The 72,089-nt window shown below is 37.1% G+C and overlaps 1 protein-coding gene and 1 pseudogene across 1 annotated transcript; one reads left to right on the top strand and one right to left on the bottom strand.

Moving 5' to 3' along the window:
• Window positions 1-38,106: 38,106 nt before the first annotated feature.
• Window positions 38,107-59,371, bottom strand: LOC132181813 (glutamate receptor 2.8-like). Its single transcript, XM_088517060.1, has 5 exons — window positions 59,050-59,371; window positions 40,159-41,435; window positions 39,585-39,897; window positions 38,636-39,033; window positions 38,107-38,454 (listed from the first exon to the last, which is right to left on the bottom strand). Exons 1-5 carry the CDS (start codon window positions 59,351-59,353, stop codon window positions 38,107-38,109), a joined length of 2,640 nt encoding a protein of 879 aa, XP_088373186.1. The 5' UTR covers window positions 59,354-59,371.
• Window positions 59,372-64,323: 4,952 nt separating this feature from the next.
• On the top strand, window positions 64,324-66,905 carry LOC148585371 (protein FAR1-RELATED SEQUENCE 5-like; annotated as a pseudogene).
• The last annotated feature ends 5,184 nt before the right edge of the window (window positions 66,906-72,089 follow it).

Genomic DNA, 72,089 nt, shown 5'->3' with positions numbered 1-72,089 from the left:
CTACAATTAGGTACGACACGAGCTAGTTTATAGAATTAAATGTGCAATTTGGTAATGATTTGTAAGAGGTGTTGTCTCTGTTAATATACCGTAAAAGTATTGTTTTGTTGATAAAAGATGGTGTACTTCTAGGGACAATCGCCTTAATATTTCAATGTAGAAAATTAATGCTTTATAGGTCATAACTATTATATATAGTCTACCTAAGATATTACCCCTTCTCAATAGGATTGGCGCTGTCTTAAGGAACCTGTAATACAATGTCGGTGCCTTGACCATTGTACGCTACCGTGCATAACACTAGAAGCCCAACCGCCGACCTCGGGTGGCTCATACTACTAATGATGTAGTCCTGTAGTGACTTGCCCATTAAGGTTGCGCCAGTCATGAAATAACCATTGGATCCAAGGCCCTTATATCACATCCACACATGTTTGACCATAGAATCAAGTGTATATAGTAAGCCCATGGCCATTATAGCGCACGTACCGGTGTAACATGTCATACAGTGCATCTTATCAACTAGTTATTAAAGAAATTACTAAGTTATCCAAAAATGTATACATGCTCATATCATACACATGCTCAGTCAGTTGACATATCGCACGTTTTAAGGAAAGTGTTCGTAATTGTTTACTTACCACGTGCGCTCGCTCGAGTCCTCCGATATCACAAATCCCTGCTATAACGAAATATGACTCATTGTTATAAGTAGTACTAGAGAACTCATATGAAGTTCAATTTAATTAAAAGAGCTCCTAAAAACCCTAGTATCGCATATTTGGGGCTAAGGGCGATTGCCTTGCTCTCTGGGCGAGAGTTCGGATAGAGAGTTAAGACTCTCGGCCAGAAACTCCAAACTAAGTTTTAGGCTGCTACCTTGAACTATGGGTTGGTACATCTCACCCTAGGCTCTAAATGGACACATTAAAATACAAAACATGCTATCATACAAACTTTAAAGAAAGCAAAGGCAGTTGAAAGCTTTTCAAAATCATTCTTGGTTTTGTAAGAAAATGGGAGCAAGAGTTTGCCAAAGCATTCTTAAAATGTGTAATACTAAGAAAGCCGTAAGCAAAACACCACCAAGGCTCCCTCATTTTTTCTCCAAATCACTCCTCACTCTAGGGTTAGGGTTTCTTGTTGTAAGAAGAGGCTGGAGTTGAAGGGAAAGGTTTATATAGGGGCTTGGGCCATGTTTTGGTATGAAAATTGGGACAATTGGTTAAAATTGGTTTAAAGAAATGTTAGGGAGTGCTCGAGTACTATTCGGCGAGCGTTCGGGTACTATTACACAATGGATAAAAGGGTTCAATCGTACGTTTGGGTATTGCCCAATGGCTCTAAGACTACTCAACGAGCGCTCGTGGTGGTCCCCTAGCGTGCGCTCGCACTTAAGCCAAGAGAGTACACTTGGGTGGTCCTCTTGCGCACGTTCGGCTAGTGAGGGTGGTTTTGGGTTCTTGCTTCAAAAAGTCTAAAGGAGTTGGGCTACTTGGAAAAAGGTTTAGGTCTTTTGGTTTAAAGTTTTTTTTTTATGGCGACATTAGCTGTTTTAGTAGATCTTTAACCTTTTAAAATAGGTGTTTTGTCGGGGTATTACAAGATGTGATTCTACACTCACTAAATTCGTTCAATTAGTTAAGGCTAAATGTGTTGGTGAACAAAAAATATTACACATTGGCAGAATTGATGAATGAGATAATTGCAGTGGAAAACATCCTTAAGTTCAAAGCCATAGTTAACTATGCTCAAGCATCTCATTCTGAACCGAAAGGTTTAAGGAAGAAGAAGCAACTAAGTGTAGTTGGCAAACCGGTTGTTAAAAGGCTTAAGAAAGCTGGCAAATGAGCAAAAGGCAAGAAAAGTGGAAAGTGTCACCACTGTGATAAGCATGAATGCCCCACGTATCTTGCTTCCATAGGTCAAGGTAATGAATCTTCCTTTTTGGTTGAAACATGTTTAGTTGCGAATCCATCAGATTCCTAGTGTGTGGATTTAGGATCAACTAATCTTGTTTGCAATTCATTGCAGGGGTTCCAAGTAACCAGGAGACTGAATGAAGGAGAGATCTACCTGACGCTAGGAGATGGAACTAAGGTTCCGGTTCACTCCATTGGAATTGTTAAACTATCTTTTGATTTAAGAGTTTTAATATTATCAAACTGTGTCTACGTTCCCAACATTCGTAGAAATTTAGTTTCTGGTACTTTTCTGGGTAAACATGGGTATTCCACTGTTTTAAGGGATATAGTGATAATAAGGAAAGGTAATTACATTATTTGTTTTGGTATTATCAATGATGGCTTATATATTATAACTCATGATGAATATGTTGTTAATAATTCTATTTTAGAACCAGCTCATATTGGATGCTGATGACCTATCACCAGTGTCCACACCATTAATGGACGCTAGTGATACCTTATTAGCATCCATGTTAGCTTGACGTTGATACATACTCGATTTTCAAGTTTTTTTTTTTTTTTCAATTATTCTCATGGAGGGTCATCATCGTCAACCCAAAGTGGACACAGATGACCTATCACTAGCATCCACAAAATTAATGGACGCTAATGATACCTTCTTAGCTTCCACTTTGGATGGACGAACATACATACTCATTTTCAATTTTTTTTTTTTTTTAATTATTCTCATGGAGGGTCATCACCGTCCACTTTGGGTGGATGCTGATGATATATCACTAGCGTCCACACAATTAATGGACACTGATGATACCTTATTAGCGTCCACTTTGGCTAGACACTGATATGTACTCGATTTTTATTTATTTTTTTATTTTAATTATTCTTGTTAGGTTTTAGGTTGGCCTCATTCAATGACTTGTCTTGTAATGTCCCTTTTGTTGTTGTTGTTGTTGTTGTTGTTTTTCTTTATGTTTAAAACTTTGGATAATAGATTTTAGGCTCTCAGAGGCAGTTTGAAGGAGTTACCGATTTCCCGTCACAAGCTGCATCAAGACGAAACATGTAATGGGGAGTTACTGTGTTCTTGTCAGGAGTGGCGTTAGAATAGGTATGTGACAGAAGTGAAGCTAAAGCTACTATTTTCTCGTCAGGAACCTCGTCAGAATGGGACATTTAACGTGACCATGGCTAAAGCTACTATTTTCTCATCAGGAACCTCTTCAGGATGGGGCATATAACGAGACATGTTTGAAGCTATTGTTTTCTCGTCAGAGGCTACGTTAAGGCGAGACAATTAATGGAGATGAGACATTTGTTCTTCACGTCAGGACTGGACTGCTTTCTCATTATGACGTGGGTTGTTTCAGATCTATGAATCTGGCCTTGACGTCATAATGAGAAAGTGTCCTGTTAAGACGTGACGACGGAAATGTCTTCATATTTAAGGATTTTGCTGCTCTGTTTTCTGCAGACTTTTTGGGAGATATTTTTTTCTAGTTTTCTGTTGATAGAAGTCTGGGTTTTTCTCAACGGGCACTGGGTCTCGGGAGATTGATTCAAGAGAGGACATGATATAGCCTTGGACTGTCCTTTGCTTTTGATTGTTGGCATGTTGCCTTGATTCGTTTGATGACAAGACGATTGTGGGTTTGGTGAACTTGAAGAAGGAAGTCTACCAAAGGGTCTATGAGGAAATGCACTTCGAGTAGAGGTCCTCAAGGTTTTGAGTATTCTCTAGTCTGCAACTCTAAATCTTCATATAGTGATTTCCCGGGTTTGGCTACCCCGTAGTGGTTTTTACCTTTGAGGTGCCCAAAGGGTTTTCCACTTTGTAAAAAAATTTTGTCTTGTGTTTGCGATGTTGTTTATATTCCGCTGTGCTTGTTTTAATTTGATAATTGCTTAGTTCATTGTTTTGATTATTTGGCGATTAGAGGTAGAACACGATCCAAGTTGGCATCAAAGCGGGTTCACTCGGTTTTTTACTAACGTCTTGAGCGTGTTTGTTGACCTTTTCATTATGGAACCAAATATTTCTTTTTCTAGTGCCCTTCCTATTTTTTATGGTAAGGATTATGCTCACTAGAAGGTCCGTATGAAAGCCTACTTGAAAGGGCTTAATGACAATATATTGATTACTGTTGAAAAAGGGTTTGTTCAACGTGATGGTGATTTTGACAAATAGAGTAAAGAAGATACGGTGAAGAGCAACTAGAATAACCAAGGGTTAAGCTGTATCTTCAACTTCATTTCTCCATATGAGTTTCAACGGATCACACTTTGTGAGACCTCGAAGGAAGCTTGGGATTTTCTCAAGAAGACTTATGAAGGTTCAAAGGGCGTAAGGCCAAACTTCAAATGTTGACGTCTCGATTTGAGACTGTTAACATGAAGGAAGATGAAACATTTGGTGAATTTTACACCAAATTAAGTGAGATTGGGAACTTTATGCGAGGGCTTGGTGAGGGAGTCCCTGAAGTTAGAGTGGTTGAAAAAATTCTTCAATCACTTCCTCCACATTTTGAGCCAAAGATAATTGCTGTTGAAGAAAGTAAGGATGTAGAGCTACTGGATGTCGATGAATTGGTAGGTTCTCTCACAACCTATGAGAGCATGAGATTCTCTTCCAAAGCAAAGTGCATTGCTTTGAAAACTTCCAAAAAGGAAAAGAAAGTGGTTCATGAAGAATCGAGTGTTGATAAGTCTTCTGATTCTAAACCAATAGCTATGCTAACTAAGAACTTCCACAAGTATCTGAAGCTTGCTAAACAGGCTAGAAGAAGATCATCGGAGTTGCCATCTAAAGGAGAATCTCAGAAGGATTCAAGAGTCAAATGCTACAGTTGCAAGAAAACCCACTTTCCACAACGCTATGAGTGTCAGGTTTTTGGTCACATCCGGGCTGACTCTAGAAACTTGAAGAATGCCAGGGGAAATGCCATGACTGCAGCATCGAGTGATGAATCAGAGTCAAATGACTCCGATGACCAAAAAGGGAAGAAGGTTGTTTATATGGCAATTCCAGCCACCATTCAAGGTTTCAGTGATCGTGCATCTGCAAGTTGTTGTCCCAAATACTACCTAAATTAATAGATAATATTTAGTACGTTTTAACTCGCAAGTGCACAAGATCAAAACAATAGTATAGTGCAGCAAGTACGAGGTCGATACCACGAGGATTGTGATTTTGTTTTGAATTAATTAAAATATCAAATTGTCATAGATTTGATATTAAGAAAAATAAAAAGATATAAAGATAAAGTAAAGGTAAAGGCAGGGTTTTTATATCCACCACTAATCATACATAGATAATATAACAATATGCCAATGTTTTGATCATGTTATGCATATATAATGTTTGTTAACCTAAGGGCATGTCGTAGACTCCTTAAGCTATAAATTTTCCTAAGCAACGAGTTTGGCATGGCGTATACTCTAACTTTTTTCTTTTCTAAAGGATTTAGCATGGTGTATACTAAGTTGTTCCTTAAGAAAGCATATACTCTATGGAAATCGACAAACACATGAGGCCTAGGGCATGGGTGTATACTCCCGGTTCCCCATGTTGATTAACCCAAGAACTGAGGTGTGGATTCTTTTGTTACTTTTATTAAACCCAGGACTCGGCCATCCAAAGTGATTTAACTAACTAGTCCATACCACGTGCATATAATGGCTAGTCACATACATATGAGGAATTCATGAAAACAGAAATTAATCAAGTTAAATATCACAACATGATTACCACAAAGGCGTCAATATTGAAATATTAAATAAGCATAATTAGGGCTACAATCTAGCCCTCCTAAAGAGTTAGTTACACATAATGAAAATAAAACTAATAAGAAAAGGGAAAGAAAGAACCGAAAACCGCTCCTAGAAGTAGCCTCCAAATTCCTCTCCCCAAGTTGTGCATCTTCCAAGGATGTTTTTAATTGTGAGGCTTAGAGGTCTATTTATAGGGCTTAGGAGAGTCCTAGAAGCCCTAGTAATCCTAGCAATTTCGGAGATTTAAGTCCTAGTCCAATTAGGAAAAAGAAAACCTAAGTCCAAATCGGAATAGGATTCGCCCAAAATTGCGTTCCTATCTTGCAGGGAGATTTTGGCATTGCGGCGCTCCGAATTAGGAAAATTCTGCTTCACAGTGATTTGTATCATTTTAAGTTATCTTTCCAATGCCACTTGAATCACCTCAATTGGATATTTGAGATGAAAGTTATGCTAAAAACACCGAGACATGTTCAGAATCCAATTTTGCATCCAATCCGATTTGACTTCAATTTGAGAAATTCCGAAAATCATTTCCTTTATTTGATTAAACTTAACCATGATTGGCTAAGCTTAACCATATCTTCTAGGTCTTTCGAATTTGCCCTTTAAGCTTTGAACTTTTTCGGAAACGCTTTCTTTTCTTCCAAAAACCTATAAAACAAAGAAAATACAAAAATGAAGTAAAATGGCATGAATTAACTAAAACTAAAGGATTAAAACATGTAAGTTAAGGGCTAAAAATATGAATATTTTAGCACTTAACACAGGTGTTGATGGTGTGTCATATGAGAAGGACTCGGATGAAGGATTAGTGAAAAGCAACAGTCATCTTGTGTCTCATGACACCCTTGTCAGAAATTGCACAAATGCTAGGAATAAGTGCAAGGAGCTCCTGAAGTAGCTGACTGCAACTGAAGAAGAAAACATTTCTCTTCAAAACCTATTGGCCTACAAAACAGAAAAAGCCTTAAAGGTAGAAAATAATTCTTTGACTACCAAGTTGTTTGATGCTAATAAAACTTGTGCGAGTTTGCTGAATGAAAATCAGTTCTTGATGAACAGAATGGATGGAATTAAGGGATCCAAAGATGCCCAGAAAGAGGACTCTATCAATGAATCCCCTTCTTCTAAATTGAACACCATTCGGAGCATGCAAAATCTATTTGGTGATAAACATGAAATTGGATATGATCAAAATGCCTCCACTTCAGGAAATGCGATAGCTTCGAAAATTTGATAAATTTTGTTCTTGCCTCACATGCTCACATGTTGTGTTAAGTACTCTTGAGAAAAATGACAAGGGAAAAGGTAGAATTACTAATAGACCTCCAAATTTTTCGGGAATGAGAGGGTCCAGTGGACAAATCTCTCATGCTCCTATGAGGAGAATACATTTTTAGAGGAAAGTTTCCACTTTTCATTTTTGTGGCAAAATAGGTCATATCCGGTGTCACTGTAACGGTCTCTGTCATAGATCTGCAATTAGGGAGAACTCATATGATTATGAGATTGAGACACACAATGACTCCCTTAACCAACTCATTTCCTTTATGAAGGACGTTACCTTTAGGTTGGACAAACTTGAAGGTAATCAGGCTCCTATCTAGATCGGGTTGGGGTTACATGGCTAGTTCTCCTTGCTTATTGTGATATTGTGTGTTCTAGCTCATGCATTGTGTGTTGCAGTGATTTCATTTCGGTGTTTATCCTGTTTCTGGTTGTTTCCTATTGTTACCACTGGTGAAAATTCTAAAGATGTGCTCTTTGAGTCAAGATAGCTTCCCTCCTCCATATTTTTTTGTGTTGGTTGTCCCAAATTGATGGAGTGAGATGCTTCTTTTGTCTAATTGACACAATGTGAACACTATTGAACGGATTTCTTACATTTGAGATGATTCTGTGTATAAGTTTTTGTTTTTGTTTTGTTTTGTTTTTTTTTTTTTTTTTTTGTCAATTAGTCAAGGCATTTCACTTAAAACACATGTTTCAAAATGACAATATTCTTTTTACCAAGGATTTCATGACTTCTTAATTTGAAACTCTGTTTTTGATCTTTTACAAATTGACCCCAATGTCTGTTTTTTCAAATGTTCATGGCATCACCTCCTACAATGACAAGCAATTGATTAAAGATTACGTGTACCTTCTAAATAGTGAATTTCAAATGATGACTTAATTTTTCATCCTTAAAGAAAAAGTTGGTGTCTATGCATTGCAGTAAAAGGTGAAACACGTAAGGGATTGATTCCTCTTCTTAATAAATGACTTAGACAATTGAGGAGGAATGGGTGTGTGACTTTTTGCTCAAGAACCAAAAAAGAAGTGTTCGACTTTTGTCTTAAGTGATAAGCATTTTCCTTTGTGAGTTCTTGACATATGAGGTTTGATTTATGCATTCTCTATTTTTGAAATGATCACTCACTTCATTAATTATGCCTTTGTTGGATTGTTTCCTTCAATTCTTACACGTAAGAATTAAATCAATGAATGTGTCTTGTTCTAATTTGTGTGATTAGAGGATTAACTGATTCTTGAATCTCTCTTTTATCTCTTAAGGAAAGCTTTTTTACTTCACTTATTGTTGTTGGCCTTTTCAAAACAATAAAGGAAGAGAAGAACAAACAAAGGAGTTTTTGTTTGGGTGCCGTCTTAACAGAGAATGGTTTATGTTTGTCAAACAATTTATTTCCTTTGGTTTTTTTATGTGTTTGTTTATATTTCATCTTGTGACAATTTGGTTTAAATTTACGTTTTATACAATACTGAATGTCTAGTTTTTCTTTGAAGTATTGAATATGGTGCGGTAATGCCTCCTGTGTGAAATTGACGTCAATTGTCTTTTGACTATGTTGAGAGATTTCAATTGATCATTCACATGCTGTGATTGTGAGTTTGTGCCATTTTTGTTCGAATGTGCTTGAGATCTACAAGTGCTATGTTGGCTGTGTCATGTTCTTTGTCTTTGTTTTCATGCATCTCAACCTTGTTTGGATGACTTGAATTGGATATTTGAATAAAAGGTGTTTCTTTGAACCTGTTTGCAATTTTCATGTGCATAGTTTTAACCTACCATGTCCTCATGTTTGTGTTGTGTGCTCATAATGTTTGTATTACCCCCTAGTTTATACTTTCCAAGGATACAAGTGACACCACTTGAATTTCTTCTTTTTCTTTTATGACAAAATGAGGAGAATGTGGTTTGTTGGAACACTTGTTAGGGAGAGGTTGCTTATGTTAAGGGTGAGTTAACATTAGAGCCGGGTTCCTTTTGTGATATCTTTCATATCTCTTGTATTCTTTGTCATGAGATATTTTGGCACTAAATGTTTCATGACACATGCTTGTTTTTCTGTCGTTCTTTGCACTAAATGTGCCATTGTTATTGTTGTTTTATTCTCCTTCCTCTTCTCCTAACAATCGAGTTATTTTTATGCCGAGCATGTGTATTATATATCCCTTTGTCCATTGTGGCAAAAAGGGAGAGAAGTTGTTAGTGTTGAGGGGGAGACTTTGTGGTTATAGGGTTGAATAAATGATATCCATATTTGGTGTGATTATTCATTATTATTCCCCATATGTTTAATGAGTTTGTTTAGTGTTTCTAGAGAATAGGTACAATGCACTTCTTCGATCAACCTTAGTCTAGTAGTGGTTTGTTAGGCTTGGGTGGGATTGTAACATGTTATCATTTACTTGTAATTGTTGTTGTCTCTGATGTGTATTAGTTTTGTCATCAAATGGCCAAAGGGGGAGATTATTAAGTTTTAGAAATTGGCCTTATTCATTGTGCAAAACTTTGCTTGTAACCCTTCTCATCTTCCTCAAGTATCCAGATTAATCAGGACAGGATCGAGATAGTGTGTGGTCTTGACACTTTTGGGATGAGTGCAACAATGATTTTTCGTAAAGTGTCTCATGACCTAGCACTTTGGTTTCGAAGGTTTGCACTTGGATCTCCTTGGGTTTAGTTGGTTTGTTGTCCTTGATGTTTGCGTAAAGTCTTAAACCTTGGATAGGGTTTTGTCATTGAATGGCCAAAGGGGGAGATTGCTAGGTTTTAGGTTGGCCTAATTCAATGACTTGTCTTGAAATGTCCCTTTTGTTGTAGTTGTTTTTCTTTATGTTTAAAACTTTGGCTACTAGATTTTAGGCTCTCAGAAGCAGTTTGGAGGAGTTGCTGGCTTCTTGTCAGAAGCTGTGTCAAGACGAAATAGGTAATGGGGAGTTACTGTTTTCTCATTAAAAGTGGCGTCAAAATGAGGATGTGACAAAAGTGAAGCTAAAGCTACTGTTTTCTCGTCAGGAACCTTGTCAGAACGGGACATGTAACAAGACCATGGCTAAAGCTACTGTTTTCTTGTCCGGAACCTCGTCAAGAGAGAACATGTAACGAGACATATGTTGAAGCTACTGTTTTCTCGTTAGAGGCTGCGTTAAGATGAGACAAGTGACAGAGAGGAGACATTTGTTCTTCATGTCAGGACGGGACTGTTTTCTCGTTAAGACGTGGGTTCTTTCAGATCTACGAATCTGACCTTTAAGTCAAAACGAGAAAGTGTTCCGTTAGGACGTGACGATAGAAATGTCATCATATTTAAGGATTTTGCTGCTATGTCTTTTGTAGACTTTTTGGGAGAAATTTTTTCTCTGGTTTTCTGTTGATAGAAGTCTCAGTTTTTCTCCATGGGCGCTGAGTCTTGGGAGACTGATTCATGAGAGGACGTGATATAACCTTGGGCTGTCCTTTGCTCTTGATTGTTGGCGTGTTGCCTTGATTTGTTTAATGACAAGAAGATTGTGGGTTTGGTGAGCTTGAAGAAGGAAGTCTACTGAAGGGTTGGTAAGGAAATGAACTCCGTGAAAATGGTCAGGATGGAGACAAGCTGGGATGCTTGTTGTACTTACTAAGTTTAGAGATCCTCAAGGTTGTGTGTATCTTCATATAGTGCTTTTCCGGGTTTTATTGCCCCTGAGTGGTTTTTACCTTTTAAGTTCTCAAAGGGTTTTCCACTTCATAAACAAATCTTGTGTTGTGTTTGCCATGTTTTTTATATTCCACTGTACTTGTTTTAATTTGATAATTGCTTAGTTCGTTGTTTTAATTATTTGGCAATTAGAGGTAGAACACGATCCAAGTAGATCTTTCAATTCTCATGGAGGGTCATCAGCGTCCACCTAAAATGGACGCTAATAACCTATTATCAGTGTCTACTTTTGGTTGTCATCGCTAATAATAGTTAAGAAAACACATTAACCTCAACATTAAAGTGGACTCTGATAATTTATTAGTTGGGTCGACATTTTTCGACCAAAATAGGTAATTGTAGCTGCTATTTGCTTCCCCGCGGGTTGCATAATTTCCCACCAGGATATCAGCGTTGACTCAAAATTGGACGATAATACTAAGCATCATGGTCGACTGGTACCGTCCGCTTTAAAGTGGACAATAATAAAAAGGGAAATTATATATAAACTCCTTAGGTCAACGCGCTTTTTTAAAAAACTCTCTAGGCTTTTTTTTTCGCAATTTAGTCCTTGGGTCACTCAAAACTACTAGAAAACTCCTTACCATCAATTTTTGTTAACTGCCGTTAGTCCACTCAAAACTCCATGTTTTATCCGATTAAAATATTCATTTTTATTAATTTAATTTCAAAAATTATATCTTAAAAAAAAAAATTGAAGGATGGCGTTTGCCCACCCCCAGGTGGTTTGGGGAGCCACCCCATGGGTGGAAAGGGGTGGCCGCGAGCCACCCCATGGGTGGAGGGGTGGCCTGCGCGCCACCCCAAGCCACCCAAGGGGGTGGCCGCGAGCCACCCCATGGGGGGTTTGGGGTGGCCTCCCTCCACCCATGGGGTGGCTCCCCAAACCACCTAGGGGTGGCCGCAAGCCACCCAGGGGTGGGTAAACCACCCTCGGGGTGGCTTACGGCCACCCCATAGGGGTTGGGGGGTGGCCAGGGGTGTGGCACTTACCGCCACCCCTGGCCACCCTTCATTTTTTTTTTTTTTTTTAAGATTTAATTTTTTGAATTAAATTAATAAAAAATGAATATTTTAATCAGATAAAATGGAGAGTTTTGAGTGGACTAACGACAGTTAACAAAAATGGACGGTAGGGAGTTTTCTAGTAGTTTCGAATGACCCAAGGACTAAATTGCCAAAAAAAAAAACACCCAATGAGTTTTTAAAAAAAACGCGTTAACCTAAGGAGTTTATATATAATTTCCCTAATAAAAAACTATTAGCGTCGACTGTGGAAAGTGGACGCAAATAATGTCGCTACTAAAGAACAGCTTTCTTGTAGTGATCGGCCCTGATCACATGTGTCAAATTCCAAATAAATTTTCCACCATTATTTGCTTGTACGAAATGGATTATTACATGTATTAGTGAATATTTAAACAAACTGCTACAGAAGTGATGTGGTGTTTTGTATACCAAAATATATCAAATAAAATACTACTCGCAATAATACGAATCCATGTAGGATAGGGCTATATTGAGAGTGTCGAACCTCAAAGACTGTTAGGAATTGTTATAAAGTTTTCAAGATCAAAAGTAACTTAAGAAAAGATTTGTGATTTGTTTAGTAACAAAAGTGCATAAAAATAAATGAGAGTTGAAATATAAGAAAGAGAGTGTATGGTGTTGACTTCACCTCTATCCGCACAACAATGGTTAATTATATTTAATCACAAAATTTATTCTATGCATGCTATAAATAAGAAAATACCTTATTAAAGAATAAGTATAATCCATCTTCGGTTGGCACAAAACGTTCACCTAACCACTAAGATGTGGTATGACCAGTCTTCCCTTGGTATTGATTATTTAATTCTTTAATAGGATACACACAATCAAAATGATAAGTATAACCCATCTTCTGTTGGCATGGATCATCCACCTAACCATTAAGATGCGGTACGACTTGTCTTTCCTAGGTATGGCCTATCTAACCCTTTTGATCATATGTCAATTAAAACTGTTGTACAACCATCATCCCCATAATCACAAAAATAAGAATGATTTAAGTTCAATAAAAGTAAAAGACTTTCTAGGACAAGATAAGAATTTCACTAATATTTATTTTGGAATTTAAGAACAATTGCATTTAAACATTAAGAACAATATCAAATTGTAGCAATTCTCATAGTTATACAACCAACATGCATAAACTGAAAATCTATAGATTAAGATACAATCAAACCACTGTATTTGGATAGGGTTACAAAAATACCCCACTAGGGGGTTTAGCTCCTCATGACTTCGCTAAGCCTCCAAGAACTATTTACTGAATTTTTACTCTAGGCAGTGGTGTCTTTCTTCAATGTTTAGAGGCCTATTTATAGGGATTAGGAGAAACCTAAAAGCCCTAGAAACCCTAAGAAAGTTGTAGGTTAGTCTCCTAGTCCAAGTGGGATACTGAAAACCCAATCTAAGGTGGAAAAGGACTATTGTCCTATGTTGTACGCCCGAGTGCGCTTGATCCCAAGGGACTTGCGCTCGAGCACAAGTGAGCTCAAGCCTAGGTGGTGATGCACTCGAGCGCAGGTGCGCTCGAGCCTAACTGGTGGTGCGCTCGAGCACATGTGCGCTCAAGCCCCTGTCTGGTGAGCTCGATCCCAAAGCCGCCAGAATGCATTCAAATGGTCTTTTAAGCCCAATTTTCACTTGAATTCTTGCATCTATAAAATAAAACTCCGAAACACAAAAACAAAGCAACATCAAACAAATAACAATGCTAAGGAATTAACATATGTGTGTTAAGGGGTTTGAATATGCAACATTCAACGCTCATCACACCCCCAAACTTTTATATTGCTAGTCTCTTTACAATACAAAATTGGAAATAAAACTGAAAAACAAGATAAATCCTTCTTTTGTGGGATGTGCTACTGCATTTAACGTATGCAACAAGCCTTTTAAACCCTTAGGCATCCCTAGAGGACGAGTGAAGCCTCGTGAGGATTTAACTAAATGATACCCACAAACATTGTTCCCACCATGTTATCGCCAAAATGCCGCATCATAAAAATCATGGTTCTCATTCATTAACAAGCTTAACAAAACAAACTCCATCTTCACAATTTCAGGGAATTAAAAATCAAGCTACTAACATGGCATTATGAGATATCACAAGATTCAACTAGTGTAAACTGAACTTAACACATAGTTATGGGGTTTCAAAAATTAATCTCAATAATGCATGGCTCAATACTCAAACGCTGGACCCCCCACTGGATAAAACAACCAAGGCTTTTATTATTATTATTATTATTTTATTTGCAGGCTATGCAGTTCTTAGCTCCCTTAAGCTTTCCAATGGACCCATGTATCGAGCATTAAGCCAATGATTCCCAAACCAAATGGCTTTAGGGCATTAGGTGTAAACACCTATAAGGGCTTACTTACTCGAGCCAAAAAGGCTACGAAGCTAAACTAGACATGCTATTAAGCAAACCAAACTTCCAACCTTTTGATGCGAACACTCTCTGCTTAATGAGGCAAGAGGTCCAATTACTCAGTGAAAGTGATCAATATTATTCTCTCTCTCTTTTTTTTCTTTTTTTCTTTTTTTTTTAATTTTTATGCCAAGGTTATTCCTCCAATAAGTAACCCAGCTACATCCAAGATATTGACAACTGACATAATTGATTTCAGATTTCATACCCCACAAACTACATGCTAGTGTACTTGTGAGAATCAAATTGAAATAGGTAATATCTCATACTGCCAAAGAAAGTAACAAAACTCTAAATTCCCTGGTCAAGTGATCATGTGTTCATCATGTTAACCTCACCAATGAAATACAAATTAGAATTTAAAATCAACAGCATGCTCAAGAATAACTTAGCAAAATATTGGACAATGTTTTGTTCTTCTATACCCCCAAACTTGAATCACACAATGTCCGCAATGTGTGTATAGAACTGAACATAAGAGTAAGATGATAGGAATACCTGAATGAGCAGATATGGGGCATATCATACCCTCAAACTTGTATGCAAAAACACATGTTCTGAAAAAGAAAGTGATACTCCAACCAAGAAACAATCAAATGCACACATTGTTGTCAAAATATAATCAAACTATAGAAATGGAACAACAATGGATAAGATAAAACCTGGAAGTAGATCATGTACCCTGATGAAGTGGGGAGTTAAGCGATAGGGTCTGCGCTCGATCCTATGAGGTATTGCTCAATTTAAATCCGAGTTCTGAAGGATCTTACCTCAATCCTTCAAAAGTCCAATCAAGCTCTTCCAACCCAACTTCTTTATGATCATGTAGCATTACACAAGGAATATGACTCCTCTTATGACCCCAAAATTGCTTCTATCAACTGGGAGACCTTGAGACTTCCCATGGCAATACTCAATGAGTTTGTCCCGAACAGGTTCAGTGATCAATCTTTGGTCTCTATGGGGTCCTCAAACACTAGGACAGCCAAGGAAGTTGACAAAATATTTTCCACCCCAATGAAATCAACTTCAGAAACCTCTGAATGAAATATGTCCCCTATGGGCTTTTCATTAGGCGGTGGAGTACTTGAAGTGAAAGGCACAGATTCCGGTCGGTTTCTCCATGATGAGGTTTCAGTTAGAGTATGAGGAAGTGGATCTACAATAGTTTCTTCAATGTCATCCAAGAAGAAGCATTCATTTTGCTCAGGTGCATGCTGGAAGGCATTGAAGATGTTCAGTCTAATCTTCATATTCCCAAAGGAGATCTCCATTACTCTGGTCTGACAGTTGATGCATGCATTGGTTGTGGCTAGGAAAGGTCACCCGAGGATGACAAGAATCTACTTCTCTAGGTATGGGATAGGTTCTGTGTCGAGAACTATGAAGTCAACTGGGAAATAGAACTTGTCCACCTTGATGATGACATCTTCCACAATCCCTCGGGGTTTCTTGATAGATCGATCAGCAAGTTGCAAGACAGTAGTTGTAGGTCTCAGTTCCCTTAAGCCTAGTTGCTGATACACCGAGTAAGGAAGTAGATTCACACCAGCTCCTAAGTTGAGCAGAGCCTTCTTAATCTCAGTGTTTTCGATGATGCATGAAATTGTAGGAGCTCCAAGGTGCTTGAACTTTGGAGGAGTGCTATGCTGAATTAAGGAGCTCACTTGCTCAATGAGAATGACTTTCTTAGGAATGTGTTTCCGATTCTTCCTCTTTTGAGTGCACAAGTCCTTGAGAAATTTTGCATAGGCCGAAATTTGCTTGATGGCATCAAGGAGTGGGATGTTGATTTTGACCTACTTGAAGACCACCATCATGTCTTGTATTTTCTCTCCTTGTTTCCCAAACTGGGCGGGAACCTTGAGACACTTTGGGAATGGGACTTTAGGCACATATGGTAGCTCAGGAATGGGGGCAGATGATAAAGAAGCCTCAGTGCTTACTTGCCTTTGACCCTCTGCAGATTCTGTGGAGCCTCAGGTTGCTCATCTTTCTTTTCTTCTACATGTTTGTCCACCTCTTTCCCACTTCTCAGTGTTGTGATAGCTTGGATTTGCTCCTGATGAAAAGTACTTCCTTCTACCATGTAAAGTCCCTTAGGATTGGCCACTAATTGACTTGGAAGCTTCCCTTTTTCCATCATGTTGAGGGTTTTAACCATTTGTCCCATCTAAGCCTCTAACTTTGAAATTGCTTGAGTGTGAGAGTTCACTATTTTCCTGTTGAGACTTCACAACATGATTAGTATCCTCCACTTTGCTGAGAATATTCAACATCATACTTTGAAGGACAATCTCCGACAGAGGAGGTGGTGCGGCCTCATACTGCTTATGTGGAGGCCGGTATGTGGAAGAAGGTTGATAGGGCTGCCTATTCGATTGAGCTTGATTTTGCAGTCTTGAAGCTGAGTTGCCCGAAGCTTGAGCCTTCGATGAGAAGTTTTGATGATTTTTCCACCCAGGGTTATAACTATTGGAAAAAGGATCATTATCTGGTTGTGAAAATGCTGCATTGACCCACTTATTAGAAACATCATAAAAGTTCCTAGCAGAGGGACAATTAGTATCTTGATGCATAGGACTAAAACAAACTGGACATGGGTCATGCGTTGTGGTCCTGTAAGAGGAAGCGGCTACTACTGCCATAAGCTGGTCTATCTTTCGAGATAGAATGGCCATCTCGGGATTGACACTATTGCTAGGCTTTCCTATCTCAAAAAGACCTTTAGCCTTTGGGGCCTTGGGTCTAGGTCACCTGCGACTAGGTGAAGCATGATGTGTAGAATTGTCACTAAGGTTCTCAAAAAAGATCCATGCTTCATCCTCACTCCTCATCATAAAGGTCCCACCATAAGATGAATCTACCATTTGTCTATGAGGCTTGATCAAGCCATCATAGAAGCTTTGCACTAGCTGCCATTTCGGGAGAGCGTGATGTGGGCATGATCTAAGATGCTCCTTTAGTCTCTCCCAGGTCTCATGGAATTGCTCACCCTCATAGTGGGAGATACTAGTGATAGCTCTCCTAATGTCATTGGTTTTTCCGATGGGGAACGAACAAGTAATGGAATTTGGTGCTAAGGAATGAAACCAATGTTTGGTTCTTTCCTTGAAGGTGAAGGGGAAGAGCCGCATCCTTACGGCGTCCTCAGTGAATCCGGTCAATTTAATGGTAGAACATATTGCTATGAATTCTTTGAGGAAGTCATAAGGGTTTTCATTGCTAAGCTCTAGAAAAGATGGTAAACTTTGTATAGTGCTAGGCTTAATCTCATAGTGAGCTGCCGTAATGTCCGACAGCCTGCGACATGAGGGGGAAGTGAAAGTGGTAGGGAGATAATGATCTCTCAATCCTATAGGGTCACCCATGGTCTCAATGGTATGTGATAAGCGCCGAATGTTACACATTCAAACCCCTTAATTTGCATATGTTAATTCCATAGCGTTGTTATTTGTTTGATTTTGTTTTGTTTTTGTGTTTTCAGGTTATAAATAAAGATGCAATTAATTCCATTGATTTTGGGCCTAAAAGCACACTTTGAGATGATTAAGTGTAGCCAATCATAACAGAGGACTTATATGTTGTGGTTAAGTTTAATCAAATAAAGGAAGGGATTAATTCGGAATTTCTCAAATTGGTGTCAAAATCAGATTTGATTCAAATTTGGATTCTGCATACATCTCGGTATTTTGGCCATAACTTTCAGCTCAAATATCCGATTGAGGTGATTCAAGCGGTGTTGGAAAGCTAACTCAAATTTCTACAAATCATTGTGAAACAGTATTTTCCTAATTCGGAGCGCGACAATGCCAAAATTTCCCTGCAAGATAGGAACGCAATTTTGGGCGAATCCTATTCCGATTTGGACTTAGGTTTTCTTTATCCTAATTGGACTTGGACTTAAATCTCCGCAATTTCTAGGATTACTAGGGCTTGTAGGACTCTCCTAAGCCCTATAAATAGGCCTCTAAGCATTGAGAAAAAAGACACACCGCTTCCTAGAGCTAGAAATTAAAAAATTGTCTTTCGAGCTTAGAAGATTATGAGCGGCTAAACCCCTTCGTGGAGTGTCGATGTAACCCTATCCAAGCACAATGGTTTGATTGTATTTAATTTCTAGATTTTCAATTTATGCATGTTGATTGTATAACTATGAGGATTGCTACAATTGATTTATGTTCTTAATTATTAAATGCAATTGTTCTTAAATTCCAAAATCAATATTTGTGAAATTCTTCTCTTGTCTTAGAAAGTATTTTACTTTTATTGATCTCAAATCATTCTTGTTTTCTAGGATGATGAGGATGATGGTTATATAATAGGTTTAATTGACATATGATCACTAGGATTTGATAGGTCATGCCTAGGGAAGACGGATTGTACTACATCCTAGTTTAGTGTAATTTAGGTAGACAATCCGTGCCAACCAAAGATTGGTTACACTTATTCATTGATTGTATGTATCCTGTTAAAGAATTTGATAATTTATACTTAGGGAAGACGGGTCGTACCGCATCTTAGTGGTTAGGTGGACGATCCGTGCCAACCGAATATAGATTATGCTTATTTTTTAGTAAGGTAGGTTCTTGGTTATTTATAACATGCATAGAATGAATTTCTGAAATTAATTATGATTAACCATTGTTGTGCGGATAGAGGTGAAGTCAGTACCCTACGCTCTCTCTTATTTTAAATCTCTTTTATTTTCATGCTCTTTAAGTTTTAAAGAAAATCAAATCACTCTCTTTTTAATTAAGTTAATTTTAATCTTTTGAATTTTGATAATAAAACCCTTGCAGTCCTTGAAGTTCGACACCCTCTTTATAGCCGTATCCTACAAAGATTCGTCCTATTGCGAGTGGTAATTTTATAATTGATATTTTTTGTCACAAAAATGCCACATCAATTTTTGGCGCCGTTGCCGGGGACTGCTTAACGGTTTCATTATCTAAATTTGAGGATCGATTTTAGCTTAATAATTTATTTTTCTGTTTTTAGTTACTAATTTTCATTTTGTTTGGTTTTTGTTTTTTTTAGAGTTTGCAAAAAGGTCCGTAAGCTGCCTTCTCTGTGACTGCGATCGAGCGCAAGTCGCGTGCGATTGAGCGCACGGACGCACTCCAGTAGGCATTAAGCTAGCAGCGCTCGAGCCCTCCCCTCCTGCACTTGCAACCATCTACGACAATACATTCGAGCGTACCCTGCCGTGCGATCGAGCGCAGTTGCGGCAACCTACATCCAAAACCCTAAGTGCACCTAAGAGCCGTTTATGAGTTTTTATTTTTTATTATTTTTCTGTTGTTATTTTATGTTAATTCTATTAGTTTAGTTCATGTGGGGAGGCATTCCAACACCCCATGGACCATGTTTATACTGCTATTGTCCTCATCATCATGTTAGAGATTGTCCTACAGCAGGACAATTTTCTAATTATTCTTATGAGCATATGAACAGACCGTTCTCTAGACCGGGGAGCGACCTTTATTCTGATCCCTATAACCCGGCGTGGAGCAACCAGTCTAATCTCTCGTGGCAAGCTGAAGCTCCTGAGAATTATGCTCCACAACATCATGAACTGTACCATCAGGCATATCCGCAATTCAATGATCAATCCTATTCTCCTCAATATAAAGCAACTCCACAACAGATATACCAGGCCGCACCACCTCCCTCAGAGTCTAATTTTGAGGCTCGGATGCTAAAAATGATGAGTGAGCTAGCAGGTGCGATAAAGCAGACGGTGAAATCTCAACTGGAACTTTATACTCTTCAATTCTTCACCGAGATAGACGCCAAGATGGAAGCTCATGTTGAACAAATCATCAACCACCTCAATAGGATGGAAGAAGAAGAGTTTCAAAGTCAGCTGATGGCCAATCCTGATGAACACTACATTGTGGATAAGAGTATTTCTTATCATGAGGAAGCTATCACCACACTAAGGAGTGGAGAGGAAATCGAAAACCACGTGGAAGAGAGGAAGGAGGAGCAAATTGAGGCACCACAGGATCTACATCGGGAAAAAGGCAAGGAAGTGAGCACTGAGGCTTCTTCACCATCAACTCTTATTCCCAAGACGCCATATGAGCCCCGACCACCTATTCCAGGTAATCTGAAATCTTCACTTTTAGGGACATATGACACTCTCCCGATTATTATTGCTTATGACTTACCAAGAGGCCAGGAGAGTAATCTGCAAGAACAAAAAGAGACCATCGAGGTAGAAAAATTCCCTGAGTATTCTCCTCATTTTAATCCAGTTCATGATTCCTTTCTGGATGAGAAACTGCTTGAGAATACTCAGAGTGATCTACCTTGATTTGCGAACATTATGAATTACCTTTCTATAGGTAAAATTCATTCTCTCTGGTCCAAGAGAAGAAAAGATTGGTGCTTTAAATTTAAATTTAAGGGTCAGAGAACACTGTGCGCATCAAGGATGTGGATTCCGTTGACTTGGCAGATTCCATATATTTTGACTAGATGAGTCAGTTTCATAAGATCGAGTGCAGGCCCTGTGCGCTCGACTCCTCACTCCACTAGGGTACATGATCTCCATCCAGGTTTACTTTATCCATTGTTGTTTCATTCCTTGATTATATTTTTACAACAATGTAAGCACTTGATTGGTATTTGGTTGGAGTATCACTTTGTTTTTTAGGACATGTGTTTTTGCATTCAAGTTTGGGGGTATGATATGCCCACATCTGCTCATTCAGGTATTTCTGTACTCTTGATCTTATTCTTTAGTTCTATACATACATTGGGGACAATGTATGATTCAAGTTGGGGGGTATGGAAAAACAAAACACAGTCCATTATTATTGTTATTCTTAAGCATATAGTTGAGCTTTGATTTTGGTTTGAAATTCATTGGTAGGCTTAAAGTTGTGAACACATGATCATATGACTTAGGGATTTTGAGTCTTATTACTTACTTTTGGCAACATGAGATGCTTCTTGTTTCAATTTAAATCTATCTTGAGCACACTAGCACATATCTGTGAGGTATGAATTTTGAGACCAATTATGATTGTTTTCAACATCTTGAATTCTGTTGGGTGACATATTGGGTGAATAACTTTGGCATGCTATAAAAAAAAAAAAATCAAGTTTGAATTTTCGCTGAGTAACCGGACCTCTTGCCTCATTAAGCAGTGAATGTTCACGTCAAAAAGTGAAATTTTTGGGTTGATTAATAAAATGGCTAGCTTAGCTTCGTAGCCTTTTTGACTCGAGTTAGTAAGTCCTTAGGGGTGTCTTTACACCTAATGCCCTAAAGCCATTTGGTTTGGGAGACATTGGCCTAACACTCGATACATGAGTCAACTAGAAAGCTTAAGGGAGCTAAGCATTACAAAAACTTTTTTTTTAAAAAAAAAATGTATGCCTTGGTTGTTTCATTTGATATGAAGTCCAATGAATTCTGAGATGGTGATTCATTCATATTGGAATTATTTTGAAGCCTCATGACTATGTGTTGGTTCACTTTGCACTAATTGAAATTTGTGTATCTCAATCTGCCATATGTAAGTGATTTGACTTGTAAATTCTTTGGAATTTTGAAGATGAGGTTTATAATTTTAAGCTTGCTAATGAATGAGAACCATTATTTTTGTGATGCTTTATCCTTTTGAATGACATAATGATGACAATGTTTGTGGGTATCATTCCTGAAAAACCCTCACGAGACTTCACTCGTCCTCTAGGGAATGCCCAGGGGTTTAAAAGACTTGTTGCATATGCTAAATGCAATCGTACTTCGCACGAAAGATGGACTTATCTTTTTGTTTTTCAGTTTATTTTCTGTTTTGTATTGCTAAGGGACTAGTAATATGTAAGTTTGGGGGTGTGATAAGCGCCGAATGTTGCACATTCAAGCCCCATAATTTGCATATCTTAATTCCTTAGCATTGTTATTTGTTTTATTTTGTTTTGTTTTTGTGTTTTCAGGTTATAAATAAAGATGCAATTAATTCCATTGATTTTGGGCTTAAAAGCACACTTTGAGATGATTAAGCGTAGCCAATCATAACAGAGGACTTATATGTTGTGGTTAAGTTTAATCAAATAAAAGAAGGGATTAATTCGGAATTTCTCCAATTGGAGTCAAAATCATATTGGATTCAAATTTGGATTCTGCATATGTCTCGGTATTTTGGCCATAACTTTCAGCTCAAATATTTGATTGAGGTGATTCAAGCGGCGTTAGAAAGCTAACTCAAATTGCTACAAATCATTGTGAAATAGTACTTTCCTAATTCTGAGCGCCACAATGCCAAAATTTCCCTGCAAGATAGGAACACAATTTTGGGCGAATCCTATTCCGATTTGGACTTAGGTTTTTTTTATCCTAATTGGACTTGGACTTAAATATCCGCAATTTCTAGGATTACTAGGGCTTCTAGGACTCTCCTAAGCCCTATAAATAGGCATCTAAGCATTGAGAAAAAAGACACACCGCTTCCTAGAGCTAGAAATCAAAAAATTGTCTTTGGAGCTTAGAAGATCATGAGCGGCTAAACCCCTTCGTGGGGTGTCGATATAACCCTATCCAAGCACAATGGTTTGATTGTATTTAATTTCTAGATTTTCAATTTATGCATGTTGATTGTATAACTATGAGGATTGCTACAATTGATTTATGTTCTTAATTATTAAATGCAATTGTTCTTAAATTCCAAAATCAATATTTGTGAAATTCTTCTCTTGTCTTATAAAATATTTTACTTTTATTTATCTCAAATCATTCTTGTTTTCTGTGATTATGAGGATGATGGTTATACAATAGGTTTAATTGACATATGATCAATAGGATTTGATAGGCCATGCCTAGGGAAGACGGATTGTACTACATCCTAGTTTAGTGTAATTTAGGTAGACAATCCGTGCCAACCGAAGATGGGTGACACTTATTCATTGATTGTATGTATCCTGTTAAAGACTTTGATAATTTATACCTAGGGAAGACGGGTCGTACCGCATCTTAGTGGTTAGGTAGACGATCCGTGCCAACCGAAGATAGATTATGCTTCTTTTTTAGTAAGGTAGTTTCTTGGTTATTTATAACATGCATAGAATGAATTTCTGTGATTAATTATGATTAACCATGGTTGTGCGGATAAAGATGAAGTCAATACCCTATGCTCTCTCTTATTTTAAATATCTTTTATTTTCATGCACTTTAAGTTTTAAAGAAAATCAAATCACTCTCTTTTTAATTAAGTTAATTTTAATCTTTTGAATTTTGATAATAAAACTCCTGCAGTCCTTGAGGTTCAACACCCTCTCTATAGCCGTATCCTACAAATATTCGTCCTATTGCGAGTGGTAATTTTATAATTGATATTTTTGGTCACAAAAATGCCACATCAGTATGCCCTTCTAGCAAATTAGAATTCCTTTCAGACCCAAGTTGTCCAAGAGTGAGTTCAATGTTGGGGTCACAAATAAGTAAAGGCAAAGATAGTGAATGGCGACCCGACATAAACTAAAAAGGAAAAAAAAATAAAAAAAAATAAAAACTAAGACAGAAACTAAAAACTCACAAACGGCCAATAGGTGTGTTGGAATTGAGGTGTTGTAGCTGCTAGAATCTGGCAGGCTGGCGCTAGTGTGCTCGAGTGCACTGCTGAAGATAGGTGCGCATGCAGGCATGAGGGGCTCGAGCACAGCTTGTTGGGATTGGGCAGTTTGCTGTAAATGCACTTGATCGCACTGGAGGGTGCACTCGAGCTTCGCTGCTACAGGTTTGAGAACAGAAAGTAAAATTAAAAAAATAAAAATAAAAATAAAAACAGAAATTAAGATTAGAAAATAAATAAAAGAAGGAAATAAATTAAGCTAAATTTAATCTTTAAAACATAACAACGAAACCGTTAAGCAATCCCCGGAAACGGCACCAAAAATTGATAAGGTCTTTTGTATACCAAAATATATCAATAATAAACTACCACTCGCAATAGTATGAATCTTTGTACGATAGGGCTATATTGAGGGTGTCGAACTTCAAGAACTGCTAAGAATTATTATCAAGTTTTCAAAATCAAAAGTAACTTAAGAAAAGATTTGTGATTTGTTTTGTAACGAAAGTGCATAAAAATAAATGAGAGTTGAAATATAAGAAAGAGAGTGTAAGGTATTGACTTTACCTCTATCCATACAACAATGGTTAATCATATATAATTAAGAAATTCCTTCTATGCATGCTATAAACAAGAAAATACCTTATTAAAGAATAAGTATAATCCATCTTCGATTGCCACAGATCGTCTACCTAAACACTAAGATGCGGTACGACCTATTTTTCCTAGGTATGGATTATCTAATTCTTTAATATGATACATACAATCAAAAGGATAAGTATAACCCATCATCGGTTGGCACGAATCATCCACCTAACCACTAAGATGTGGTACGACCCGTCTTTCCTAGGTATGGCCTATCTAACCCTCTTGTTCATATGTCAATTAAAACCGTTGTATAACCATCATCCCCATAATCAAAGAAAATAAGAATGATTTGAGTTCAATAAAAGTAAAAAACTTTCTAAGACAAGATAAGAATTTCACTAATATTGATTTTGGAATTGAAGAACAATTGCATTTAAACAATAAGAACAATATCAAATTGTAGCAATTCTCATAGTTATACAACCAACATGCATAAACTGAAAATCTGTCGATTAAGATAAAATCAAACCATTGTGCTTGGATAGGGTTACATTAATACCCCACAAGGCGTTTAGCCACTCATGACTCCGCTAAGCCTTTAAGAACTATTTGCTGAATTTTGCTCTAGGCAGTGGTGTCTTTCTTCAATATTTAGAGGCCTATTTATAGGGATTAGGAGAACCTTAGAAGCCCTAGAAACCCTAAGAAAATCGTAGGTTAGTATCCGAGTCCAAGTGAGAGTCTAAAAACCCAATCCAAGGTGGAAAAGGACTGCTGCTGTGTGCTGTACGCCTAGTGAGCTCGATCCCACGGTCGCCAGAATGCATTCAAATGGTCTCTTAAGCCCAATTTTCACTGGAATTCTTGCATCTATCAAATAAAACCCTGAAACACAAAAATAAAACAAAATCAAACAAATAAAAATGCTCAGGAATTAACATATGTGAGTTTAGGGGCTTGAATATGCAACATTTAGCACTCATCAAGAAGCAGTATAAAAACTAGCAACAATATTGTATTTTATTTACATACTTTCAAAGTATCTTAAAAGACTTTACACTACTATAAAATAATCTTAATTAAAAATACATTATTGAATTGTTCAAGGTATAAATATATGCCCATTTAATTGGTGTTCCATATTCTTTTCTGAATGCTGACAAACACTCCAAGTAGTTTGGATCAATTAGTAAATTCTTGGTGGATTTGTTCAATAATTTAATTCTAGAACATCTCAGAATTTTTTTTTTTTTTTTTTTTCAATGTACTCAAAAAAATGAACGGTTGTACTTCACAAATTTAATTTGCTAAAAGAAACACAGTACATAATTAATTAATTAGCGGACAAAAAGTAGCTAGTGCATGCAAACAAATCTACTAAAGTGACATGTGTTCCTAAACTATATGAGAAGCACGTGTTTTCTTATTAATATTGCTATTAAAAAAAATATGCGAGAATCACATGTTATTAAAAAAACATGTGCTTCTTACATGTTAAGGAACACAAATCACTTTATTAAACTGGCTTGTATGAATTAGCTAAAGCATTTTTTGGATATGGGTCTCGAATTTCAAATTTGTAAAATTAAAATTTGAGTTTTATTGTAAAATATACAACAAGCACAAGGAGATTTTATCAATAATTTTCTATTTTATATCCTTTTTTGTGGAACTAAAAGAATCAAATGACTTTCTTGCTATCTTACATGCACTTACTTTCATTTCAAACCATTTAGATATATCAACTTCGAACATCAAGTTGGTAATCTTGATTATTTTGGAATGTTGAGTTGTGCAGGTTTTAATTACTCACAAGTGCATGAATCATTTGCAATAAAGGGTTTTGCAAGTGCGAGATCGATCCCACAGAAAATTGTGTTTTTGAAAACAATTTTAATCTAAACTAATTAAATTCTAACCTAGTTCCGAAAGGTTTTTGATTTTTGAAATTGAAAACAAACCAAAATAAAATTAATCAAAAGATAAATACTAAGGTTTCAGAATTTACACTCACCAAATCAAAGCACACATTATTATATTTGTTCATACATCTGAATTTCAATAAAATCCTATGCATGTTTTTTTTTTTCTTTTTTCTTTTTAAATAAAAATAACCTATTGAAAGATTCCATGAATCCATCCATTATACAAATCGCAATGCATATCCAACTTAAATGAAAATCATCCAATGTATCCGTTTGATTAACAAAAGACAATGGGTATCCAATTTAAATTGAAAGATGCAATGTCTCCATCGGATGAAACACATTGAATATCCAACTTTGGCACAAATGTTAATCTAAACAAGCAATTACCCAAACTTAATCAAATAATTGAATTGAACTTAACATACATTCGACTAAACATCGTAATTGTACGAACACAACATAAAAACATGCAAACAAATCAATGGTGAGGCTTCATCTTCAAACTTAGTTGAAGGTTTAGCCTCTCATGACAAAAGGAATCATAAAGAAACTAATTAACTTTATTAAAATCAAAGAACTTACAAAAGAATTGGTGTTCAGAGCTACAAAAACCCAGAAAACACGAAAATGACAAAGAACAGTGCCCCTGGCGCACCTCCGTGCGTTTACAATGAAAAGAATGATATTTATAATGTTAATTAGGGTTTCAGCACTGCCAGGTCGGACAAGTGCGCTCGAGCGTACTCGCTCGTGTCTCAAGTCTTCTGCAGCACAGCGCCTAGGTGTTGGTGAGGGTGCGCTTGAACGTGTCCCTACTGGGCTCGAGCACTGGTGTGCTCGAGCTTACTCACTGGCACTCGATCCCACTTCCTAAAAGAATGCACTTTTTCAAATTCTTTGCATTTTTTCACAATAATACCACAGTTTTCCCTTAGCAACCTGCAAAACACTAAAACACTAAAACACCAAAACTAACAAAAACATCTGAAAATAATAAAGCTAAAGGTTCGACAAATGTAAATTAAGGGGCTCAAATATGCAATATTTGGCACTCGTCAAATATTCCCAAACTTACATTTTGCTAGTCCCTTAGCAAAACAAAATGAAAAACAAAATCAAAGCATGAAACATCTGCTGTCTTGGGATAGATGATTGCATTTAGCATATGCAACAAGCCTTTTAAACCCCTAGGCATCCCTAGAGTACAAGTGAAGTCTTGTGAGGGTTTAACAGCAATGATACCCATAAACATTTTTAGCACTATGTTATTGACAAACATGAACTTCTACGCAAACACATGGTTTTTACATCATACGCAGGTTTAACAAACTGAACACCGCAATCACATCATCAGAACATCCAAAATCACTTCACTCATAGATGGAAATTTAAGACAACACACGCTCCATTTAGTGCAAAGTGAGATTAACATAGAATCATGAGGCTTCAATCGACTCAAGGTTTTTGTGCATTTCGAAATTCATAGGAATTCTATCAGATGAAAACAACCAAGGCTTAAGTCAAGATTTGCTTCTTTTTTTGTGTAGGCTGTGCAATGCTTTGCTCCCTTAAACTTTCTAATTGACCTATGCAACGAGTATTGGGCCAGTGACTCTCAAACCAAATGGTTTTAGGGCACTAAATGTAAAAATATCCTTAAGGGCTTAATTATTCAAGTCAAAAAGGCTATGAACACAAACTAGCCATACAAACAACCAAGTTGAATTTCTCATCTTTTTACGCAAACACTCAATGCTTAGTGAGGCAAGAGGTCCGTTTACTCAATGAGCAACTCCAACTGATTTTTTTTTTAAGCCTAGGTTTCATCAACAATTTATTCTACGGATCTCAAAATACACACTATCCAATTCAAATCTCATACCTCACAGATTCTATGCTAATGTGCTTATGATGATCAACTCAAACATATGAAATCTCTCTAATCAAAAAATGAGTCAAAAGACTCAAATTCCTAATGATGATGATGGGTTCAAGATGTTTAACAAGCCAATGTAATGTAAACCAAAGTTACAGTGTAACTCATGCTCAATCAACAACATAGCACAATATATATATTTTTTTTTATTGAAATAAACAAATAAAGACAAACAAATAACAGACAATGTATTTTTCCATACCCCCAAACTTAAATCGCACATTGTTCTCAATGTAGGAAGAGACACAATACCAAGAGGTGAGGAAACTGGAGTATGCAAAGGCTAGGATGTCCCCCAAACTTGAACACCAAAACACCTGTCAACAAATCTAATAGCAATATTTTCTCATGAAATCAAACATCAAAATATTAATTGCTCTCAGAAACAAAAAAAAAAAAAACAAAACAAAACAAAACAAGAAACAAATGACAAGAAATAAAATGACAAAAGGAAAAGAACTCAAAAATGAAGTGCGGAAAATAAAAAAGAAAAAATACCGCACTTTCCCCGATTATTTAGGTGTCCAACCAATCCCTTCTACCCTTTCTTCTTTAGAATTTGATATCCCTCTGGAAGGATGTTTCGACATACAGGTAGCCTAGTTGCTTACTTCGAAGGATCTGCTTAGGAACATAGTTCCTAGATTTGTGACCTTGTGTGCATCATTCCTTGAAGATCTCGATATAAGATGGCTCTTCGAGACATTGAAGAACTAAAGCTTGGGGCTCATGAAGTGTCTCAAGAGGGATTGTGATGAAGGAATGACCTGCAGTACTCACTTACTTGTCATTGGACAAACTTAGAGTTGACGAGGGCTCACTTTTCTCTAGGTTCTCATCTTGCTCCTCTTTTCCTTCATCCTACTTGTTATCAATATTGAGAGGTTTAGCTGCTTATGAAGATGGGTTAGGGAATGATATCTCAAGGGTTTCCCCATTCTCTGTTCGCATCTCAAGAGTGGAATACAATAAGGCTTCAGCTTACTCACGTATCATATCAAGGTCTAGATCAAATTCAAATTGAGCAAAGCACTCTCCCAAAGGATCATCCAGACTTAGCTCAGTAATAGTTTCCTCAATTTCTTCACTCCCAAGTGTGTTAGTGGATTGGACATGCTTATGATCAGAATTGCTGGAATCATCCTCAACAATCATGTAGTGCCCTCTAGCCATCAACTGACCTTGAAGCTCTTTTCCCTCTATTCTATTATATTCAGCAACTAGATGATCGACTTGTCCTTCCAACCTTGCAATTTCTTGAGTGTTTGCCATAGTGGCATCTTTGATCTCTTGAACGGCTTGGTTGGTTGATTGTATACCCTGGTTAATCATTTGCCTGAACGCTTTGAGCATGTCTTCCAATGATAATTGTAGCATTTGAAGGGTGGATTGGCCGGATAGTTGCTTGAAGGATATGAGAGAGTCTTCCAACGAAGATTGATAGCCATATGATAAAGGAATGGAAGACGAATTATCGAACTGTGGATATTCAGGATGGTATAGCTCATGAGATTGAGGAGCATAATTTCACGTGGTCTGAGTTGACCATGAGAAATCATAGTGATTGTTCCATCCCGGGGTGTAAAAATTTGAATTTGTTTCAAATCCTGGGCTGGAGAAATTGGTGTTCATCTGCTCATACGAAAAATTGGAAAATTATCTCCAGGACGGACAATTACTAAACCTATGATAAGGGTTGGAGCAGTATGAACATGGTTCATGTAGGTAAAAATTTTGAGAGTAGTTGGTAGAAGCTAGTGTCCTACAACTAAGGGAAGCGTTAAAATTACCAAACGGGAAATTCATGCTTCACCCTCACTCTTTAACATGCAAATTTCCCACATACAAAAATAAGTAACAAAAATACCAAAAACAAAACTCACAAAACTCACAAAACGAATCAAAATTAAATTTTGGCAAGAATTCAGCTACTGATCCGTTTTGGTGCAGTCTGCTGAGGTGCGGTCGAGCGCAGGCTAGGTGGGATCAAGCTTAGTTGCACTAACCTGTTAGTGATGCTGTTTGCTGTGTGAGTGCGCTCGAGCACAAAGTGGATAGGACCGAGCACAAGAGAACTGATCTGTCTGCTGCTGCTACCTTGAGTGTTGATGCGCTAGAGCAGATGTGTGAAGTTGTCGAGCACAAGTGTGCTAAACTGCATCACTACTGCCTTGACCACGAGTGCGCTCGAGCATACTGCAATTGCGCTCGAGCATAAGTGTGTTGATGTGCGGATGATGGTTCGGTAGAACTGCAAAACAGTGATAAACAAAAAAGAAAAACAAAAGAAAAGAATATATATATATATATATATATATATATATATATATATATATATATATATATTATCAGCAATAGGAATTAAACAAAATTATAAAAAAAAAAAAAAAAATGCAAAATTAAAATCCTAATTATAACAAGTAAAAGGATAAAATCAATTTAGAAATAAATTGAATTCAAAAATCAAGCAATTTCCCGGCAACGGCGCCAAAAACTTGTTGTGCAAATTTTAATTACTCGCAAGTGCACGAATTGTTTGCAATAAAGAGTTTTCCAAGTGCGAGGTCGATCCCACGAAGAATTGTGTTTTTGCAAAAAAAATTTATCTAAACTAATTAAATCCTAAACTAGTTCCAAAAGGTTTTTTGATTTTTGAAATTGAAAACAAAAAAATATAAAATTAATCAAAAGATAAATACTAAGGTTTCAAAATTCACACTCACCAAATGAAAGCACACATTATTATGTTTGTTCATAGATCCGAATTTCAATAAAATCCTATGCATGTTAATTTTTTTATAAAAATAACTTATTGAAAGATTCCATGAATCCATCCATTATACAAATCACAATGCATATCCAACTTAAATCAAAATCACCCAATGTATCCGTTTGATTAACGAAAGACAATGGATATCCAATTTAAATTGGAAGATGCAATGTATCTGTTGTGCAAAATATCTACCTAATTAATGGGTAAATAATTGTACGTTTTAACTGCAAGTGCACAAGGTCAACATAGTAGTATATGGTGCAAGTACAGGATCATTCCCACGAGGATTGCTGAATTTATGTTTAAAAATAGATTCCTTAAGCAAAACAAAAATTGATTGTTGAACTGATGATAATAAAGGGTTAGGCTTCGATATCCACCACTAATTATATTTAGCTAATATAACAATATGCCAATGCTTTGATGAAGTTATGCATATCTAATGTTTGTCAACCTTAGGGCATGGCGTATACTCCTAAAGCTATAGATTTCCCTAAACAACGAGTTAGGCATGGTGTATACTCTAACTCTTTTTATTCCTAAGGGATTTAGCATGATTTATACTAAGTTGTTCCTTAGGAAGGCTTATGTTCTATGGAAATCGACAAACACATGAGGCCTAAGGCATGGCATATACTCCCGGTTCCCTATGTTGATTAACCCAAGAATCCAGTGTGGATTACTTTTGTCACTTATGTTAAACCTAGGACTCGGCCAACCAAATTGATTTAACTAACTAGTCCGTACCAGATGTATATGTTGATCAGGCACACACATATGAGGAATTCATGCAAGCAGGTATTAATCAAGTTAAATAGCACAACACGATCATCACAAAGGCGCCAATATTGAAATATTAACAAAACATAACTAGGGCCTCAATCTAGCCCTACTAAATAAGTTAGCTACACATAGAGTTGATGTTAAACATCTTCATAAAATAAAAGAAAAGTAAGGGAAAGAATAAACCCGAGACTTGAACTTGAAGAGCTCCTATTCTTCTCCTTCCCAAGTATATCTATTCTAAAGGCTTAAGGGTCTATTTATAGGCTTTAGAAGTCCTAGACAAAGTAGTAAACCTAGGGATTTCGTAGGGTTTTGAAACCTATTACAATTGGGAGTTGGAAAGCCCTAATATGGAAAGAGTGTCAATCTAGCCGTCACTTGATAAGTCTCCTGCGCACGGGTGCGCTCGATCGCAGCCCGTGTGTGCTCGATCGCAAGTCTGCGATTGATCCTTCTTCTAGCATGCGCTCGATCACTCCTGGCCTGCTTGATGCTGTGTCCTCTTGGGTATTGCGCTCGATCGCAGGTACCCTGCGATTGATCACAGTATCAAGGAGCTCCAATTGTCTCCATCTTCTCTTTTCAGCCCAAATCACCTAGTTTTACTTCATTTTCTTCCAAAAGCCTGTAAAAGTATGAAAAACACAAAAAGGAATTAAAATGGCCTAATTAACTAAAACCAAATGATTAAAACATGCAAGTTAAGGGCTGAAAATATGAATATTTTAGCACTTATTAGTATCCGTCGGATGAAATGCATTGAATATCCAAATTTAGCACAAATGCTAATCTAAATAATCTATTACAAGAACTTAATCAAATAATTGAATCGAAATGAACATACATTACACTAAATGTCGGAATTGTACGAACACAACTTGAAAATATGCAAACAAATAAATGGTGAGGCTTCATCTTCAACCTTAGTTGAAGGTTTAGCCTCTCATAACAAAAGGAATCATAAAGAAACTAATTAACTTCAAGCTATATCACGTCCCCTCTTGAATATCAATACCACCAGGACCTAGTACTAGTGGAGAAAACGAGACTTCAGGAAAAAGAGAGCTTCTCAAAATAAAATTCCAAAGTCTGAAGAATGAATAGTGACTAAGAGAGTGTAAACCAAGAAAGTATGACAGCTCTCCAATCATGCTCATATCAAAAATGTTCTTCATTTCCTCAGTGAAAGAGTGAGAATGAGGGTCAACTATAGATTCAAAAACTATGTCGTCCACATAGATTTGAGCAATCAACATATCTTTTCCTTTCTTTCGAATGAAAAGAGTGGAGTCAATTGTTCCGCGAGTAAACCCATGTGAGACAAGATAAGCTGTGAGTCTCTCGTACAATGTTCTACGTGCCTGTTTCAACCCATGCAAGGCTTTCTTCAGCTTGTACACATGATCAGTGTGATGGAGATCCTTGAACACTTTAGGCTATTCCAGTTAGACTTCTTCTTGTGGAATCCCATTTAGAAGGCACTTTTAACATCCATTTGATACAATTTAAAACCAAAATTGCACGCTATTCCAAGAGGAATCCGAATAGACTCAAGTTTGGCAACTGGAGCAAATGTCTCATCAAAGTCTATTCCTTTAATTTGAGTATAACCCTGAGCAACCAATCTAGCCTTATTTTGTATCACTATGCCATGTTCAACAGACATGTTCTTGAAGATCCATTTTGTACCTACGAAATTCTGGTCACTAGGTCTGGATACCATGGTCCAAACATCATTTCTAGTAAATTGATTCAACTCCTCGTGAATAGCTTCAATCCAACTTTCATCTTGTTGTGCTTCTTCAACCTTCTTTGGTTTGAATTGAGACAAATAACACATTTGAGAAACTTGATTTAAAACCCAGTTCTGAAGCCTCTTTCCTTCTCCAATTTTTTCTAAAATATTTTCCTTAGGATGATTCAAGATTAGACGTAAAGGAGTATCTTTAGAAAAAACTTTAGGGCTAATGGGCTCATCATTTTACTCTGGAGAACCAAATTCCACTATTTCTTTTGGTTCATCCACAGCTGGTTCCGCACTTTCAAGGGGGTGAATCTTGACATCAGAGGATTCATCATGAATCACAACATTTATAGATTCCATGACAATGTCTATTCTACTGTTGTAAACCCGATATGCTCTACTCAAATGAGAATATCTGAGAAAGATTCCTTCATCACTCTTGGTGTCAAATTTTCCAAGATTTTCCTTGTAACGGAGCTTGAAGTATTTACTTCCAAAAATATGGAAATATTTCACTGTTGGTTTAGTCCCCTTCCAAATCTTGTACGGTGTCTTCTCAATGCTAGGCCTTCGATAAACTCTATTGATAATGTGACAGGCGGTATTGACAGCTTCTCCCCAAAAATATGTAGCAAGGTTCTTCCAGTGTAGCATAGCTCGAGTCATATCTTAGATGAATTTATTCTTCCTTTCAACAACTCCATTCTGCTGAGGAGTGATGGGTGAGGAGAATTCCTGTTTTATGCTTGTCTCTTCACAAAGTTTTTCAAAACAATGAGTTCTCAAATTCCTTTCCATGATCACTTCTTATTCGTTGAATGGCACATCCCTTTTCATTTTGGATCCTTTTGAACAAAATTTTGACTTGATCACATGCTTCAAACTTTTCCTTCATTTCTCGTGGGGCTCATTAGATCCATGTGAAGCAACTCCAGAGAATATATGGTGTGGATGGACTTTATTGCTCTGTGTTGAGACTTGATTTGTTTTCCCAACTGACAGGGTCCACATACTATTTTCTCAAGCTTCCTTAACTTGGGCAGATCACTAATCAGCTCATTCTTGGATGCCCTAAAGATATCCTTGAAATTCAGATGTCCCAGACATTGATGCCATAGTTCAACAATGTCAAACTTGGCTGGCTTACAACTGAGAGTGGTTGAGGGAACAATTCCATAGCAATTATCAGACGTCCTCACACCTCCCATAATCCATTTTCCATCCTCATTGAACACATTGCATTCTTTTTTCGAGAACTAAACAATACAATCTTCATCACATATCTTCCAGATGTTGAGAAGATTTGCTTTTAGATTCTTCACATAGAGTACTTCATGAATCTCTGGAACCCCTTTGATTTCGACTAAGCCCCCTTCCTGTAATCTGAGCATGATTATCATCTCCAAATGTAACACGGCCACCCATGTAGTCATTTAAACAATTAAACACAGATTTGTCCCCCGACATGTGCTTAGAACAAGCACTGTCTAGGTACCACATACATGAATCGAGAGCTTTTAAAGAAGTGTGAGCAACAAGATCAACATGATCATCTTCTTCAATAGGACACTTCTTGAAAGAGCAACTGCATTGACTAACTGTTGACTATGCACAAAAGAGGAGGGGTATTTATCAGAAATGACACTAGTAAGAAAATCCAATTTGGAATTTATGAGTTTCAACTTTTGTTGAACAAGATTAACATTTTTCTTATTATAGACAATCTTAAAAGACTTGGCATTCTCACGCATCAAAAGAAGACATTTAGCACGAAAATGTCCTTGGACTCCACAGTGAAAACAAGATCCACGTTTCTTAGAGAGACACAAATCATGAGGTGAACAGTCAATAAATCTACTAAGAGACACCCTAGATTGTTGAGCAATCCTAAGATCTTCTCTTTTCATCTCATTAACCAGAGTGAGTCTATCACTATCAATATTAACTCTGTTCAAGTCTTCCTTAATAAGATCATTGTCAGAATTAACAGTGCAAAGTTCTTTAGACATCATATTATAGGAATATAACAAGGCTTTCAAAGAGAGAGTAGGGTTGTTGTTATCAATTTCAATACATTCAACAGAATTAAGAGATTCAGCAACACTCTCACAAGAAACTAAGGACATATCGAAGTCTTTTCAAAACTCAAGTTCATCCAGAAAAGGAATATTCAAAGCTATGAAAACAACAATCAAAAGAAGATTAAGAACACGCTCAAGACGTTAGTCAAAAATGAGCGAACCTGCTCTGATACCAATTGAAAGCTTATACGGATCATGTTCTACCTCTTAAAACCAAAATATTCAATAGAAAATACTAAGCCATGTTATCAAATAGAAAAACATGCACAGTGGAAGTATAAATCAAACACAACCACAACATAAGGTTTGTTTACGAAGTGGAAAACCCTTGAGCACCTCAAGGTAAAAATTACTCTGGGGCAGCCAAACCCAGGAACCCACTAAACGAAGATTCACAATTATAGAATAGACGATACCCACACCCATAAGTACCTCTAAACTTAGCAAGAACGACAAACCTCTCAACTTGTCTCCATCATGACCACCTTCAAACAGTGACTTCCTTTACCGACCAAAGATACCAACTTTATCATCATCAAGCAAGCAAGGCAACACGCCAAAGGCTAAGTCGCCAAACAAGAGAAAGGGTAGCTTCGAGCTATATTACGGCCCCTCTTGAATATCAACACCACTAGGAACCAGTGCTAGAGGAGAAAACGAGACTTTAGAGAAAAGAGAGCTTCTCAAAGTAAAATTCCAAAGTGTGAAGAATGAACAGTGACTGAAGACTATTTATAGGAGATCCATTTTCTTCATGTCCTAACGGGACACTTTCCAGTTATGATGGAAAGAACAGATTCGTGGATCTGAGAATTCTACGTCTTAACGAGAAAGTAGTTCCGTTATGACAAGAAGAACAAAAGTCTCTTCTTTGTCACATGTCCCATCTTGACGTACCAGCTGACGGGACTCGAGGGAGTCCAACTTTGCTTCCATCAGATTTTCCTTCCTGACGGGGTTCCTGATGAGAAACTAAGGGCTTCAATTTTGCTCTTGTCACATGTCCCATTCTAATGAGCTTCTTGACGAGAAACTAGGGAGTCCAACTTTGCTTCTGTCACATCCTCGTTTTGACATAGTTCCTGATGAGAAACCAGGAAGTCTAACATCTGCTCCCGTCACATCCTCGTCTTGACACAGTTCTTGACGAAAAACTAGGGAGTCCAACATATGTTCCCATCACATCCTCGTCCTGACGCCGTTCCTGAAGAGAAACTAGTAGCTTCATTTTCCACTCCCATCACATGTCTCGTCCTAACAAGACTCTTGATGCAGCGACAGTAACTTCCCGTTACATGTCCCGTCTTGACAGCAAATCTGATGAGAAAACATAAGCTTCAACATCCAAGCCCATCGTATGTCTCGTCCTAACGGGGGTTCTGATGAGAAAACAGAGAACTCCTCTAAAGACCCTAAAAACAACATAGACTACCCCTCAAACAACCCTTAAGGATTTACACACAAACACTCAAAGTTTTAAACACACAGACAATACAAGAACAGTCATTGAATTAGGCCAATCTAAAACCTAACAATTAAGAACTAAATATTCATAGTATTCTGAAGAATAAGTTTAAATTTGAAGAGCAAGATAGGAGTCAACACTCTTAGATATTATTAGTCATTAATAAGATGATTTCGATGTCTCATAATCCGTGAGGTTGCACGCGTTTTTCATTGGAGGAGTAAGAAGAAAAGTTTTGCCTAATAGCCAACTAGTGGTCGAAATACCAAGTAGTTCTTGCTTTTATAGTTTATTTTAAGAGGACAATATACTTTAGCCCCTTAACCTATTAATACATTTCCATTTACACCTCCAAACTTTAAAAAGTCATATCGGGGCCCCCTGAACTACCACCACGTGTCAAATTAAACACTTTTGCATATCTCTCCCCAAAACAACCCTTGAAGTTATTAAAAATAATTTATGATAAAATAAAATTAAATAAATAAATAAATAAAAAATTGTTTGAACAAAATTTAAGAGAGCTAATATGAAAAAGGCAACCCCTTTTCTGGTATTTTTAGTGTTTCCCAATTTTTGTTTAATTTTTTAATTTTTTTCAAATAGTAATTCTAATAACTTCAAGGGCATTTGAGGCAAAAAATGAAAAAAAGTGCCTAATTTCACACGTGGTGGTTGTTCAATGGGCCTCGATGTTACCTTTCAAAGTTTGGAGGCATAAATGAAAATAAGGTTATAGTTTAGGGGACTAAAATATATTTTCTCTTTATTTTAAAATAGTATAGTTCTTCACATGTTCTTCTTAAAGTTCAATCTTGGCATGAAAATTTATATTTTTCGTTGCGCAATTATGTTTTGCACTCATATTCCCAACAATTAAAACCATATTCATCTATCATATCCGTTACAATATATTACATCAATCTAGTATTCAATCCGAGAAGCAAAAAAATTCCTAAGGGAAACAATTAATTATACCCTAAATCTGGAGGATCGATCCAGATTTAGCATTGAACTAAATGATATAAGTAGCTATTTGACTCACTTCTTTGTTACAAATATGGTTGATATTGGTTTTCCATTTCAGGACGAAACATTAATAACTCATCGTTAGCAGGATTATGATGTTGTTGTTCATCGCAAGAAGGTTGATACCATCTTTCCCAAACATAATGGAAGATGAATATCAAAAGAGCAATGGTGGATGTTCCTCCGGTGATGACAAAGAGGCCCCAAAAACTATTTATTCCAAGACTATCATGATTATAAACAAGCTGAGCGGTGGAGCAATTGAAGGATGAGTTTAAAGAGCGCTCAAGCTCTTGCAATTTTCCACTTTCAGACACTTTAAGAACTGCTTTGGAAATATCAGGTAGATAAGGAGAACTCCTCGCAAAAGCCTGAGACATGAGAATAATCTTTTAGACCACACATAAACTTTAAGTGCTTGCAACTTTTCACATTTATACATCTATTTTTTATATTTCTGGAAATGTATATCCAAAAAAAAAAAGGACTTTTAATTGGAAAAGCAAAATTAAAGAGTAATTCAAAGCAGATGATGGCTTATTGGGCACTCACAAATCCGAAGCCTCCAACTTTGAATGTTGGTCCCGAAGTGGTGAAACCATCACAATATTTAGCAAGATACATTTTAACATATGGGACCTCAAGAAAGGCTGCTACTATCTCTCCCGACATGAGAGCCTGTGGATAATCATCTTCTGTTCGCATTCTCTTTATGTTGTTTGGATCAAAACCTACGACCACCTCCAAATATTTCACAACAAAGGAATTCGCATCACACCCAACTTTGGCTCCACTCTTTATAAGTGTCTCGACGTCGACCTTTTTTGGATCAATTCTTTGAACGGTAAGCAATGATGTTAGACTGGCAGTGAAACTTTGCGTGATGACTAATGCAACAAATAGCCATACTGCCATAGCCATCCGTGACAAATTGCTGTGTAATTTCTCTCCTACAAGTAAACACATGACTTCATGATTTCCTAGTTTTGAGGGACATAACATACATGAGATCAAGGAAATAGTTATGTAGCATTCCATAGCTTGTACACTATTTATGGATTCTCTAATGTAGTTTAATTTATTTCAGATTGATTGTATTACTGGAAACTTATTTTGTGTATCACACAAACTAGTGTTGATATCTTTGTTGCGTAGATTTCAATGACTTTAAAGTATAAATTACCACTTGTTCCAAAAGTTTAAACTTATAAGAAATAGTAAATTAAATCATTTAATATTCTAAAACTTTTCCTTAAGTGTGGGCTCAAACTCTCCCATAGTAAATGAGACCCAACACGTGGCATACTTAATTAATGGAGACAAGATTTAAACTCAAGATCTTTGCCTCAGATACATAGTAAATTTAATATTTTAATTAATATTCTAACACCCCTTATTTTTTAAAATGTACCTGTAGAACTTTAATTGTTACTATCGTTGTAGTTTAATGGCTTAATGTAAGTAATTAAGAGAAACAAAGAAGGAAGATAAATATGCTTACCATGTAGTGAGAACAATGTTGTGAAGGATAAGGAAAGCATGGTTCCAATTTGGTTCCGTACACTGCCTCTAAAATTTGGGTGGTGATTCCGCTCTATCAACCATACCACAAATCCATTATAAACATTAATGATCCCTGTAAAGGCCCATAGGTAGGTGGTGAATGGCTTCTGAAACAACCAAGCACTTTCTAATCTTTTAGGTTTTGTATATATTAACATCTGGAGACCCGACTCAGCATATGGTTGCGAAAATTCTGCATCTTCACAACGATTGGAAACTATAGCTATATCTCCAACAACTGCATCAAAATGCTTCACAAACACAAGGTAAAAATTCAGCTGAGGCAACTACAGAGATGCAAATTTTTCATTTCATTCTACCAAGCTTTTTGAAGACATAAAAAATTACCCTAACATGCCAAATGAAGCCATTTTGAAATGATGTAATCATAAATGAGATCTAATAGTCATTTATGTTAATGCAAAGCAAAGTTAAGCAAGAACAAGTGTTTAGTATACTGTTTAAATGGACATGTAGTATAAAATGTTTGTAGTAGATAAATAATATAATACCTTAATGTGGACTTGTTCCACCAAAGAATCATAGGTGCCGTCAAATGGTATAAAATCATATGGCAAGTGATATGGAAGAAGTGCTAATGTGGCTTTGAAGACTTCGATGGAAAATCCATTGATGATTGGGTTGCCCCCATGATGATCATTTGTCACATTCACAAATTCTCTAAATGTGCTCCCCGTGGGTACTCCTATTTTCAGTCGATGTGAATGATTAGTTGGTATTGCCCATCCTTTTGGCATTGACCAGGGGCTGCCTGGCCAAATCACTTGTCCTAGAAGGTTCATTGACTTATTGTAAATGCTTGGCTTATGGATGCTCTTTGAGAAGCCCAATCCCTCCGTCCAGTACCCAAGTTTCCTGTAACTTTTTCCGGCAACATTAACTATTTGAAAAATGTGAATTGGAGCTAATTTCCACTCAGTACTAAAACTGAATAAACCAGTCAAGCCCTCAAATTTGGTTTTCAATAATTTTTCTAACAACTCTTGTCCATTCCATTTATCCACATAACCACTACTTTTTAAATATGCTGCATGGGCAAGAGCCACTGCCCATGCAGCATCATAGGCCTGCAAAGTAGAAGCTCCTGGCTTTGGAAGTAGCCCATTAGGATATTGCGAACGAAACATATCCTCAAATCGAGATTGGAAATCTTTTGAGCGTTTATTAGAGGTAGAAAAGTAGCTCTTGACTCCCAAGACACCTTGAATCGAGGTAATGGATGATGCATTAAGTGAATCTATTTGACTTGTAATGTCATTGGTGCTGATCCACACAAAGTCCTTCCCCATCATTCCCATCTCATTAGCTTCCTTGAAGATTTTAGTAGCTAATGTAATGGAAGTGTGAACAATGAAAACTCTACATTGTCCATTTTTTAGGCTCTCCAACTTTTTAGATATATAAGCGTAAGGAGAAAAAGGGGAGAAAGCCACAAGTTCATTAATCTTTGCATCGACTTCTTGTATAGCGGTGATGATGTTGGGATTTATGCCACTGGCAACTGGGTTGAAGTCTTCATAGATGATGTTAACTTGTCGCCATTGCCAACTCTGAATTATAGCTGCTACAGCTTTCATCTGAGCATGTACGTTGCGAGCTGCACTAACCAGGAATGGCCATTGGGAAAAGGCCCAAGGTGGGACCTCATTTGACAGTGATACAATAGGGACTTGGGATTCATTGCCAAGCTGAGCAACAAAGACTGCCTCCTGCCATGCTCTAAAGCCTATGATTGCCCTTGCATGATGCTTCTTAATAAGGGTCTTAGCTGCAATCAAAATTGTGAGTTATTCCAATTAATCAAGTGCATAATGGGAAAAAAAATGATCTTTTAGTTTGATTTAGATTATTAGTTTTATTAATTTGGTTATTAGTATTTAATTTATATTTTAAGAGTTTAGTGTTATTTTGTAATTCAAGAATGGATTTAGCCTAAAGTTAATAAGACTAGGGGTTAGGATTTTTGTGATTTTCTATTTATTCATTAAAATTGATGAATAAATAGATTTTGTGTCTTGTGAGTTGTAATTACTCTTCTCTAGCTTGTACTCTGACACATAGCATTTCCATGGTGTGATATCAATTTTTCTATTTGATGAGATGCAAATTCTTTATCTTTCCTATATTTTTGTGACAAATCCTTATCGTGCTACGTCAATCTTGGTATTAGACAAACATACGCTATACCAGGATGAACACACGAAGCTTGAGGCAATATGGGAGCAACCATTTGCATTCTTTGCATTCTACAAACTTCAACCACCACAAAGCCCATCCTTTTGGAAAACCCAGTAGCACCCCTAAATACCAACACCCAACAGGCAACCACTGTCATTCAAAAATCAAAAGAAACCAATGAAAAATCCCAAACAGAACCCCAAAGCCTCGATCTTTTGGCAAACCCAAGCCGTGAACAACAACACATCTAGGTGTTCTTAAAGAAGTCATCCAAACTCTTTTCAAGAAGTGGTGAATTAGTGTTGTAGGATGATATTTAATTATATTCTTGGTAAAAACGAAAATAAGGAAATATCAAAAATAATATTGAAGTAGCGCCACTTGATCAGAATTTTACCCGTTCTCAGCCAATCGAAGTACAAAAGGAAAGATTGTCACGATTCCCGCTGATTGTCAATTTTATATCAGGATTTTATTTTATTTGATTTTATTAGGACTTCATTTCCTTAATAGGGTTAGATTTGCTTTAATTATGTCATTTTCTTATTAGGATTTGGTTTACTATTGCTACTAAGATTTAGTTTACTTTCTCTACAAGTATTTCTCTTCTATAAATAGGCTAGGTTATAATGTAAAACTAACTCATTGAATCATTATCAAATCAAATAATTTTCTCTCAAAACTCTTTGGAGTTTGTATTCTTTTCTCAACTTTCAGGTGTGAGCTTATCTTTGGTAGAAGACGAAGACGCTTCTCTTTGCAGAATTAAAGATGCTACTCTTCTGTTAGTTACCTTAGTCTTCCACTACGTTAGTTGGTATCAAAGTAGACTTTATCCTGATCATGGCCAATTAGCGCAACGGTGACAACCTTCTCCAACAACACCGCTTGTAGGGGAGGAGCTCTTTCAAGAGCCAAATTCATAGGTATCCAAGATGGCATTATCCGGATTCGATGGCCAACTTATACTACAACAACAACTTCTATAACGACGCCGTTCGTGAGAGAGATGTTGTCTCGAGATCCAACTACTAGCAATACATCAAGCGGTCAAAGGCTTTTTGGAGAACTGAATTCCAAGAGCTCTAGCAGACAGTGCAGACGATGCAACAAGAGATGCTTCAGTTGTGGGAAACGTTGGAACGCATGCAGATGGGTTCCCTTCGGAATCACAGGGACAATGATACCAAGATGACTTTGGGATCCGAAGGAAACCCATTCAATATCCTTATGTTGACAGGTTTCTTAATGATAAAGTAAGTCGCATTCCACATTTCCGTAACCATATTCTTGAATCTCCAAATAGGCACTCCGTCTATAAAGTGAATATTAATTATGATGAAAAGGATGTTGAGGCTATTAATTTGGAGTTGCCTTCAGAGAAACAATTTGTGTAGCAACAAATATTTGTTCCAACGACTACACCAATGGAAGAACAACCATCACCTCCTTCGTCATTGGTGCAACTCATCACGATCACCACGAAAATTGGCAATTCCCTTGAAGAAAACTGTGAAGTTGAAGATAACATCCAAGAAGAAATCGCAGGAGAAATTTTTGTGGAAGTAGACGAAAACGAAAAATTGTGTGCTGGTGCTATTTATTTAGATTTATCAAAGTACCCTTCTTCGGAGGAGCTGCACATGCCATGTTCCAAAGAAAACTCGAGGACGAGGTTTTTTCAAGTGGTGGTGTTTGATGTACGACGATATTTACCTACATTTTAGGTAAAAATGAAAATAAGGAAAATATCTAAAATAATATTGGAGCAACGCCGTTTAATCAGAATTTTATCCGTTCTTAGACAATGGACATACAAAAGGAAAGAGGAAAGATTGTCACGATTCTCGCTGATTGTCAACTTTATATTAGGATTTTATTTTATTTTACTAGGATTTTATTTCCTTTCCTTAATAGGATTAGACTTGCTTTAATTATTTTCGGTTCCTTATTAGGATTAGTTTTACTATTGCCATTGGGATTATGTTTACTTTCTCTACAAATATTTTTTTTTCTATAAATAGGCTAGCTTATAATATAAAACTAACTCATTGAATCAATATTAAATGAAAGAAATTTTTAAATTTGTAATTCAATGGAGATAGATCGATTAGAATTGATGAATAAACAAATTTTTTTTCTTTGTGAGTTATGAATGCTCTTCTCTTGTGGTGACAATTATCTTGGTCAGAGACGCCAATCCTTTATCTTTCTTGTTTTGAATCTATTTTATGAAAAATCCTTCCGATCAAAAAGGATAGAAAATTATTGATCTGAGCGGTACAATAAAAAATTCTCTTTGTGCAATATGTGATGATAATTGTATTAATGTGTGTATGTGAATGATTACAATTAGCAAAGCATATTGGTAACAAACTCATGATCTTCAGATAACTATTCATATCTGCATTGTGTCTATAAATCACATGCATGCATGCATGGTATAATTGATGTTAGATATTGTTAGTATTTTTGTTGGCTTAATTCGGTTCCAAAATGCAGAGGCTAATATCTACGGGCTCAAACACTGATATAGAATGCTCAAAATAAAATCTCCATAGTTCGTAATGTAGATTCATGTGTCATGAACATCCTTGCAAATTTCAGCTCAATCAGACCACAAACACTCATTGATCGAAAATATTGATCAAGGACCGACGAAATTTCCAGATTACTGATGATTGCTGATTTTCACCCTTTGCAATCCCTGTCTAGACAGGCCCTTCCCTCTTAGGACAACAGTTCTAGAAACTCAATTTCTGTCCTTCGCAAGGCTCTGTCCGGATAGGCCACTAACCTGTCCAGACACCCCATTCCTGTAACAGTTTTAAATGATTTCAAACTGTGTCCTAGGTCTAGGGATTGTGGGGCTATTATAAATACACCTCTATAGAAATAGAGAGGCACGAATTTTCACCCCAGAGAGTTCGTGAGAGGCTGTGTTTAGAGAGAATTATTAGGAGCCTAGTTGTTCCTCTTAGAGGATCTTTGTTATTTTGATTATGAGTGTTATTGAGCAGCCTATCGGAACGGTCAGATAAAGGAGAATCACGTTGAAGAAGATTGTGAGCAGAGGAGACGAATTGGAGGCTTGTCAATTTTACAAAGTCAAGGTCTTGCATCGATTGTAAGTATTCCTAATGTCTGTAATCTCTGGATAATATTTTGATAGTGATTTCCTAACTTTGGCTACCCCGGAGAGGTTTTACTTTTAGATAGTTTCTAAAAGGTTTCCTCTTCGTCACCAAAATCCTTGTGTGTGATTGCTCACATTTTGGTGATTGTTTTGCTTGGATAAATATCTGTAAATTCCATATAAATTGTGATAAACACATTTTTGGAGTCGTTTAACATTTTTCTATTGGTATCAGAGCGGGTTCACTTCGTGGAGGATTTAATTCCTGAGTGTGATTGTAGTGACCCAAATAATTAACTAAGCTTAGGTAGCTTAGTTACGGGGAATTTGGACTTTGACTAGGATCAGCTAGGAGGGTAATTTGAAAATTTTGGATTGTTTGACTGGACGTACGCTTGGGTTGCCGAACGTATGCTCTTGTCTGTAGTAAAGGACGTACACTAGGGTTGCTAGATGTACGCTTCTATTTTTAGTGCGGACGTGCGCTGACAATAGTATGCCGTACACTGCAAATAATACACGGACGTACGCCCCAATAGTACGGGACGTACGCTACTGTTGGAATACCCCTTGGATAATACTTGGATCGTACGCTACAACCTTTGGACCGCTCTCTAAACAGTACAGGACGTACATTCCAGTAGTACCATACGTCCGCTACTTTTCAGAAAAGTTGATAGCGCCCTCTACTATAAATACCCCTCCCCCCATACGATTTTCTCACCTAGACAACCCCCAGGCTCATCAAAAATCCCTCCTTGTGAGTGTTTTGTGTGAGGTTTGTGAGTTCGGTGCTATCACAGAGGAGGTTCTTGAAGTTTCGCTTCAAGCAGGTAATATCCTAGCTCAGATTTACGTCGTTATGTTGCTTAAATGTTGTCTTAAGTTGCTAGTTTTAGTTCTAGCTGGGTTGCGTTTTAAATCTTGACAAGGCTAGCATTTGACTTGGTTTAACATGATTTCACATGCATGGAGGTTTCATTTTGAGTTAGGAGACCCTAGAGAGCCTTTTGGTAACCTTAAAAATTATTTTGGGAGGATAGGAAGATGGTTGAACCAAATGAGGTTCTACCTGAAACTCTTTGAGCGGACGTACGGCCTCGAGCCCGGACGTATGATCCGAAGTACTTTAGCAAACGTACTTTTCCAGCATTGCATGTCTATTTTATATATATCAAACATGCATATTTTGCAACTCTCATGAAATACATTTTGGAACTACTGTGAACTCTCTTTTGTGAAAACATGTGTTGATTAATAAGATAAGAATGAGGCTTGTAGAACTATGCATGTAAAAGACTGATAAGACTAATTGCATCGTATGACATGGTACAACGGTACATGCGGGATAATGGCCATGGGCTTACTATACAGGTTAACTTTATGGTCAAATGTGTGTATGGGCTTTGGATCCAATGGATTCGTTACCAAGACGCAACCATTCCCAGTCGATGGACATTATAGGACAGACATCATTAGCGGTGTGGGCCACCCAAGGTTGGACTCGGTCGTGCCGCTAGTGTTATGTACGGCAGACTTACAATATTCGGTGTACCGATGTTGTATTATAGGTCCCTCGGGACAGCGTCAACCCTACTGAAAATGGGTAATATCTTGGGTAGACCATACAGTTGAACTATTACTGTTACTTATGATTATAAGCATATATTATTATATCTATATCACATTCATGATAAACTGTCATCTCATAATGTTGCATGTGCTTTATAAAAAACTGAGTTCACCATTTAATGATAGGTACGTCATGTGCATTTATACTCACTAAGTCGTCGGACTTACCCTTGTATTATTTCCCTTTTTTTTTTCTCCATATGTACAATTATGTTGTTATAGATAGCTTAGCAGAAGATGGATATTGTGAAGCATCCGATTATCTTGGAGGATTCGATCCGGGAGATGCTTGAGGACTTATTGCAAGCATAGGCGAGCGCTCATGGTAACTAGTACTTTGAGTTACATCGTAGACTTAAAGCTTTTATGCATGCTTGCATATTTAGGTATAGCATGAATCCCTTGTAACGATGATGTGTATAGTATGATTTCCGCTACTTAATGGTCTTTGGTAGATGCTCTTGTTGTAATGATTGATGTTTATAGAACTTTAATGTTTTTCTCTACTTAGTATCCTTTGTCTTTTGGAGGAGTAAAGGTCCCTGAGTCTTGTTCAGAGTGGAATAAGGCTGGGAGACGAACTGTAGAATTAATTACTAGTTAATTAATTTTTGAGGCGTTATAGTTGGTATCAGAGCTGTTGCTGTTTAGACAATAGGAATTGATCTCTTAAGTGTTAGGCCATGATTTATCAGAGCTTTTGGCTAAGCAGACTCTAGGAATTGATCTAATAGGTGCTAGGAAGTGATCTACCAGAGCATAGGATCGATTTAAGTGTATACAAGGGATACAAAGTTTTGAATCTTGATGATCTTGAGGATGTTGGACTTGAGGATTGTAGGAATTTGATATGGTACTGAAGTCGGGACTAGGACCAATTTGATGATGTAACTTTGGAGATTAGGAATGATCAGCACTAAGATAGGTATATATGGTCTTAAGCATAGATCTACACTAGGATAAGGTTGTAGCAGTGTAGGCGCTTAGTAAGGATAGGTTTGCGATTAGGTTTGACGCTTTAAGCGATACACGACGTAGCGCTTTGAAGTAGGGGATGATGATCATTGTGACTGCAGAGATGTCACTGCACGATGGCAATAGGAGCAACGATGGTAAGGGACCATCGCAGCCTGATGCAAAGATGAGAAACATTCTAGACGCCACCCAAGCATTGGAAACTATGGCAAGTCTTTTGGTGGAGGCTTTGGTGAACGTACGAGGAGAAGGGACGTCAAGTGGAAATAAAGGTTGCTCTTTCAAGGAGTTTTATGAGCATTCTATCCCTGCGTTTAAAGGGAACCTGAACTGGAGAAGCGAGGGATTGGCTTAGGAACTTGGAGAAGCTACTACAAGTTATGAATTGCACTGAGGAGCAAAAATTCAAGTATGCGGCCTACAAGTTCTCTAGAGAAGCCAGGCAATGGTGGTACGCTAAGAAGAACTCGCTAGTGATGGAATTAGGAAGCGAGGAGGCCATTACGTGAACCTGATTCAAGGAAGAATTCTATCGGGAGTACTCATGATGCTTAAGAAGGATGACCCCCCAAGAGTTGCAGCCCAGCAAGAAACAGAGTTGTTGGTGTCATCGGGGTGGCAGGCTACACTTTGGTAAATGTGGATCGAGGAAGAGTTTGTGCTACAGATGTGGCAAGGTGGGACACTTCGTTCGAAAATTGCAACCAGGCCAAAAGGAATGGTACTGTGATAAGCGCAACCACTAGGATTGTTTAAGGCATGAGGTTCGCTTTGTTTTGGGATTTGAGGCTCGGTTACTAGTTGTATACTCAGACATCAACCAGTTGTATTTTGTTTTGTACTTGCACTTGTTTTGGGGTTTTGGAGCTAAAAGTGTAACATTAAGTAAGAGTTTTGTTAATGCATGATGGTTGTTATGCTATGTTGATGTGTGATGATAAGATTCAGGATTTTGTTAATTGCCCATTAGAAGGATGTTAAGGCTTGATATTTTTGAACTTCGATTCTGGTAAAGGGCAATTGGTGAATCTAGTACCTTTGGATCTTGTATGCATGGATTACATGATTTTGGGTCATATATGAGCTAAGAGATTCTAGAGAATCTTTTTGTACCTGAATGGACTAAGGAGTTCTCGGGTACAGTTGTCTATGGAGACAAAGGAGATGGCTAGAGCTAATCTAAGGATTATAATCGTAAGATCAATTATCTTCCTGGCAAGGCGTAGTAGCTGACACATTAAGTAGGGAGTTGATGGTAGAGCTTGCCGCTCATGGAATTTCCAAACCCTAGTTGGTTATGGAATTCACTAGGATGGGAGTAGAAGTGGTAGATGAGGGTGCAATCAGAATTGCTTACTAGGATTAAGGTTGCTCAGTTGGAGGACCCTGAGTGCACCAAGGTCAAGCAATTGCTAAGGCACAAGGGTTTTGTCTTAAGAATGATGGATTGCTCACTCATTTCAAGCAATTGTATGTGCAGAGGACGGATGGTCAGTCGAAGCAGACTAACCAAATCCTGGAGGACATGTTACGGGTTTGCGTGTTGGACGTCAGAGGTAGCTGGATTTAGTACCTACTTTTGATCAAGTTCGCTACAGGCGACTATTGGAATGCCGCCTTACGAAGCACTTTATGGATGTAAGTGTCAGTCGCCCTTGTATTGGGACAATGTTGGAAAGAGGTAGATGTTGGGATCTGAAATGATTCAAGATACTCATGACAAAGTGCTTACGATCAAAAAAGGATGAGTGCATCCTAGAGTCAACAAAAGAGCTACGCCGATAACAGGAGACGACCTTTGAAATTCGAAGTAGAAGATTGTGTGATCCTTAAGATGTCATCGATGAGGGGAGTGATGCGATTTGGGATGGAAGGATAGATTGGCATACAGGGTTGCCTTACCCCCAGACTTGGTTAGAACATATGATGTTTTTCCTATCTCGATGTTAAGGAAGTACATCGCTAATCTAGACTTAGTGGTGGAGTACGAACGTTTGAAGATACTGGAAGGACTGACGTACACTGAGGAGCCGGTGAAGATCATGGATTGGAAGGAACAAGTACTATGGACCAAGACAATTCCCATCGTCAAGGTATTATGGCATAATCACGGAGAGAAGTGAAGTAGGACATGCGAAACTATTATCCGCATTTGTTTAAGACTTGATTGGGTATGACTCATTTTCTCAAGATTATACTTGGACAATATACCTATTCCTGTTTGGGTTAAAGCAATAGTCAAGTAAGAAAGAGTTTGTTTTCCTCTATAGGGTTATGGAATAGACCACCGATCAGAACTGTATGTGGAATTACTCATTCTGTAAGTTGATCAACTTGGGTTTCGAGGTTAACGAGGACTGGTACAGTGTAGGAAACAGTGAGTACGATGTCTTTGATGTCTTTACATTGAGGTTCAACGATTTTATTCATATGGTTAATTCTTTTTGGACTGTATGCCTATCTATTACGGTTATGGGTAACCGTTACAATTGGATTATCTAAGAGTAGTCGATTTAGATAATTTGCTTCTGGTTAGGAAGTATAGCATCATGTCAAGGATACCCACGAGCTTGTCTCCAGGTTGAGCTACCTATTTTGGTGAATTTAGGGGTCGTTAAGTTTGACGATGGTTGATATAGTGTGCGTAACCCTTGGTGACTTACAAAATGGATTTGCTACAATTTGTGAGGATGCCAATGTAGATCACTTTATATTGGACAAAGGAGTTCAATGCCAGAAGATCTAATGGGATAAGGTTTTTCCAAGGATGGACTGAGCATGAACCTTATAAGACTACGGACGTTAAGGTGATGTTACTGTTTCTTCTTGTGTCTTGGGCCTACGAAATTTCGTGGAAGAAATTTTTTTAAGGAGGGGAGAATGTAGCAACCCAAATAATTAACTAAGCTTAGGTAGCTTAGTTAGAGGGTTAATTTAGACTTTAGGTCACTAGGATCAACTAGAAGGGCATTTTGGGAATTTTGGATTGTCTGACCGGACATAAGCTAGGGTTACCAGACGTACGCTCTTGTTTGTAGTAAAGGACGTACGCTAAGGTTGCCAGACATACGCTCTTGTTTCTAGTGCAGAAGTACGTGGGGGGACCACCAGACTTACATTGACAATAGTACGTTGTACTCTGCAAATACAACACGGACGTATGCCCCAATAGTACTAGACGTACGCTACTTTGGGAATACCCCTTGGATAATACCTGGATCGAACGCTACAGCCTTTGGACCACTATGTAAACAGTACCGGACGTACGTTCCAATAATACCGGACATCCTCTACTTTTTAGAGAAGTTGGTAGCGCCTTCTTCTATAAATACCCCTACCCCCCTACGAATTTCTCACCCAGACAACCCCAGGCTCTGCGAAGATCCCTCCTTGTGAGTGTTTTGTGTGAGGTTTCTGAGTTTGGTGTTATCAAAGAGGAGGTTCTTGAAGTTTTGCTTCAAGGAGATAATACGACTAGCTCGTTTTTACGTTGTTATGCTGCTTAAATGTTGTCATAAGTTGCTAGTTTTAGTTCTAGCTAGGTTGCATTTTAAATCTTGACAAGGTTAGCATTTGACTTGGTTTAACATGATTTTGTATGCATGGAGGTTTCATTTTGAGTTAGGAGACCCTAGAGAGCCTTTTGGAAACCTTAGAAATTAGTTGAGGAGGATAGGAGGATAGTTGAACCAAATGAGGTTCTACCTAAAACTCTCTGAGCGGACGTACAGCCTCGAGCCCAGACGTACAGTCCGAAGTACTTCAGTGGATGTACGGCCAGGAGCCCGGAAGTACGGTCAGAAGTGTTCCAGGGAATGCCACTTTGGCCAGTTGTCTGATACTCTCTCTTTTGATGTTCTAAGTTCGTTTTAGTTGGATTTAGAACTAATGATAGGTCGATTCTCAATATTCGAGGTTATGGAGCCTTAAGGGAATTTTATGAAGGAGCCTTATGGCACATGTGAGTGTAAACTCACATGGATGCTTGTTGTTACTTTTCCCGCATTGCTCGTCTATTTTATATATATCAAACATGCATATTTTGTAACTCTCATGAAATACATTTTGAAACTACTGTGAACTCTCTTTTGTGAAATCGTGTGTTGATTATTAAGATAAAAATGAGGCTTGTAAAACTATGCATGTAAAAGATGGATAAGACTAATTGCATCGTATGACATGGTACACCGATACGTGCGGGATAACGGCCATGGGCTTACTATACAGGTTAACTTTATGGTCAAATGTGTGTGTGGGCTTTGGATCCAATGGATTCGTTACCAAGACGCAACCATTCCCAGTGGATGGTCACTATAGGACAAACATCATTAGTGGTGTGGGCCACCCGAGGTCAGACTCGGTCGTCCCGCTAGTGTTATGTGTGGTAGACTTACAATATCTGGGGCATCGGTGTTATATTACAGGTCCCTCGGGACAGCGTCAACCCTGCTGAGAATGGGTAATATCTCGGATAGACCATACGGTTGAACTATTATTGTTACTTATGATTATAAGCATATATTATTATATCTATATCACATCCATAAGAAATTGTTTTCTCATAATGTTGCATATGCTTTATAAACAATTGAGTTCACCATTTAATGACGGGTACGTCATGTACATTTATACTCACTAAGTCGTCAGACTTACCCTTGTATTATTTCCCTTTTTTTCTCCATATGATTCGATCCAGGAGATGCTTGAGGACTTATTGCAAGCATAGGAAAGCGCTCATGGTAACTAGTACTTTGAGTTATGTTGTAGACTTAGAGCTTTTATGCATGCTTGCATATTTAGGTATAGCATGAATCCCTTGTAATGATGATGTGTATAATATGATTTCCGCTACTTAATGACCTTTGGTAGATGATTTGGTTGTAATGATTGATATTTATAGAACTTTAATATTTTTCGCAGCTTAGTATCCTCTGTCTTTTTGAAGAAAAGAGGTCCCTGAGTCTTGTTCGGAGTGGAATAAGGCTGGGAGATGAACCGTGGAGTTAATTACCAGTTAATTAATTTTCAAGACGTTACCGTGATCCTTGTTTCATGTTTAAGATGTCTTAAACCCTTAACACTGTGCCAAATTTTGATGGATCAAATTATGGCTATTAGAAGTCCCGTATGATATTTTTCTTAAAATCCATAGACATTTGGCATGTCATTGAATCTCGATTTACTGTTCCAGAGAAATCGATAGCTGAATGGTCTATTATTGAAAAACAAATTCGTATGGCGAATGACAAAGCTATGAATGCTATATGCTTGGCAATTTCACAAATTGAGTTCTCCAGAATTTCTAATTGTGATAATGCCAAGGATGCATGGGAGATCCTAGAAACTAATGAAGGAACTAATCTTGTTAAAGCTTCAAAACTTCAAATGTTAGTTTCTCAATTCGAGTATATTAAAATGTTAGAGGATGAGACATTCAATGAGTTTTTCGGTAAACTTAGTGAAATTAGAAATTCCATGATAAATTTAGGAAAGAAGGTTTCTGACACTAAGCTTATTAGAAAAGTTATGAGATCACTCCCTGAAAGATTCAAAATGAACGTAACTACCATTGAGTCATGCACTGATCTTAATACCATGAGGATAGAAGAGTTAGTTGGTGCCATTCAGACTTATGAGTTTTCCTTGCCTCAACCTAGGAAAAATAAGGATCTTGCCTTTAGAACTTTTACGAAGAACTCTGATGAGTTATCTGATGAGGAATCACCAGATGATGAGGAACTTGCCTTGACAGCTAGAAGGTATTTTAGGAATGAACATAGAATTTCCAAGAGATTTGGAAAACTAAAAAAATAGTACTCAGAATAGAAATGAAAGAGACCCACATGGTCCAAAATGTTATGAGTGTTCTGGCTATAGTCATGTGCACAAGGATTGTGCTAATCTCAAGAGTAATAAGCCAAAAGAACAAAAAGCTTTCAATATTACCTTGAGTGACATTGATGTAGAAGTCCTAGATGAATCTCCTAATTATGTAGCCTTTGTTGCATCCTATGAATTTGATGATTCTAAACAATCAAATGGCCAGTCTGTGTCTGATAATGAATCAAATAGGGTTAGTGATCTTCAAAACTCCTTTGACAATTTAATGGAAAAATTTTCTATGCTTAGAAATACTAATTTGAAAATTGTCAAGGATGTTAAGAATCTTGAGCTTGAAAGGGATAATTTGTTGAAATATTTGAGTGATTCACATGTTGTTTGCAATACTCTTAAATTTGAAAACCATGTGTTAATTTGTTGAAACTAGAAATCACTTGAGCACATTCTCTAGTGAAAAGCTTAATCAAATGTTACATGTTCATAAGCGTTCTAGTGACAGATCTGGTTTAGGATTTGGTAAAACTGCTCATATGTCTTCTAATCTTACTTCTACTCCAAAGACTGTGTTTATTAAACCTATGATAGTAGAAGAAGTTTCTGTTAATGGACATCAAGCAACTGATCAGACTCTACAAGGTAAGAAAGGTAAGAAAATTTTGGTTGAGCCTCATACATCTTACTTTAAGCCTAGAGTCATGCATCCTCCTAGGAAATTACCTTCTCAAAGGTTTGTCCCTACATGTCATCATTGTAGAAAAGTTGGTCACATTCGACCCAACTGTTTTAAATTGAAACCTCAAGTGCATAAGAACAAAAATTATGTTTCTAGGAAAGATTGTGAGGGTTTGGTCATGATGATGAAAGGAGTGCTATCTAGGTTAGATGAGTTAGAAAAAGGCCATAAACCTAGACCTAAGATCACTCAAGTGTGGGTTAGGAAGGATGAAACCATTCACCCCTTGAGGGGGAGTGGTAGTGAACTCACCTTATGTTAGGTGAGTCAATAACATGCCTAGTTTTGATTTTCATGCATATCTTTGCATATCCTAGAGCATGCTGTTTTTTCTTTTTACATTGCATTTTTGTTAATTGTTTTGCATGTGTTTTTGTTTGTGTGCATTTCTTTTGTAAAAAATTTTTAAAAAGACAAAAATATTTATTTGGTTGTTTTCTTTTCCTTCTTTTGTCTTATGAACCTAGATAGTCCATTAATTTTTCATTTTGCTTTTATGGATTTAATTCCTTGCGTCTTGGAATGCTCTTAATATGCATGAGGCGAATTTTTGTTTCAATGGACTTGTTCTTGTGGTTGCATTTTGTTCTCAAGTTTTTGGAGTCGTTAAACGTTTTTCAATTGGTATTAGAGGGGGTTCACTATGTGAAGGATTAAATTCCTGAGTGTGATTCATGTTTCTTGTCTAAGATGTCTCAAACCCTTAACATTGTTCCCCATTTTGATGGATCAAATTATGGCTATTGGAAGTCCCATATAAGATTTTTCTTAAAATTTATAGACGTTTGGTGTGTCATTGAATCTAGATTTAAAGCTCCAGATAAGCCAACAGCTGAATGGTCTAATATTGAAAACCAAACTCGTATGGCAAATGACAAAGTTATGAATGCCCTAAGCTTGGCAATTTCACAAATTGAGTTCTCTAGAATTTCAAATTGTGATAATGCCAAAGATGCATGGGAGATCCTAGAAACTACTTATGAAAGAACAAATCTTGTTAAATCATCAAAACTTCAAATGTTAGTTTCTTAGTTTGATGAAATTAAAATGTTAGAGGATGAAACATTTAATGATTTCTTTGGTAAACTTAGTGAAATTAGAAATTCCATGATAAATCTAGGAAAGAAAGTTTTTGACACTAAGCTGATCAGAAAGGTTATGAGATCACTCCCTGAAAGATTCAGAATGAAGGTAACTACTATTGAGTCATGCACTGATCTTAATACTATGAGGATAGAAGAGTTAGTTGGTTCTCTTCAGACTTATGAGTTTTCTTTGCCTCAACCTAGGAAAAATAAGGATATTGCCCTTAGAACTCTTAGGAAAAACTCTGATGAGTTATCTGATGAGAAATCACCAGATGATGAAGAACTTGCTTTTATAGGTAGAAGGTATTTTAAGAATGAACATAGAATTTCCAAGAGATTTGGAAAACAAAAAGAAAGTACTCACGATAGAAATGAAAGAGGCACACGTGGTCCAAAATGTTATGAGTGTTCTGCCTGTGGTCATGTTCACAATGATTGTGCTAACCTCAAGAGTAATAACTCAATAGATTAAAAAGCTTTCAATATTACCTTAAGTGACACTGATGAGGAAGAAACTCCTAATTATATGGCATTTGTTTCATTTTATGATTCTGATGATTCTGATCAATCAGATGTTAAGTCTGCATCTGATAATAAATCAAAAGGGGTTAGTGATCTTCAAAACTCCTTTAACAATTTGATGAAAAAATTTTCTATGCTTAGAAATACTAACTTGAAAATTTTTAAGGATGTTAAGAATCTTGATTTTTGAAAGGGATAATTTGTTGAAATCTTTTAGTGATTCACATATTGTTTGCAATACTCTCAAATCTAAAAATCATGTGTTAATTGCTAAAAATAAAACCCTTCAAAATGATCTGATTGCATTTAATAATCACTTGAGTAAATTCTCTAGTGAAAAGCTTGATAAAATGTTGCATTTTCAAAAGCATTCTAGTGACAGATTTGACTTAGGATTTAATAACATTACTTCTTTGTCTTCTAACCGTGCTTCTACTTCAGAGATTGTTTCTGTTAAACCAATGAAAGCAGAAGAATCTTCAGGTGAAGGAAAGCCAACAGTTGCTCAAATTCTTCAAGGTAACAAAGGTAAGAAAATCTACATTGAGCCTCATGCATCTTACCCTGAACCTAGAGTCGTGCATCCTCCTAGAAAATTACATTCTCAGATGTTTGTCCCTACATGTCATCACTGTGGAAAAGTGGGTCACATTTGACCTCATTGTTTTAATTTGAAACCTCATGTGCATATTAATGAAAATTCCTATTCTAGGAAAGAAAGTGAGGGTTTGGTCATAATGATGAGAGAAGTGCTATCTAGCTATGACAGAAGTGACATCTAGGCTAGATAAGTTTGATCAAAGTCATAAGTCTAGACCTAAGATTTCTCAAGTGTGGGTTAGGAATGATGATACCATTCACCCTTTGAGAGGGAGTGGTGATGATCTCACCTTATGTTAGGTGAGTCACCCACATGCCTAGGATTGGTTGTCATGCATTCTTTTGAATATCCTAGAGCAAGTTGTTTTCTATTGCTTTGTTCTGGTATTTTTAGTTTTTCTTTTTGCATTGATTTTTGTTTGTTTGTTTGTGTACCTTTTTGTTTTGGAAAAAATTCAAAAAGACAAAAATATTTTACATTGGTTGCTTTCTTTTCTCTCTTTTCTTATGCACATACTTAGTCCATTAATTTCTCTTGTTGCTTCCATGGTTTTAATTCCTTGCGTCTTAGAATGTTCTTAATATGCATAAGATGAAAATTTGTTTCAATGGACTTATTTTTGTGGTTACCTAAAGCGTGAGCTTATGTGATACGTTTTGCCTATGCTTAATCTCTTGTGCACATTTAACCTTATTTTGAGGTGTTTGCTTAACTTTATTTGTGAGGTCTGTTAGGTAACCATATGTGATTTTCGACTAGACATATTTTTCAAATTAACCATATGCTAGTTGAACCTAGGGTTTAAAAATTCCTGCTTTCTCTTTTGTGATAAGCACCACAAGTTTAAGGACACTTTCTCAATGAGAGAAAGAAACAAAATAGTGAAACAAATAAAATTAAAATATCATATTCCAAAAGGAATTTATTTCACTATGTCAAACTTGTGTAAAGTGTTTTACAAAGAGAAATGTATAGGATGAGAATGGTTAGACCCTAGTATGATAATATTTCATTTTTGATTAATTTGTCTTGTCAAAATCTCGTATTGGTGAAACTTTCTCCTCTTTTTCTAGGATGGTAATTTTTTCTCATTTGATGGCTTACATACAAACACTACACTAGCATAGGTTGAATGGAACAATTGTTTTTGCTTAGGTTAAACAATATGAGTTTCTTGTCTTTTCTAGTCTTATGTATATTTTGCATATTTTGAGCATGTTTGGAATATTCATTGTTACAATACATGAGTCGTTGATGTGGTTATCATGTGTTCATTTGACGTTTGAGGGGGAGAAACTTTTTTTTTTTTTTTTTCCAGTTTCTTGTTTATTATTGAGTCATTAGTTGAGGGGGAGTTTGTGGTTGTGTGTGTTCATGATCTTGCCCGCATACTTCATGCATTTTCGTTTATTTTGTGATCATGAGTTGAGTTTTTTTGTGTTATTCCTATTCCACATAAACCTTGATGTAGTTTGTGAGTGTTTCAGAAAACCTGAAGACCTTTTGTCATTCTGTGACAAAAAGGGGGAGTAATGATGGGAAATGATGGGATGTCTCGGCATATAGGTTTTTGTCACCGAATTGCCAAAGCGAGAGTTTGTTAGTATTTTTGTTGGCTTAATTTAGTTCCAAAATGCAGAGGCTACTGTCCATGGGCTCAAACACTAATATAGAATGCTCATAATCAAATCTCTACCAATCATAATGTGGATTCATATGTCATGAATGTCCCTGCAAAGTTTCAGCTCAATCGGGCCACAAAAACATATCGATCGAAGGTGTTGATCAAGGACCAACGAAATTTCCAAATTGCGGATGAGTGCTGATTTTCAACCCTCTGCAGGCCCTGTCCGGATAGCAGTTCCAGAAACTCAGTTTTTTCCCTCCGCAAGGCCCTGTCCGAACACCACGTACCTTTAACAGTTTTAAATGATTTCAAATTGTGTCCTAGGTCTAGAGATTGTGGGGCTATTATAAATACACCTCTATAGAAAGAGAGATGCACAAATTTTCACCTCAGAGAGTTCGTGAGAGGCTGTGTTTAGAAAGAATTATTGTGAGCCTAGGTATTCCTCTTAGAGGATCTTTGTTAGTTGATTCTGAGCGTTATCGAGTAGTATATTAGAATGGTCCGATAAAGGAGAATCATGTTGAAGAAGATTGTGAGCAAAGGAGATGAGTTGGAGGCATGTCGATTTTACAGAGTCAATGTCTTGCATCGGTTTGTAAGTGTTCCTAGTGTCTGTAATCTTTGAATAATCTTTCGATAGTGATTTTTTGGATTTGGTTGCTCCGGAGAGGTTTTACTTTTAGATAGTTTTCTAAAAGGTTTCCTATTCGTCACCAAAATCCTTGTGTGTAATTGCTCATATTTTGGTGATTGTTTTGCTTGGATAAATATCTGTAAATTCCGCAAAAATTGTGATAAATACGTTTTTGGAGTCGTTAAGCATTTTTCAGATATTTATTAATTTATTGTTGATTAACTAACACCAGAGAATTCATATATTGAATTTGTTGTGTGATAACTTTCTTTCTTTTTTAATTTTAAAATAGTTTATTAAGACCTATTCGCCCCTCGATCTATAGAGACCCGAAAGATATACATATACTTGTGGAGAATATGCTGGTTGACATGAACTAAGAAGCAAGACAACGAAAAGTACTAGTTCTCACCAGAAGAGGCTGCTCCGATGGGGTCTCCTCGAGAGTTTCTCACATGTAGAGTCACGTTATGCCGGAGACTCGTCCTCCGGCCATAAAAATCCTTAAGCGCCATCTCCAGTGCTAATTTCTCCTTTTTTCCGGCAAGGGAGGTGTAATCTACAACAACACCTAAACTGAGCTTGCAGTCAAGTTGGCGTTTCTCCAAAGCATCATCCAGTGCGTTGGACGTCCCATTTGAAGAACTAAATACCAAGATGAACAAGAAGATATATAAACAATGGATTGCATGCATTTCTCCTGCTCTTTTGGGCATTTTACACGGACTCAGAGAGTCAGAATATATATATAGATTCTGTCGATCTAACTCATGTCAATATAGCAGTGCCTTCTACGTTATCACCATAAATGGACTTATTCAAAGTTCTTAATTTCCCTAAGATGAACCTTGACTTCCAGCTTTTGGTCGAAAGTCTGAACGCGTTTAATTGACGCTGATTCTAACTATCGCTGTACTTCTTGAGTAATTAATCCCAATACTTCCTCACTTTCTTATGCACGGGTGGCCTCCTTTCCCTTTTTTTTTTTATTTATTTTTTATTTGGGAAAAGTTTACTTTACTCTCGGTAATTTTATGTATTTTTTAATTTGAACTCCAATATTTAAAAATTTGTAATGTACCTTCTTAATGTTTCAAAAATTTACAATTGAGACCCTCCGTAAGTGGACAGAGTCTCAGGTGAGATTTTTATGCATTCTCTTCCAATTTTACACCAATCTAGATATTGAAATTATATGATTACTCTCATGAAAACCCCTCATTATCCCTTGCCCATCCTTTGGGTGGCTTGCGGCCACCCTATAGGGGTTGGGGGATGGTCATGGTTGGCAGCCCCACTACTGGCCACCTCTTCAATTTTTTCTTTTAATATTTAATTTTTAAATTAAATTAATAAAATATTATTATGCTGATGTAGCAAAATGATACTTTTTTATTGGGACTAACGGTGGTTACACAATTTTGACGGTATGAATTTTATTGGCATTTTGATTGACCTAGAGAGTAAAAAGTTAAAAAAATAAATAAATAAATAAACTTAAGAATTTTTTAGTTTTGGCGGATTGACTCAGTGACTTATAATATATTTACCTTTATTATTATTATTATTATTATTATTATTATTATTATTATTAGTTTTTGGTCGAAAATTGATGACTTTAATAGTGTTGGGGAGCTCAATCGGCTGGGACCACGCTTAATGAAGCGAAAGTTATTAGTTCGAATCCCCCTTCCCCTCTTGTGTGGACATATCAAAAAAAAAAAATAGTGTTGGGGAGAAAATATCTCACCATGGGCTCCACTCACTCACATTTATTTACAAAATGTCCTCACCACTAACCTAATGACACCTATCCACTTCACTTTAACACTCTAGAATAGAAGGAAAAGAGACAAAGGAGGGAGGGATTTTAGTTTTGGCGAATAGACTTATAATATATTGACCTTTATTTTTATTATAATAATTATTATTATTATTATTATTAGTTTTTGGTAGAAAATTGATCATGAGCCATCAGCCTTGAATGTGGGAATTGCTTAGATTCCCTATTGCTAGAATATTCCTGAGTATGACAGTTATAATATGACACCTAGGTGTCGACTTTAATAGTGTTAGGGAGAAAATATCTCACCATGGGCTCCACTCACTTACATTTATTTACAAAATGCCCTCACTATTCACCTAATGACACCTATCTACTCCACTTTAACACTCTAGAATAGAAGGAGAAGAGACGAAGGATGGAGGGGACTTTTCTCCTCTTGCTCCCTCTCACGTCTCTCCCATGAAGACAAAGAAGGGTTCTCCCTTCTTCTTCTACCTCTCCCTCACGACTCTCTCTTCCTCCTCAAAGACGAGCCCTTCCCAAGAACTCTAAGAAGACTACTCCATCCCACGCCTCTCTCTCTCTCTCTCTCTCTCTCTCTCTCTCTCTGAGGCTCATCTATCTCTTGTATATCTCACTCAACACACATTGATGCAGTAATAAATCACCATTATATTTTTCCTATCCACGTATAAGATGCTAATTTAGGCATCGGAGAGTTTTTGACCTCAACCGGAGACCCTCTCACCTTGCCTTTGTTTTGTAAGATCACCAGTGATGTACAAAAAGTCCTCAAATAGCGCAATCATGAAGAAAAATCGTCGAGACATCGAATCCTTGGACCAAAAAACGCATCAACAAATATGAAGAATTAGACCAAGACCAATGTTAATTAATACTACTATTATTGTTGTCTAGCGTGGATGTTCACAGTGATTGAGTTGAAAATCACAAAAATTATTAAGACAATTTCAAAGGACTTAAACCACTACAAAATATCTGCTCAATAAAGATCCAATTGTTGACGCTGTTGGTCTTTAGCGATGACATGTCGATGCTAATAACGTCGAAAATATTAATTCAACGATGGTCGACCATTAGCGTCGACTTTTGTGTCTATCCTATTGATCACATATCAACGGGCGACAAATGTTGCAACTAATAATTGAACATTAATGATGACTAATAAAAAAAAATTAAATAAATTTTTAGTTTTATTTATGTAGTTTCTGATGCCAAATTTGCATGAAACTCCTACATACTACTATGTTCTAGAAATGATCTGTCCCTATTGCTATCTTGTCTAAACCAGAAGTCTACAAAGTGAACTTATCTTTGATACCATCTATAATGCTCTCAAGAATTAACTAACTAGTAATTAACTCGGTGAATCTCCCACTACTTATTTACAACATAAATAAGCCCCAATGGATATATATTAGAAATAGGATTATAGTGGATGAATCTTGAAACGTGACATGTGTTGGATCGGAACTAATGACCATATCAGTGCCAAGAATCATCAGGATCACCTAGTCAGTAACCATACCCATCCAGGCCGGTAAAGTTCAACAATTCAAGGAACATCAATTGCACCCCGCTGCACGGCATTAATAACTGGCCAAATGACATAGAGGAGCTCTTGGAAACTATTGGGTGCACCAACGAGCAGAAGGTGACATAGACTACCTTTAAGTAGTGTGGGAAAACTAAGTGATAGTGGCAAGCAAGGAAGGCATTGCTCATTATTGAATTAGGTACGAAGCAAGCCATTACGTGGGATATATTGAATGATGAGTTCAATAGGCATTTCTTTTCAAGAGTGGTGCAAAAGGCTAAGATGTTGGCTAGATCTCAAGAAACACCTTAGAGAGAGAGAGAGAGAGAGAGAAAGGTGAAACGTGTAACACTCCGGTCCTAACCCTAGTTAGAAGACTTTAATTTAGACCTTAGGGTTAGTTGAAATCAAGTTGGGCTCAGTTAAGCAAAGTTTGGACTTGAACCTCTCTGGGGGACAGAGACGGAGGGAGGGGGGGACGGGGGTAGGCCATGGTTTCCCCCCCCCCCCCCAAAAAAGGAAGGAAAAAAAAATTATAAGTAAAAATAAAATAAAAAAATAATAAAGTAAAGTTTTAATTTTAGTCATTTGGCCTCCTCCAAAGAAAAAATTGGCCCTATTTTTAAATTTTTTGGTCATATCTAATAAAAACTTTTGACCATATTCTTAATTTTTTTTGGCCTATACCCATTAAGTTTTTTTTTTTTTTTTTTGGCCCTTACGGTAGTCTTTAGTTCATAAAAAACAACCAAAATAATTTTTTTTAATAAAAAAATTCTAAAGAACCAAAAAAAAAAAAATTTTGGCTGGCCCCCTTCCATAAAATTTCCAAGCTCCATCCCTAACTTATACTTAAATAAAATTCATACAAGAATGTTGAAGGTTCGCTGAGAGCAGGCAAAACTTTTTATAACATTCAAAGTCGTCTACGTGATCAAAGCAGCAATGTTATACTTCAATAAAATTCATACGAGAATCTTCTTTCTCGTCAAAACAGAAGGTTCGCTGAGAGCAGACAAAACTTTTTATAACATTCAAAGTCGTCTACGTGATCAAAGCGGCAATGTTATAATTAGAGACAGAGGGAGGGGGGGACCGGGGTAGGCCATGGTCCCCCCAAAATAAGGACAAAAAAAAATATAAGTAAAAAAAAAATAAAGTAAAGTTTTAATTTTAGTCACTCGGCCTCTTCCCAAAAAAAAAAATTGGCCCTATTTTTAAATTTTTTTGCCATATCCAATCAAAACTTTTGACCCTATTCTTAATTTTTTTGGCCCATGCCCATTAAGTTTTTTTTGTTTTTGTTTTTGTTTTTTTTTAAAAAAAAATTTTGGCCCTTACGGTAATCTTTAGTTCATAAAAAACAACCAAAATAATTTTTTTTTAATAAAAAAATTCTAAAGAACCGAGAAAAAAAAAAAAAAATTTGCCTGGCCCCCTTTCATAAAATTTCCTGGCTCCGTCCCTGCTGGGGGAGGATTGCAGATAGAGGATAACCTCTATAAGGAGGTGGTGTAAACCACCTCCTTTGTGCCCACCAATTAGAATTGGACAGCTAGGATTATCACATCAAAGCAAATGAGGTGAAAAACACCGGATTAAAACACCAACTCACATCATTCACAAAAGACAAAATCCTCTTTTTTCTCCTCTCCCTCTCTCTTTCTCTCCATTGGCGCCGTGCATCCCAGCCAGAGCTTGCCAACACAAACCCAACCGGTACTCCCCTCTCTCTCTCTCACTCTCACAAACACACACCGGCAGCAGAGAAAAAAATTTCTCTGCTGCCCAGTGCTTTCTCACTCTCACAGACACACCCCGACCCAGCGCTTTCTCACTCTCACTCTCACAGACACACACCGGCAGCAGAGAAAAAAAATTCTCTGCTGCCCAGTGCTTTCTCACTCTCACAGACACACACCGGCAGCAGAGAAAAAAATTTCTCTGCTGCCCAGTGCTTTCTCCTCTCTCACTCACGACACAATTTCTCTCTTACCGAAATTATTTCTCTGATTTTCTCTCACAATGTGATTTTTCATTTGCACAAATACAATTTGATTTTTCATATTTCTTTGTTTTCACTCTCACCGAATACTGTGTGATTTTTTTTTTTTTTTTTATTTCCTTGAATTCTCATTTTAGTTGTATTGGTAGGGTAGGATTATTGGCTATGATATCAAAAGCAAGATGTTAAGTTTAGATTTTTTATAAGAAAAAATGTATGAAGTTGAGATTTTAGTAATTATAATTTAAGAATGTTGTTATCCTCTGGCAGGATCTCTAGGATGAGTACTAGTATCGAAGAACTTGACAAAATATCATTTTGTGATGAGTTTATTGAAGATGGGCATGTTGACAATGAAATGATAAAAGATCAAAATGATTTGAAGCAACCAATCGCAAGTATTGCCTCATTTAATGGTCCAAAGGAACCATGTCTTGATATGGAATTTGATGAATTAGAAGATGCTCGTGCATGTTATAATGCGTATGCAAGGCGGAATGGTTTTAGTATTCGAATAAGTCATTCTCGACTAGCTAAGGATAAGTCAGTAAATGGGATAGAATATGTTTGTTCAAGAGAAGGCTTCCGTCATAAAAGTTATCAAGAGAAAACCTATACAAACCCGAAGCCTGCTGAAACAAGGATAGGATGTAAAGCAATTATGGGTTTAAAGAAAGTGGGATTAAAATGGATTGTATGTAAGTTCAAAACTGAACATAATCATGATCTCCTTAGTCCTAGAAGTACAAGTTTGCTTCGTGGACATAGAGTGGTAACACATGCCCAAAAAAGTCTTATAGATACACTTAATAAACCCGGTGTACCTCCAAGAAAGATAATGTCGGTGTTGAGTGAAGAATCCGGTAGTGACCATAATGTTGGTTGTATTGCTAAAGATGTGCAAAATTATTTGGGTAATAAAAGAAAGGTTCTTTTTGGAGGGGGAGACGCACAAAGAATGTACAATTTTTATCTTGAGAAACAAAGTAAAAATCCGGGTTTTGTTTATGCAATCCAAGTGAATGACAATGGATGCATGGGCAATTGTTTTTGGGCAGATGCTAGATCACGAGCTGCATACCAATATTTTGGAGATGTTGTTACTTTTGATGCTACCTACTTGACAAATTGTTATAAGATGCCTTTTGTTCCTTTTACTGGAGTTAACCATCATCATCAATCTATGATGTTTGGATGTGCTTTGCTTGTAAATGAAACGGCTGAATCTTATACGTGGTTGTTGAAAACATAGCTTGAGGCAATGCTTGGATGTGCTCCCTCTACAATTATCACTGATGATGACAAGGCTATGGGCAAAGCAATTGCAGAGGTATTACCAAATACCACTCATAGATTATGTTTATGGCATATTTTACAAAAGGTTCCAGAACATTTGGCGCATATATATAATAAATATCCATCTTTTCAAAGAGACTTTCAGCATTGCATTCATAATACACTTACAATTGAAGAATTTGAGGCGGAATGGAGTGAAATTGTAGGCAAGTATGAGTTGGGAGAGAATGATTGGTTGAAAAAACTTTATATGCGACGTGAAAAATTGATGCCGGCTTACTTGCGAACCACATTTTGTGCCGGTATGTCTACAACTCAACGGAGTGAGAGTATGAATAATTTTTAAAAAAAATTATGTTCGTTCAAGCACAATGGTGAGTGACTTTGTCTATCAATATGAAAAAGCCTTGGATGCACGTTATTTTAAAGAGAAAGAAAGAGATGTCAAGACAAAAACTTCTAGACCGATTTTGAAAACATGTTACAAGATGGAAGTAGAGGCGGCAAAGGTTTACACACGGGAGTCTTTTTTGATGTTTCAAGAAGAGCTATTTAATAGTCAAAATTACTACTCATCTAAACATCGGGAAGAAGGAGAAGTGAAGATATATAAGGTGGCCCTTCATGGGAGAGAAAATCCATTTTATGAAGTTGCATTTGAATTTCTTGAGAAGAAAGCAACTTGTACATGTCACAAGTTTGAATTTGTTGGAATTCTCTGTAGACATATTCTTCAAATTTTTGTGAAGAAAACTCTAATGGATACTATTTCCCAACATTATGTTTTAGAGAGATGGACGATCAATGCCAAGAGTCGCATTATACATGGCATTTCTAATGATGATATGCAAGTAGAAACACAAAATTCTTCCACCTTGATGAGAAATAGCTTAATGTTGCAAATTTATGAAGTTGTAGAAGTGGGGTGCCAATCAAAAAGAAAGTATGATCATTTTAGCGTTGGTTTACAAAAGCTGCATCATGAGCTTCTGATAATGCATGATGATTGTGATAAAGATATAAATGATGCTGATGTAAGAAGTGTCGAGGGTCATGTCTTCAACAGCCAAGTACTATCAAACCTTTCATTCACTTTGCAAGATCCTCCGCATGTTAGTTGTAGAGGAAAACCCAAATCTTTAAGACAAAAAAATCCAAAAGAAAATCAAGCAATCAAGAAAAGGACATGTTCCATTTGCAGGATGACCGGGCATGTGAGAACCAATTGTCCTTCAAATAAGCAAGCAAGGTATTTTTATAATCTTTTTTTATTTACAATAATTTACATGAAAATGCATTTTGATTTAATGAAAATCTTATTTTCTATAGGAATATTTTGAATACCAATTTGAGGCCAACTAACTTGGGGTTGATAAATGAACAAAGTTTAGAAAAGGTATTTTTTTATTATTATTATTATTATTATTTTTTATAACATATCCTCCATCAAGTTAATTTTTGTCTGTTATCTAATTTTATTTATTTATGAATTATTTACAGTGCTCTTTGCCAACTATGGAGTATCCATCTACCACTACATTTGCCATGTCTCAAGATCCTGGATATTCATCTACTACAATTAATATTGGTGCAAATAACATAAACGCATATGGAACTCCTTGAAGTTATTGTGATTTGTGTGGTGTAGTATTTTTTGTGAGGTTGTCATACACAAGATACTTTTTGTGATTTGTGTGGTTTGGAATTTTTTGTGAGGTTGTAATACACAAGATATTTTTTGTGAGGTTTAATACACAATATATGGTTGAATGTAGTTCAATGTGACTACATCTGATTGGTTTTTTGAACATCAATGTTTTTGAACATCAATATTGCCGAGGGACACCACAAGATTAATTTGACATATTCTTGTTTGGAGGCTTATGCCCTGCCATTTAGATCAACCAAAGATTTTGAAAACAATCAGAACTTCAATGTCTCTTCTGTCCATTGCTTCAATTGCAAGAATTACAATGTGCTGCCAACACAACCTCAAAAAGTAGCTTGTAATTATTTGGTCACTAATCATCTTCGTTTAAAGAAGCAATTTATAATGTAAAAAATAAAAAATAAAAATTAGACATTTAAGCAATTATTTGACACTAAAACCAGATTATTTGACACTAAACCAATAATTTTTTTTTTCTTCGCCAGTGAGAAGGAGAACTGGAACCGGCATCTCAGCTGTCACCAGAGAGAAAACTGGACCACCGGAGAGGTCTGGTCTCCGGCCTCGGGCTGGGATCCGGCTTCTTTTTAGAGAGAGGTTGGGCTCCGGTTTTTATCTCTACTTCCGCCGGAGAGAGAGAGAAAGAGAGAGCACCGGGAGAAGTTCTTAGCCGATTTGAGGAGAGAAACCCACCAAAATCCAGTTCTTAGCTTGATGGGAATAATTTTTCTGGGATGCACGGCGTCGCTTGATGGGAATAATTTTTCTGGGATGCACAGCGTCGCTGGAGAGAGAGAGAGAGAGAGAGCGAGAGGAGAAAAAGGAGGAGTTGGTGTTTTAATTTCCTTGAAATTCACATTCAAGGAAATTAAATTTAAAAAAAAAAAAAAAAAAAAAAATCACACTGTATTCAGTGAGAGAAAACAGAGAATTATGAAAAATCACATTGTATTGTGCAAATGAAAAATCACATTGTGAGAGAAAAACAGAGAAATAATTTCGGTGAGAGAGAAATTGTGTCGTGAGTGAGAGAGGAGAAAGCACTGGGCAGCAGAGAAATTTTTTTCTCTGCTGCCAGTGTGTGTCTGTGAGAGTGAGAAAGCACTGGGCAGCAGAAAAAAAAATTTTCTCTGCTGCCGGTGTGTGTCTGTGAGAGTGAGAGTGAGAAAGCACTGGATCGGTGTGTGTCTGTGAGAGTGAGAAAGCACTAGGCAGCAGAGATTTTTTTTCTCTGCTGCCGGTGTGTGTTTGTGAGAGTGAGAGTGAGAAAGCACTGGGTCGGTGTGTGTCTTTGAGAGTGAGAAAGCTCTGGGCAGCAGAGAAATTTTTTTCTCTGCTGCCGGTGTGTGTCTGTGAGAGTGAGAGAGAGAGAGGGGAGTACCGGTTGGGTTTGTGTTGGCAAGCTCTGGCTGGGATGCACGGTGCCAATGGAGAGAAAGAGAGAGGGAGAGGAGAAAAAAGAAGGTTTTGTCTGTTGTGAATGATGTGAGTTGGTGTTTTAATCCAATGTTTTTCACCTCATTTGCTTTGGTGTGATAATCCTAGCTGTCCAATTCTAATTGGTGGGCACAAAGGAGGTGGTTTATGATAAGTGCTAAAATATTTATATTTTCAGCCCTTAACTTGCATGTTTTAATCCTTTGGTTTTGGTTAATTAGGACATTTTACTGCATTTTTGTATTTTCTTTGTTTTATAGGCTTTTGGAAGAAAAGAAAGCATTTCTGGAAAAATTCCAAGCTTAAAGGGGCAAATTGGGAAGACCTAGAGGATATGGTTAAGCTTAACCAATCATGGTTAAAGTTTAATCAAATAAAGGAAAGGATTAATTCGGAATTTCTCAATTTGAAGTCAAATCGGATTGGATGCAAAATTGGATTCTGAATACGTCTCGGTATTTTGACCATAACTTTCATCTCAGATATCCGATTGAGGTGATTCAAGCGGCATTGGAAAGCTAACTCAAACTACTACAATTCATTGTGAAATAGCATTTTCCCAATTCGGAGCGCCGCAAGGCCAAAATCATGCCGCAAGATAGGACCGCAATTCTGGGCGAATCCTATTCCGATTTGTGCTTAGGTTTTCTTTATCCTAATTGGGCTTGGACTTAAATCTCCGAAATTCCTAGGATTACTAGGGCTTCTAGGGCTCTCCTAAGCCATATAAATAGACCTCTAAGCCTCACAATTGAAGGAGGCCGTTTTAAGCTGAATTACGACGTATTGCCGTGGGGAAGCTTTTGCTTTGTTTTCCATTGTAAGTTTTATTCTTTCGATGATGACAATTCAATTGGTGATTATTTTTGTTATCATGAGAGGCTAAATCTTTCAACTAAGGTTGAAGATGAAGCTTCGTCATTGACAAACTCATGTATTCTCGTATCTTGTTTATACAATTTTGACTTCGACTAAGGATGTTGTAGATTTTCATTCAATTGCTTGATTTATATCTTTTAATTGAATGTGATGAACTATTATGTGTTGGAGTTGGATATTTGATGTGTTTCATCCTTCGGATACATCAAATCATTCGATTGAAATCGGATATCCGTTGTGATTCGTTAACCAAACGGATACATAGGATGATTTAATTTCGAATCGGATATTTGTTGTGATTTGTAAAAATGGGTGGATTCATTGAATGATTTAAACTTGATATTTGTAAAACATCGAATATAGTTTTTCGATTGTAGGAACAAATACGAGAATATAGAGTTAAGATTTGGCGAAGTGAATTCTAAAACCTTAGTGTTCTTTACCATTTTATTTCATTATTTTCTTTAGTTTATGTTTTATTTTGCACGACAAAAATCACAAAATTCGGAACTAGGTTAAAATAGAGTTGGTTTAAATAGAAATTGGTTTACACAACACAAATCCCTGTGGATCGACCTCGCACTTGCACACACGCTATATTGCACACGACTCGTGCACTTGCGAGTACAATTAAATTTGTACATCAAATTTTGGCGCCGTTGCCGGGGATTTGTTTGTTTGTGAAATTGATTTTTATTTGAATTGGTTTTATTTTTCTACTAGTTGTTTTATTTTTGCAATTTTATTTTATTGTATTTGTATTTGTTGTTGTTTCTGCCATTCTGATCTTAAAAAAAAAAAAACAGAAAAAAAGAAAAAGAAAAAAGGGTTTGTTGTTTCTGTTTTTCTTGCTGCAGTTTCTGAGAATTTTAGTTTCTGTCAGTACGATCGATCGCACTCCATCTGCGATCGAGTGCACTCGAGCCTTTTCGGTGAGCAGCCTGCGTGCCTGCGCCTAATCCATTCTGCAAGTACGCACGAGCGCACAGCGAACGCACATCTGCGATCGAGTGCATCACCAGAAGCAGCTAAGCACAATTTTTTTTGTTGTTGTTTTGAAATTTCTTTTGTATATTGTTGTTCAATAGTTAGTTCTATTTTTTTTGTTTGGTTGTTTGTGTTCTTTCTGTGATTATTCATTGTTGTTTAATCAGTTTATTTGAACACTCGAGATTGGTGTATGCTTGGTCGGAGATCCCTAAACTTAGATTTGACACCTTTAGATCCCGACATTGATAGAACTCTTAGGAGAACTCGGAGAGCACCTGTTGAGAGTGAGGATAGAGGTGAAATGGGAGACCAACAAGATAACATAGAGGAACCTAGGGTTGAGCATGAGGATGCTAGAGCTGGAAATCCCGAGCAAGCTAGAGCTTGGAATGTGGACTTCACTACGTCACTTAGGGAGTTGTTCGCACCTGTGGACTTCACTACATCCCATTCGTGTATAGTGTTGCCACCAACCAATGCTACTCATTTTGATTTGAAACCTCATGTCATCCAACTCCTACCATCGTTCCATGGTCTAGAACTTGAAAATCCTTATAGTCATGTAAAGAAATTCAAGGACATATGCGCCACTTTCAAATTTCAAAATTTCTCCGAAGAGTCTGTTCATCTCAGACTATTTCCTTTCTCTCTACAAGACAAAGCTAGGGCATGGTTGGACTCCAACACGCCCGGATCCATTACATCTTGGGAAAGCTTGTTAAGCAAGTTCTATAACAAGTATTTCCCAATGTCAAAGGTCAATGAATGCAGAAAGGAAATAAGCTCCTTCACTCAAGAGGAGGATGAGAAATTTTCAGAGTGTTGGGAAAGGTTTAAGGAGTTGTTGATAAGATGCCCCCCACATGGATATGAGAAGTGGAGACTCGTTCAATTTTTCTACCAAGGATTAACCCAATCCAACCGTAGTATGATCGAGTCAATGAATGGGGGAGCATTCTTAAGTTTGACAGGGGATGCAGCATATAAGGCATTAGACAAGTTGTCCAACAGCTCACAGCAGTGGGATTTTTCGAGTTGTCGGGATAAATCTGCCCGTATTCCCAAGAAAGGTGGCATCTATGAGGTTAAGGAGGACACTGATTTGAGGATAAAGATAGATGCTCTGACCAAGAAGGTTGAAGCCCTTGCAGTGGGTCAATCCGTAAATGCCGCCAACACTTTCAATGTTGATGGCTGTTCAATCTGTGCTAATCCTATGCACTTAGCACAGAATTGTCCATTTTCACCGACTTTTGCCGAGTGCGCCATGGAACAAGTGAATGCCTTTAATGACTTTAGGAAGCAAGCAAGCGGACCATACTCAGAGACATACAATCCAGGGTGGCGGAACCACCCTAATTTCTCATGGAAGCAGAGCCAACCAATGAATCAAGGATTTCCCTCACAGAATCATGGTCGTTCAACTCAACCAGTGCAACATCCTGCATCTTCGTCACAATCAACGCTGGAGGAAACGATGAAGGCATTCATACAATCGAATAGCCAGACCATACAAGAGCTCAAAAACTCTACCATGGCAAATACCCAAGCAATAGATGAAGTAAAGAATGCCACCATGGTTAACACCCAAGCAATTGCGAAGATGGAGAGTCAGATTGGACAGATAGCCAATCACTTGGGTGAGAGAGAAAAAGGGAAATTGCCCAGTCAGCCCGTGCCCAACCCAAAAGGTCAATATATGGTTGGGAATTCCTCAAATCCTGCACACGGACAAGAACATGTGCAAGCAATTGTCACTCTGAGGTCAGGAAGACAAGTGGACAATCAGGTGGCTGAGAAAGAAGAAGACCCTGCAGGGCAAGAAAAGGAAA

This window comes from Corylus avellana, chromosome 5 (assembly GCF_965113065.1).
Source record: "Corylus avellana chromosome 5, dhCorAvel1.hap1.2, whole genome shotgun sequence".
Classification (NCBI taxonomy): Eukaryota; Viridiplantae; Streptophyta; class Magnoliopsida; order Fagales; family Betulaceae; genus Corylus; species Corylus avellana.
The sequence above is the reverse complement of the archived record's forward strand: the minus strand, read 5'-3'. Positions and strand labels throughout refer to the sequence as shown.

Excerpts from the sequence above, each read along its gene's own strand:
- LOC132181813 (XM_088517060.1), bottom strand. The coding sequence starts at position 59,353 with ATGCCCAAAAGAGCAGGAGAAATGCATGCAATCCATTGTTTATATATC. Across the intron at positions 41,436-59,049 it reads CATCGGAGCAGCCTCTTCTG|CTAAGACCCTTATTAAGAAG; the intron begins GTGAGAACTAGT and ends TTTTGATTGCAG. Across the intron at positions 39,034-39,584 it reads AACATTGTTCTCACTACATG|GAGAGAAATTACACAGCAAT; the intron begins GTAAGCATATTT and ends GTTTACTTGTAG.